The sequence below is a fragment of the Sceloporus occidentalis genome, unplaced genomic scaffold (assembly GCF_023333645.1).
Source record: "Sceloporus occidentalis isolate IW3139 unplaced genomic scaffold, rSceOcc1.0.p SCAF_146, whole genome shotgun sequence".
NCBI classification, from domain to species: Eukaryota; Metazoa; Chordata; class Lepidosauria; order Squamata; family Phrynosomatidae; genus Sceloporus; species Sceloporus occidentalis.
The window spans coordinates 1,823,183-1,895,271 of NW_028317126.1; positions in this window are offsets into that span (position 1 = coordinate 1,823,183).

Here is a 72,089-nt window from a genome sequence, read left to right on the forward strand (position 1 = left end):
TATATTGCTCGTACCTCCTCCATCCGTTCTTCAGACCAGCTCTTTATCAAATTTTTTGGGCGGTCAGCCGGGACAGGAGTTTCCAAAGCTTCCATTTCTCGTTGGCTGGTGGACGCCATCCGCATGGCTTACCACTCTAGTGGTCTCACTCTACAATGGCCCATCAGGGCACATTCCACTCGGGCTATGGCGGCCTCCTGGGCTGAAAAAGCTGCAGCTTCTCCTGAGGACATTTGTACGGCTGCTACCTGGTCCTCATTTTCCACTTTCGTGCACCATTATCGGCTAGACATCTTTTCCTCCTCTGCGGCGGATTTTGGGCGTAAGGTGCTCCAGGCGGTGGTCTCCTGATATGGCCCCCCCATTTCTGGGATCTTGCTACATCCCATCGTACTGCCACTGTATGTTGGGAAAAACGGAAATTTTTACTCACCGTAAATTCCTTTTTCCTTAATACAGTGGCAGTACCAGTTTCCCTCCCTTATGTAATAAATTATGTTTGGCAAGCTATTTGGTGTCTGTCTTGTTACTTACTGTCTACCTCCGGTTCGGCCCCGGTTTTTATGGGTAAGGAGGAGGGGTCCCGGGGCACTTAATTGTTTTTTGTTATCTTTAGATGCATCTTGTCCCGAGAAAAGAACAGTATCCATCGTACTGCCACTGTATTAAGGAAAAAGGAATTTACGGTGAGTAAAAATTTCCGTTTTTCCCCACTTTTTCCAGTTTATTTCAAACAAAACAATGTGCTATCCATCTTAATATGGTTTATGTGAGTATATAGTGAACTGTTTTTATTTGTTTTATTCATTTTACATATACAGAAAGCACTATGCCTATTTCTGTTTAACTTTCTATGTGCACCTTATCCTGAGAACCACAAAAAAGAACTACACAGGACTGCTGCTAAAGATATCCCCTGGCGAGGATTGTATCGCCCATGCAAGTATTGTGGGACTAATTGCTTAAGTCCCCCAAAAATGTGGGTACCCATTCCTTAACTCTTTACCACAGGGTGCCAGCCACATATTATATTACTGTGACTTTCTTCTCCTCTATGCGCAACCACTATCCCCTGTGACCTCCAAGTTATTTATCAAGCCAAGAAGAGGAAACTTTGGCGAGTGGGCTGCTGCTATTTATAGGACTATTTATTTTATTGCTGTTTTTATTGTTCTTAGCGCTTTTACCTTCCTATTTTTTGCTACACCACATCAATGTTTGGCTTAGTATATAGTGATAAGGGTTATGCTGCATTATTGTCAATGTCTGCCTCAATGTATATGAGGTGTTATACTGTACCACCATCAATGTTTGCCTCAGTATATAATGATAACAGTTATGTTATACCCCGTCAATGTCTGTGCAAGTATATTATGATAGAAACTATGCAGTTTTAAAGTGTGGGGGGGGGCGTTTTGCCCCATTCATGATCCGCCCCAGGTGCTCTAGGTATGCTATATATATATATATATATATATATATATATATATATATATACTTAATGTAAAATCCTAAATTCTAGAAGTTTGGCAAAGTAGCTCTTATTGAAGATTATTTTCACCTATCTCCTATGATTGAACATCTTTACAATCCAAGACAGAGTTGCAAGAGTTATGGGGACAGCAGGGGAGGGGCATCCCTTTTTTCTTGTTGAAGGTCACCTGAAAAGGGCCAATGCTTTAATTACCCTTTCCAGAATGCAGTGGCACACAAGCTCTGTTTTAAGAACGTGCTAGCCATGGCTGTTAAAGCTTCAGGGACTACACTGTGTCTGCCTCTACCGCATTTCTCTGAACAGAATAGCTGCAAATCAATGAATATTTTAACAAAGAAATACCGGTATTTCATGAAACGAGCTGACTGCTTAATGAAGTGTCCCTGCGAGCAATCAGGACGCCTGCCTCTTTCCCTTAATGCAGACAAAATTCATATTATGGACATCTGAATTATCAAATTACCCTTATCCCTTTCATAGACTTACTGTTATTGACACAACTGTTGTCAGGAGTGCACTTACAAACTTGAACCCCAATATGGTCAATAGCAGCCATCTACTTCAAGCCTAAATTAATTTTATAAACTGCTTTGAGAATATAATTTTCAGTCTAAATGTAGAAACCAGGATAGTCCCAGAAAAAAAGGTAAGTCCAGGGCTCAAGCCTTAATTTCCAGGAGGAGGCAGGGTTCAGCAGTGTCACCATTTGCAAGCTGCACTGCACGTTAGCTTGTCTGCATATACTAGTGTTTGTGCTTGGGTATGTTAGTGTGTGTCTTGTTGTGTCTGTGTGTGTGAGTGTCTGTGTGTGTGCTTGTGTGTACATTCAAAGCAAAAATGTATGCAATGGAGGTGCATCAGGTCATATATTGTAACCTACACAATCCCAATGATAAGACATGAAAATAAGGTAGCCCTACACACTCCAATAATAGAAAAAAATTTGTTAATATGCTAATGTTTCTACCTCAGGGAGGTCTTCTTCAGAGAAAAGACTATAACAGGCCAAACAACTCTCAGGTACATTCCATAATCAGCTGACTTAATATGTTGTTTTGGTGCAGCAACAGTTTTCCTTTTTTATTTTTCCTCAAATATTAAAATATTATTTTAAAAAGGCTTCACTTTTTTAAGTTTACTTTGTATTTAAAAAAAAAAAAAATTATTTTGCATTTTTAAGACAAACAGATGTAGAGGACCTCGCATTGTTACAATGCAAATAATGGTGGAAAAGAACATATTATTATTATTAGACTGGGAGACAATCCCAGCTAGAGTGACAGATGTGTGGGGGAGATATGATTAATGGAGCATCTTACATTTAGGGATTATTTTTTAATAATTGTTAATACAGGGTGATTACTGTTCAGTTTGAAGGTGAGCACAAGAACCTGCTGGTGCAACTTGCAAACAGCAACTGATACTTTGGGAAGACCTGGGGATGTAACTATCTAACAGAGTAACAGTTGTTTTGGGGTTGGAAACCCCAGCTGGTGAGACCTCTTAACAAGAGGTCAATGTGGTAATAAAGAATCAAGAGGAGGGATCAATACTGATGGAGCCCCTATGGTTCTGCTGTGAGCTTGTTGCTGCTAATAGCACTTTGCTAGATAGTGAAAAGATAGGGAACCCTGTAGCCCTTAGCAGAAGGGGTTACATGACCCTGTCTGCATTAATGAAGGTGCTCCTGTCTCCCCTTTGTCAGTGCATGGGTTAATGCCATCTGGGTGACCCCGTGTACTGTAAGGGCATTAGGGGTGGGTCCGCTCAATGGCGGGAAAATTCCCGCCAGGAAAAAAGCAGGAAATGTTTCTATATAAAGGGGCAGTTTTTTGGGACAGCTTATTCTCTACAGTGAAGACTACAGAGTGTGATTACCTGCTGTGTGAAGACTAGTGTGGAATATTTTCAAGGATGTTCATGAGCTGAGCTGAAGTGCCAGGTGAGAAAACCCATGAGGGGTTTATATCTTGGTTAGATGCTAGAGTTAAAGTTGGTTTATGGTGACGACAGTAGGTGACACGGCTTAAACCCGACCCGCTGTGTTGAAGAATTACCAGCGGTATCTAGCGGGTGGTTGCTGTGGATAACCTTTGTTTACGACGTTTATAGGAGCATTGGGGGACCCTACAGCAGGGTTAAAATGGTTATGTGGATTTTGACGTTTATCTTCTATTTGTCTGTTTTCTCAATAAAGTACGTCGCGACATTTGGGTAAATGAATGCTGCGGCCATTTCAAAATCCAAGCTGGACTGGTGTCATTGATTTGTATGTGTGCTTTCTTTAAGTTAGATCAAACTCTGTCACCGCATTGTATAGGCAGTGCAAGGGTCATGTAGAAGAACATAGATGATCTAAAGCAATCCCAGTGTGTTAATAAATGTGTGAGCTCCACTATGATAAAGGGTATATCAAAATCTGCAGTCCTAAATAAAACCTTTAAGTGGCCATTGCTAATTTTGATGTCCATATCTATATTTGAAAGTGCTCACATCGATCTATTTTATATATATATTGTCTGCTCACGGTGTTAGTAGCTACTATTTATTTATTCTGTCATCTTTTCTCATTTATACTTATCTATTTCTACTGGCACAGTCTTGTACAGAATTCCTCATTGAAGGCGAGGCCAATGTGCATTATAGTCTCAGGGCCGCGCCAGCACTGCCTGTGCTGTCCCCGACAAATTCTGCTGGCGGCTTGCAATGCCCAGTGCAGCTTGCTACACATTAATGCCCTGCTGGTGGTGTGACATGGTGCCAGTCTCCTTGATTACCTTGAGGAGAGGTGCACAAGCACCAGCTCATGCATTCAACAGCAGCAGTTTACCCCACCAATTCACCTAGCTTTACTAATTAGGGTGCCCCCTATATAAAGAGACCTGCCCTTTACTTTTTGTTAAATTGTAGATTTACCTTGCCCCAGAGAGTGTTTTTTTTCTATTCTGACCTTCCAGATTTTGACCCCTGCTAGACCTACTGTTTGTAAACCTTGGCCCCAGCCCCAACCTTTGGTAGCCTTTAGCAAGGACATTAAAACAGGCACACGGTCTACATATATGAAAGCTTTTAGCCTTTCATAGAATTTGAAAGGGATTATATTGTGCAATCCATTATATTGTGCACGTACCTCACAATTTGAATATAAGAATCTGTCTATTGCTAGATGTCTTAAACTTACTAATAAAAAACTTCAGAGGCTTATTGCCTCCACAGAAGAACTGTTGAAGCTTACCACATCAGGGTTAGTTACAGTAACAACAAAACACCTGGACCAGAAAAAGGCTATGTGAATAAAAAAATTCTCGGCCCTTCTATTACTCCCAGATTGACCTCCCACCAGGGGTGTAATTCAACAATGATTCACCAACAATGATTCTAGGAACAGAATAATCAGAAGTCAATTTCAATAAACCACAGTAAACAAAATCACTCTGTGAATTAGGACCATAACCACAGATATTTATTGTTGTCTACCATTAAGTGCAAGACGATATATATCCCCCCAGATCAACGGCTGACTTTCTAACAATATAATTTAATGATCTATTGAAAACGACGCAACTCCCTTAGAATTTGATTAAATGTTTGGTCTTCCTCTCTTCCCCCAATGAGATTCCTGGAGTAAAATTATAAAAGTGATTCAACTGTTTTAATCTGTTCAAAACATTACATCTTTCGAGAGTTTAAACCTTCCACATTCCAAGTAACAATCGTGGCCTTATCTATTGCGGAGACTGCTTGCCCCCCCCCCGAGGCAGATGTACTAGATGGATCTACTGGCATCACCCTATACCTTCATTTGATGACATTCGATTGATGTCATCATATTATGTCATATCTTGTGTAGGCCACCCCCGTCCCAGCACCAGCATTGGCCCCTGCTCCATGAGGAGGTATCCGAGTCACTGGCAAATATATAAACACAACTTAAATAGAAAACATGTAAACGTCAAACTGTAAAACATCTGTGTCAGACCCTACTGGTCTCTGGTCATTTAACAACCATGTGACCTCCTATAAAAGCTGAATGATGTATATTACCGTATGCCTAGATCCCTGGGATTGTCCAGAACATTGACCTTTATGCTGAAGACAAAGCTTTGCAGAGCAAATCTAATTCCTTATTACGAAGCTTTTTTCAGAACTCACGGTGTTTGGAACATTCTGTGAGCTCTCTTAATGAGGAGAAGGTTATCATCCATTTAGTCCAGCGTGGACAGCGTGGACTCTCTCTGGAGAGTTTTGATCAGTTGGTGTTGTTTAATCGACTCTGGGAAGTTGAGAAGATTCAAGTTGTTGCGATGGCTTCTGTTCTCCAGATCATCAACCTTTTATCAACAGTATTTGTATTGTAAAGGTTTGTGCTCATATTTCTTCATTTTGCTGAGCAACTGTGTTGCCTTCTCTCTCCTCTAGTTCAGTAATTCTGGTGGTGTTGGCAGCTGTTTTAAGCAACCATAGACAATGCTAAAGCTCAATGTCCAATAGTCTTCCATCAAACAGTGACCACAGTGCCTTGAATGCATCACGGGCCATTGCAGAATTGTTCTGCTTTGTTCTGTCGTCCCCTCCCATGAGAGTATCATGGTAGCATCCATCTCCCCAGATGATTTGTCTTTTTCTAGTGTCTTGAAACCAAACAGAGTAAAAAAAGAGTGATATAAGCACTTAATTATACAAATTAATTTAAGGTGTGCTGCAACCTCAACACACGGTAACGTGCATAAACAATCACAAATAATAATAATAATAGACTGTTGTGCAAACTTAATAAATTCACCCAATGTAATAGAAAAAGAAAAATATATACTTAAATATAAACTGAAGATTCGCTTAACCCAGGAACATGTATACGTAAGACCCCCCCCCCAAAAAAACCACACAACCACAATATTGCAAAGTCATTTAAATACAGTCGGTGTCCAGTACAGTCGGTGTCCAGACCCTGCTCACATATGGGTGAGCAGTTTCAAAACGTAGGTATGATCTTTTGTTATAATCCCCAGGTCACAATATGGCAGTATAGCAGATATAGGAGAAAATGGCGGAGCAGGAAGTTAAACAAAATCACTATCTATTACATAAAAAATACCCATTCTTTACATACAGTAAAAAAAAACTTGCTCCATAAGGTGGGACGAGAAGTGCTCAGTTCACTCCGAGTAGTGTAGTGCGGACAAATGTTGTGATCATAACAAATCACAGTTGTATACATACATATCCCGATTAGTTTGAATTACCCTGGCTAATTTTGTGTCATCAGCAAAAACTGCGACATTTTATTGAATACTGCACAGCATTTTATTTATTTACCTTTATGATATATTTGTTATAAATTATTGAGCGCTGCACTTTATCTACTTAATGTCTATAGTCACATAGGGGGTGCTTAGTGCTGGCAGCTTTTCTTATTTTTAGCACAACGCACTAGATATAATTATTTGTTTGCAGGGTGTTTTTCTTCTGTACATATCACAATTTATAAGTTTATTTGAAGCGCCTTAATTCACGTTGATCTATTGTAATACATAACAATATAAATAAACTTTAATGCCTCAATGTTGAGGCATTCAGCAAAACAGAGATCGGCATTAGGGGCCATGTGTGGCCCCATGTGTGGCCCCTCCTCGGAACATCCACCATACATTGTATGGAGGCGGACGCTCATTTTAGAAGAGCTTAGGAGGTGATTTAGTGACACCGAACACCCACCCCAGGATGCACTGTGGCTGCTCCATAGAGTGGTCACAAGTGCCAATGCGAGAGATTTTGCCTCTCGCATGATGTAACAAGATTCCAAGGGCGTCTATCCAGGCCCTCCTGAGAATGAGGTACTGCATTCAATCATGCAGGTCAATGGAGGACAGCTTTCTCATCACAAATATATGATTTGATGGGGTTAATTAAATTGGCTGGGTTCAACAATGTCCCAAATAACACAAGAGGCAGGATGACCACATGTCAAATTATCAATTTGAAAAATGCACACGTCCCAAATGTGGCCTTTTAGTCCCCAAACTATCCAACAAACTCATGCATGGGGCATCACTGTACTCAGGAGATGCTGCTGAACACATATAAGGGTGTTTGCTGTAAATTCATACCTAAAGTAGACTGTTTGTGGGGAAAAAAAAACAAAGAAAAAAATACTACTGCAATTTTGATGAAGGCTGGTAGTAAAATGTGTGCATGGAAAGAGTTAAAATACCAGCATACCTTTGGGTGTCTATATATAAATGCACACTTCACAAATGTGGCCTTTTAGTCCCCAAACAACCCAAGAAACCCACGATTGGGAAGTATCACTGTCCTCAGTAAATGTTGCTGAACACATACTGAGATGTTGTTTGACAACGACAGAGCTGTAAATTCACACCCGAAGTAAAATGTGTGTAAAAAAACACAAAAAAAATATTACCACAAGGTTTGACAAAGACTGGTGGCAGAATTAGTGCATAGAAAGAGTTAAAATACTAGCATCTGAAATACCCTGGGGTGTCTAGTTTTCAAAAATATCTGGTTTGATGGGGTGTAAATTGCATTAAATGGCTTCAAAGATGTTCCAAATAGCACATGGAGCAGAATTACCAGATTTGGGGAAAAAAATCTGAAATAGCAAAACGCTACTTGTAATTATTGCCCTATAACATGCAGAAAAAGCAAAAAAAACAAAACCAGAAAAACATTAGAAAAATATTTCTAAACTCAGGACAAATAGTAAAAACTAGTTAGCAGGTTTTTTTGTTAGCTTTTATAGATAAGTAAAAGATTTTTCCAATAAAAGTCAGAAAAAGTCCCTTTTCTAAATATTTAACCATATTTTATAATTTTTATAGTGTGTGGGTTCAGTAAATGGGAAAGAAGAAAATTACAGCTAACCATGAGCACTGAAGAAACAGTTATCAGCCATTGTCGTTAAGGGGTTAAATTCTATGGTTTTACATAACAGACTTCTGGAACAATGTCCTTTGAACACACAAGACCAAAGTCATGCAACAGGACAATGATCCCTAGCACACCAGCAAATCTACAACAGAATGGCTGAAAAAGAAAAGAATCAATCTTTTGCATTGGCCTGTCAAAGTCCGGACCTCAACCCGATTGAAATGCTGTAGCAGGACCTTAAGAGAGCTGTGCATAAACAAATGCCCATAAACCTCAATGAACTGAAGCAATGTTCTAAAGAAGAGTGGGGCAAACTTCCTCCAAAATTATGTGAGAGACTGCTGCTCTTTATTGCTGCTAAAGGTGGTTCTTCAAGCTATTGAATCAAAAGGTGTACTTAGTTTTTCACACATGGCTACTCCATTTTGGCGTTATTTTTGTTGAATAAATCATGACATTGTGTAATATGTCATGTGTTGTTGTTCATCTGAGGTTGTATTTACCTAATTTGTAGACCTGCTATGGAACAGATGATTGTTCTTGTGTCCTCCATAGAAGTCAAAGTTTTTCTCACAACTGTATATATACAGTATATACACACTAACACACAATAGCTCACACAAAACTAACTCACAGGGAATTAGTTATTTACACACATAGTAATCTAATTAGACATTAACACACTAACACACGCTAAAAACACGGTGTCCCAAAAGAGAGAGTCTGTCCTCCCGGAAGAGTTCTTCGACCCTCCAACCAGTTCCCCCTCAGGTTCAGCCTTTTGGGTTTGAGCAAACGTGGAACTTTGTGATGATCTTCCACAGATTGGGGGGCAAACTCTATGTAGCACTGACATGATAACCAGAGACAAGCCGTAGTCAGGAAACAGGACTTCAGGATAGTCATATAAGGGAACTGAGGTCATGGGGCCAGAGAACAGAGTAGTCAAGGCCAGGGTCAGACATGGAATCAATACAAAACATGATGCACTAAGGCACGATACACTATGACTAGCACAGGTATGACCATCTGAGGACATAGTGTTCTGGTCTCTGGGGCTTATATAGGGTTTCCTCTGATATGCTTGCGCCAAAATTGGATTTTGGCGCTGACATTCAAAATAAAGTGACATCCCTATAAAGTTTGTACGCCCGTGGCCATCTTTAGTGTGGAGCTACTGCACGCAAGGTCTCAAATGACCAGTGCAGCCTGAGGGAGCCGGAGCAGTGGCTGCAGGAGGATGGCCCTGTCTATAGACCAGAGGAGGTGGCACTGGAGCTGCGGCTGGGAGGCCAGCCCAACGGTGGACAGACATGTAAGTGAGAGTATGTAGCATGTAATGTGTTGTGTGTTTAACTATGTCTTAGTACCAGAGTGTGTATGTGTATAAATATGTGTGCCATATGTGCTGCAATACAAGTTAATTAAGGTAGTGGATGGAAATGATGGTGGGGAGGGTGGATTATGATAGTGGGGGTATGATTATAGTGATTGGGGGATAATGATTGTGGTAGGGACAGGAATGAATTATGATTTTATGGGACCAGTGTGATTGGGGCAAACGTGCCAGCAGATGTTATGGAGAAGATTTATGGAAATAAATTCCTAGATGTATTTCTCGTGGCGTCTCCAGGTAAAGATTTGGTGGACAAAAACATGATGAGTCCAGATCATAAAAATATTGTACGTTTAACATCTGGGTGCCACTGTTGATGACACACATCTATTTGTGGTGGGAGGCATGGGTGGAAAAGGGGTATTTTCCATATTTTAGATTAAATCTTGAATACAGGTCCTCTTTATGTATCAATGCAGTGAGCTATATTAATTTCCTTTTCACCCAAGTGTTACAGAGAAAAACGTGAAATAAACATGAGGGTCATACATTCATACATTCTGTTGGGTGGAGCCTTGCACGGAGTTATTGAGGGCGAACTCCGCAAGTGGGAGGAGGTCAGCCCAGTCATTCTGGTTGTCATTAACAAAAGCACGTAGATATTGTTCAAGGCGCTGATTAGAGCGTTCTGCTGCCCCGTTGGTTTGGGGGTGATAAGCCGTGGAAAAGGACAAAGGGTGAGGCCTATGGCTTTACAGAAGGACCTCCAGAACCGGGAGATGAACTGAACTCCACGGTCAGATACGATGTCCTGGGAATTTCGTGGAGTCTAACAACTTCTCTCATGAAGATGTCCGCGAGTTCTATGGCCGTGTGAAGTTTAACTAGCGGAACAAAATGAACCATCCTGCAGAAACGGTCCACGTTAGTGAGTATGGTGGTGTAGCGACGGGATAGAGGAAGTTCCACTATGAACTCCATGGCAATATGGGTCCAGGGACGACAAGGTACTGGAAGGGGTGACCAGCAGGAGGAGTCCTGGGGGTCTTGGTAGTGGCACATATGCGGCAGGATCTGGGTTAATCAGCCACGTCTTGTCTCCAGGAGGGCCACCAAAAACGGCGGCCTAAGCCCTAGCTGGTGCTTCAAAGACCAAGGTGGCCTGAAAACTTTGTGGAATGGTGCACCTTAACTATCTTTTCACGGTACACAGTTTGTCAGGTGGGGTATGGGTTGGAACAGACGGTTGGCTGGCTTGAATGCGTTGCAGGAGGGGAGAAGCAACAACGAGAGATACAGCGGAGATAATACGGTTAGCAGGGAAGATGGGTTCCGGGTCTGGTTTCTCCTTTGTGGCTGTGTAGAACATACGGGATAAAGCGTCGGCCTTGGTATTTTTAGACCCCGGGCTATAGGAAATAACATAATCAAAACGGGATAAGAAGAGAGTCCATCGTGCTTGTCTGGGGGTTAAACGTTTGGCATCGGCAATATACTGGAGGTTCTTGTGGTCTGTGAGAATAGTAACAGGTATGCCGGAATCCTCTAGGAGATGACGCCACTCAGTAAGGGCGAGGATGACTGCCAGTAGTTCCCGGTTGCCGATGTCATAGTTCCTCTCCACAGGAGAAAAGCGTTTGGAAAAGAATCCACAAGGATGTAGCAGCCCTTCATATGTTTTCCGTTAAGATAAGAGCGCTCCAGCGCCGATTTCGGAAGCGTCTACTTCAAAAACAAAGGGTTGAGAGACATCAGGGTGAACGAGGACCGGAGCAGACACAAACAGATTCTTCAATTTCTGGAAGGCCTGAACAGCGGAGGCAGGCCAATTATGACAGTCAGACCCCTTTTTAGTGAGTGCGGTCATGGGAGCCACAACCTTAGAAAAGTCTCAGATAAATCGTCGATAATAGTTAGCAAAGCCGAGGAACCTCTGGAGGGCTTTCAGTCCTTGTGGTTGAGGCCATTGCAGAATGGCATGCAGCTTGTCAGGATCCATCTCGAACCCTGTACCGCTAATGACATAACCAAGGAAGGGTACCCGGGAAACTTCAAATACGCATTTCTCCAGTTTAGCGTATAAACGGTTTTCACGAAGGCGTGCCAGGACCTTTTTAACGTGTGATGTGAAATCGGGTCCGGCGAGTGGATAAGTATGTCGTCAAGGTAGATGACAACGAATTGGTGAAGATAGTCCCGGAAACAGTCATTAACGAATTCCTGAAATACCGCTGGGGCGTTACAGAGCCCAAATGGCATTACTGTATACTCGTAATGGCCAGAGCGGGTATTAAAAGCTGTCTTCCACTCATCGTTCTGAGGGATACGAATGAGATTGTAAGCACCCCGTAAGTCCAATTTAGTGAACACCTTCGATCCCTTCAGGCGGTCGAACAACTCGGTAATGAGTGGCAAGGGGTATGTGTTTTTAATGATGATTCGATTGAGGCTCCGATAGTCTATACACGGACGTAGACCACCATCTTTTTTAGACACAAAAAAGAAGCCTGCACCGGCGGGAGAAGCGGAGCGGTGGATAAAGCCCTTTTGGAGGTTTTCTCGGACATAGGCCTCCATGGCCTCAGTCTCGGCCGGGGATAACGGATACACTCTGCCCCGTGGGGGTACGGTGCCAGGAAGCAGGTCAATTGGGCAATCATAGCGACGGTGAGGAGGCAAGGAGTCAGCCTCCTTATCAAACACGTCAGCATATTCCTGGTATTGCGGAGGTAGGGTGGTGGTATCCAAGGAGGCAATTTTCACTATGCATGGTTGAGGGAACATGCAGGAGGAGCACCGCCAGGAAGTGATCTCACAGGTAGACCAATCGATGTCAGGGTTATGCAGCTGCGGCCAAGGTTAGCCCAAGACAATCGGGGCAGCCGGAGAAGTTATCACATGGAGTGTTATAGTCTCTGTATGGAGAACCCCTACTCTGAGACGAAGAGGGGTAGTTTCGTGGGTCACTGCTGCAGGTTGAAGAGGTTGACCGTCTATGGCCTCCACGAAGATCGGGGAGGTTTTCTCCTGTAAAGGTATATTGTGGAGCCTGCAGAAGTCATGGTCAATAAAGTTTCCTGCAGCTCCAGGGTCTATAAGGGCTGGAGCCAGAATGGTGCTCTCCTGGACAGTGAGAGTTGTAGGCACGAACATACGAGGCGCCCGGTCATGGGGAAAGGCAGCAGAAAGGCCTAGAGGCCTTGTAGTTTCCCGGCTTCTCAAGGCAGGAACGCACATAATGTCCTCGTTTGCCACAGTACATACAGAGGTCCTGTTGGCGCCAGAGGGATCTCTCCTCCTTGGAGCACTGGAGACCTCCTTTGGCGATCTCGCTGCACCTGGCGTTCCCGGAGGCGCAGATCAATGTGGCCAATGTAGGCAATGTAGTTCTTCCAAGTCCATGGGCAGGTCCCGGGCAGCCACCTCATCTTTTAGGCGGTCAGATAGGCCATTAGTGAAGGCAGCAACCAAGGCGTCGTTGTTCCATGCCACTTCTGCAGCCAGGGTACAGAATTATATGACATAGTAAGATAAACTGCGTGTACCCTGACGCAGTGAGAAGAGACTTGACGAGGCAATATGGCCGCGACCTGGCCTGTCAAACACTTGACGGAAAGTGGTTACAAAGTCATTATAATCGTTGACCACTGGAGAATTGTGTTCCCAAAGAGGAGTTGCCCAGACCAGAGCCCTGTCAGTGAGTAGGGAGATGACATACCCCACACGGCTCTGTCGGAAGGAAACAAGTAGGGAGACATCTCGAAGTGAATGGAGCACTGATTGAGGAATCCACGACAGGTAGCAGGATCTCTTCCATATCTGGGAGGAGGTAAAAAACAGAGGGTATGAAGACCTGGGTCAGCAGGCGGTGGAACAGCAACAGGTGTAGCAGCAGGCACAGGAGGAGGACCACGTGCTGGATCAGTCCTCGCCAGGAGTGTTTGCAAAGCCTGAGCAAACTGGTCCATGCGAAGATCCAGACTTTCAATACGGGCTTCACAGGTAGACATCTTCTGGCCAATCTCCGGGGGGTCCATGGTGACCCTTGGTACTGTAACGATTGGATAAGGAGGACCCCGGATGGCAGAGTGAGCCAGGCAAACAGGAACCAGGAGTAGCCAGGAGAGCTGGAACCGAGAATCAGGTCTGGTAACCAGTAAAGCAGGAAACTGAATCAAATCCAGAAGAGTAGTCAAACAAGCCGAGTCAATACCAACGATCAGAGAACAGGAGTCAAATCAGAAAACAGGAGCGAAGTCAGCAAGCCGGGTCAAACGAAGAAATAGTCACAGCAACTCACACAGGAAAACAGCAGAATACACCAACCAAGGGTGACCCAGAAGAGGAGGTCCAGGTTTAAATAGGGAAAGGTGGAGGTGTGTCCTGCATTAAGGAGGTCACCCGAGGTTATAAGAACACGTTACAGATGTGTTGACCACACGGTGGCGCTGTGCTACCTGTTTGCCACGTGGTCGGCCACGCGGTGAAGACGCTGACCGGGTAGCGGTGGTACTCGCTGCCCGGGAAGCCGTCTGAGGAGGAAGCTTCGCGGGACCGGCCACGGCGCAGGACCGGAGAGGCAGGTAAGTCCTTACAATACTTAAGTCCTAATATCACACATGAATATAGCTCACAAAAAAATGAATGGATGGCTGTATATCTGCTGCACTGCCACTTTCCCAAATTCAATGTTATACAGTATATACACTAAATAAACCTGTGTAATTGTGTTTATGGTTTAAAAATGCATCACACACCAATCAACCATCTGCCTTATATTACAGAATTCTCCTTTTTGCTGCCAATACAACCCTGACCCGTCGAGGCATGTTCTCCACTAGACCCCTGAAGGTTTGCTGTGGTATCTGGCACCAAGACCTTAGCATCAAATCCTTTAAGTCTTGTAAGTTGCAATGTGGGCCTCCATGGATGCATTCTGGTGCCATGTGTTCTCCAAGTAATCCACGCACACGCACCCAGCCATCCACATGATAGAAAAAAAAGCGTGATTCATCAGACCAGCCCACTTTCTTCCATTGCTCCATTGCTCCGTGGTCCAGTTCTTATGCTCACACGCTTTCGGCAGTGAGCTGGGCTCAGCTTGGGTACTCTGACTGGTCTGCGGCTATGCAGCCCCATGTGCAAGATGAAGTGTGTGTTGTGACTGTCAGGGTCCATTTCCCTGTCTTGCTATAGTTCCCCCTTTGCTGTGATTTGCTCTTAGCTTCAGCTCTGTTTCCTTTATAAGGTGTGCCCCACCCATTTGTTATGTTTGTCTCAGTCAGCAATCTAAAGGTATGTCCTTCTTGGTTTTGTGTTTAGATTCAATGTTTAGTTTCAGTTTATTAATATTCAGTAGGCAGGGTTTAGTGCTAGGACCCACCGAATATTGGAGTACTTTGGCGTAGTGGTGGGCTAAGTATACTATGACCCTTCAAGAGGGTTGAAGGGTTTGTGGTAAAAACTGTTTTTTTCTCTCCCATTTTCTAGAGTGTAATTAGTTAAGGGTGGGGTTTATAATCAATTAACTGTGTTGCTCTGTATAAAGGAAGTGTTTAAACTCACAGAGCTTACTCATTGTAAGGGGCTTGCATTCTCTAAGTGACTTGCTTTCTGTAAGTGACCAGTTTATGAGCAGCAGCAGCAGCAGCAGCAGCAGCAGCAGAGAAGTGGTATTATAACTATACCAACAGTGGGTTTGTATCTCAACCAGCAACAAGAGGGTTGAAGGGTTTGTGGTAAAAAAACAAAAAAAAAACAAAAAACTGTGTTTTGCATTAACTGTTTGTTTTTTTTTCTCCGATTTTCTAGAGTGTCATTAGTTAAGGTTGGGGTTTATAATCAATTAACTGTGTTTCTCTGTATAAAGGGAGTGGTTAAACTCACAGAGCTTGCTTATTGTAAGGGGCTTGCATTCTCTAAGTGACTTGCTTTCTGTAAGTGACCAGTTTGTGCACAGCAGCAGTTTGTGCAACACAAGAGTGTAAGAGAAAGGAGGGTAAGTGACATAAAGCAATTGTTTACATTCTGTAAGTGCTCACGTCCCTTCATAAAGTATGAGCAAGCTTGGGGATTTCACTCAGTGCACATCATGCCATATGTATGCATGCTTGGAACAGCAGTTCCTGGGTCCATATCGCTGTGGTAAGTGTGATCAATTGTTCTCTCTGGAAGCTGAGGTTGGTGCTCTGAAGAGGCACATTGAAACACTGAGAGAGATTGACAATCTTGAGAGGAGTCTCTTGCTCACTGAGCAAAGTTTAGGTGGGGCCCCTAGCAATGAGGGAGGAGATCAGTCAGAAGGGAGTCAGGCACATAGCTGGGTAACAGTAAGACGTGGTTGCAGTGGGGAAGGGAAGAGGCAAGCCAGCCCGGAGTCTCTCCCTCCCAACAAATTTGCCCTTTTAAGTGAGCACGTTGGGGAGGCAGACTCAGAGGTAGGCTTTCCGGAAAAAGCTGTTCTCTCTAACAGCCGGGAGAGCAGCTCATCCAATGTGCAGGGGATCCGAAAGGAAGGACAGGCCAGGCAGGTTGTGGTGGTAGGGGATTCAATCAGGAAAACAGACAGGGTAATCTGTAGCTCTGATCGCAGCAACCGAATGGTTTGCTGTCTCCCGGGTGCCCGGGTTCGGCATGTTGCAGACAGAGTGGATAGATTATTGGGAGGGGCTGGCGAGGATCCAGCTGTCCCTGTGCACATTGGCACCAATGACATAGTAAGAGGAAGATGGAGTGTCCTAAAAGGTAATGTCGGGATGCTTGCTGGAAAGGTAGGGAGCGTAGAGCAGGGTAGCACCAGATGGGAGGAATAAGCCAAATACAAAGTCCGAGTGATAAATCCGGGTCAGGGCAGGCAGCGAAGGAGCAATAACGAGAAACAAGCCGAAGTCGAATACCAGTAGGTCAAACACAAAAAGGCAGGATAAATGGGGAATCCCACTGACTCACAGGTGTTACCACCTACACCTGTGAGCATAAGTAAGGTTACTTTTGTCTGCCCTGCACTACCGTGCGGCGGACAGCAGATGGCGCATGAGGACGGGATCGTGCGGGAGCGTGCCTTGCAGCAATTGCCGTGCGCGTCCGCAACGGCGTGGGGGCGCGCTTCGCGGCAACGGCTGCAGGCGGCCGTTGTGGCCAAGTGATCCGCCGCGTGGCTGGCAGCACGGGAGACACGGTAGGAGGACGGGGACGCAGTCCGCCCCGCAACGGAACACGGCGTCCAGCCGAAGACCCCGGTAAGGGGTATGATGAGGGGCTGGGGGCCTGACAGGTAATTTTAGGGATTTAGGTAGTAAGATTAAGAAAAGGATCTCCAAGGTAGTATTCTCAGAGATACTACCTGTGTCATGCGCTACACCAGAAAGGCAGCGGGAGATTAGGCAGCTAAATGCATGGCTGAAGTCTTGGTGTAAGGAGGGCTTTTGGTTTTTAGAGCACTGGGCTGATTTTGCTTTGGGGTACAATCTCTATAGTTGTGATGGATTGCACGTAAATGCAAGAGGGTGCAATGTGCTTGGGGAGAGAATGGCTAGACGGTTGGAGGAGATTTTAAACTAGGAATGGGGGGGGCGGAATAAAAACCAGGCTAGACAGTATAGAAAGGGAAGGCGATTTACTTAGTAACCAGGTGGGTGGATCTGGGGGCTTGGTCTATACAGATAATAGGGAGAAGCATATATTTTGCCCCCCAAAGCAAGGACAGAAAGCGATTGCAGCATCGGTGTTAAATGACAAGCTAAAGGTCATGTCTACAAATGCTCGCAGTTTAGGGAATAAGATCCATGAACTTGTAACAATTGTGGCAACTGAGAATGTTGATATAGTGGCTGTTACTGAGACATGGTATAATGAGAAAAATGACTGTGACATCTCAGTACCGGGGTACTCTTTATATAGAAAAGACAGAAAGGGGGAGGGGTGGCCCTATATGTGAAAAATAACATAAATAACATAAAATCTAACTTAATACAAGTTGGTGAGGAGAATTTAGAGTCGGTTTGGGTTACAGTACAATTTGGCAAAAGTAAAGTAACTCGCATAGGTGTGATTTATAGACCCCAAGGACAAGTAGAAGAACTAGATAATCTACTAGTGGAGGAAATAGCTAAAATGACAGTGAAGGGGGATGTTATAATCATGGGTGACTTTAATCTCCCTGATGTGAACTGGAAAACGAAAGTAGCTGGTTGTACCCGGAGTGCGGATATTCTAAACTCCTTACTGGGATTATTTTTAAAACAGGTAGTTGAGGAACCAACTCGTAATGAGACCATATTGGATTTAGTGTTCACAAATGGAGATTTGTTAACAGATATTTCTGTAGGTGAAAGTTTGGGATCTAGTGATCATCAGTCTGTGTGGTTTAATATACGAACAGTGACTGAGTCACACCACACAAAAACAAAAGTTTTAGATTTTAGAAAAGCTGACTTTTCTAAAATGAGAATATGTATAAAGGAGTCATTATCAGACTGGCACAATTTAAATGGCGTTCAGGAGAAATGGGATTTTGTAAAAGCTGTATTTTTGAAGATAACAGAAAATTGTATTAGGCTGGTCAGTAAGAGTAAAAAATTAAAGAAACCGCTGTGGTACTCTGCAGAAGTGGCCAAAATCGTAAAAGACAGGAAGATAGACAGATCTATAAAATTAGGCAGAAAGAGGCAAAGAAAGTTATAAGAACTGCCAAATCACATGCAGAAGAGCGAATTGCCCTCTCAGTAAAAAATGGAGATAAAACATTTTTTAGATATATAAATGAGAAAAGGAAAGTTAAACAAGGATTAGTTAGACTAAAACAAAAGGAATATATGTAGAAGAGGATAAAGGTTTAGCTGACTGCCTCAATGAATATTTCTGTTCAGTTTTTACAGATGAAAATGAGGGAATGGGACCTCAGTTGGGAAAAAAGACTGAATCATTTGAAATATGTGAGTTTATCAAGGCGGTGGTTCTACTTCAGTTGTCTAAGGTAAAGACAAATAAGTCGATGGGGCCTGATGGGATACACCCCAAGTTATTAAAAGAGCTTGGGGGTGTACTAGCAAAACCGTTAACTGATATATTTAACGAATCATTGGTAACGGGAGTTGTCCCTGGGGATTGGAAAGTAGCGAATGTTGTGCCCATTCACAAAAAAGGCAGTAGGGAGGAGTCGGGCAACTACAGGCCAGTTAGTCTTACATCTGTAGTGGGGAAATTAATGGAAACAATGTTAAAGGAAAGGATTGTGGAACATCTGAAGTCACATGGGTTTCAAGATCAAAAACAACATGGGTTTTCCTCAGGAAGATCTTGCCAAACAAATCTTATTGATTTTTTTGATTGGGTGACTAAAGTAATTGATCAAGGTGGTGCAGTAGACATTGCGTATCTGGATTTCAGTAAGGCCTTTGACACTGTCCCACATAGAAGATTTATAAATAAACTGCAATCTCTGGGTTTAGATCCCAATGTTGTTGAATGGATTAAGGAGTGGCTGAGTGACAGGCAACAGAGGGTTGTAGTCAATGGCGTATATTCAGAACAAGGTCTTGTTACCAGTGGGATACCTCAGGGATCTGTACTTGGACCCATTCTCTTTAATATCTTTATTAGTGATATTGCAGATGGTCTTGATGGAAAGGTATGTTTATTTGCTGACGACACAAAAATTTGCAACAGGGTTGATGTTCCTGGAGGAAGAAGCCAAACGGCAAATGATCTAGGTAAACTGGAAAAATGGTCAGAGCTGTGGCAATTGGCATTTAATGTAGATAAATGCAAAATAATGCACCTGGGGCATAAGAACCCAAGGGCAGAGTATAGAATATTTGATACTGTCCTAACCTCAACGTGTGAGGAAAGGGATTTAGGGGTAATTATTTCTGAGGATTTAAAGGTAGGCAGACAATGCAGTAGAGCAGCAGGTAATGCTAGCAGAATGCTTGGTTGTATAGCAAGAGGTATTAGCAGTAGAAAGAGGGAAGTGCTCATGCCGTTGTACAGATCACTGGTGAGACCTCACTTGGAGTATTGTGTACAGTACTGGAGACCTTATCTCCAGAAGGATATAGAAATGTTGAAGAAAGGCTACTGTAACGGGTTCACCAAGAGAGCTGTAGTAACTCCCAGAGATCACTCACATGTATCCTCCTCTTGTCCCCGGAATCACTTCCAGCACCAGCCAGCATGCGTACCTTGGAACTCTGCTATGTGTACCCAATAAGTAGACACAACTACCTTGAACTGAGTACAGCAGGAATGAACAGTTTATTGTAGTAAAACATAGACTCATATAGCCACAGAACTTCATTAACATAAATTAACAGATACATGTATTAAACCCAACCTTTTATTCCTCAGTCAGCAATCCTATTGATGGGATTAATTAAACAATGGAGTTCCTGCCTGTTTGGCAGCCAGGTTGGATCCATCTATGACTACCTTGGGGCCTTGTATGACAGCTCATTCTGTCACATATCTCCCCTTTTAAAAAGAAGACTGAACTGGGGCCAGACCCCAACCGGGTCTGCAACCAGTTCAGTCGGACAGCACAGCTCCGTCGCTCCTAGAGTTGTGGATGCAGGGGGCTGGCAAAGGGCACCTGTCCCACTAACCAGTCCTGGGGTGCACTTAGAGACTGGGGAGTTCGGGTCCCAGACGAGGACAACAGTCCCACTCGCCAGGGCAGGGAGACAGGGTCCATAATCTGTAGGTAGCAGGCTTGCTTTCAGTCCTCTCCAGGGGCCCCAGTGATGGACAGTTCCGTCACACACTCCATCACATATCTCCTTTTTCTGGGGGAGACTGACGTCTGATAAGACCCCACACTGTTTGACTCTGAAGTCACCACTGCCAGCCACAAATTGGTACTCCCCAAAACAATGTAACAAAAGAGCAGTACTCACCCGCCTGCCCTCTGCCTCTCCCGAAAAATATAACTGCCGCTGGAGAGAATTGACAATTGCACCTTCTCTCTGGAGTCTTCTCAGCCGCTGGGGAGATGACAGGGTGGCGGGGGCCCCTTCAATCCAGGGTTGGGGATCCGAGCCAGCTGCCCAGCAATTCTGGGGACCACAGGTGGCAACCACAGTCTTATCCACCTGTATGGGATACATGTCCCCCAGTGCTGGTTTTGTACCATCCTCTAGTGGAGGGACGTCTGATGAAGGAGGGCAGAGGCCAGCTGCACTCTGACCAGGAGAAAGCTCTTCTATAGGGTTTGCGCGCACCTCCAGTGCTGGTAGAGAGGGGCCGTCCTGCCTCTCTCCTGTTGCCAGTATTTCGGCTGCGGTGGTCTGAGCGGGCACTGCGGGAGCGTCATGGTCAGACTCAGGAATAAGGGGGAGGGGTGGGCAGAGAACAGCAGCACTCTGCCCTGTTGCCAGCGCTTCTGCTGGGGAGTGTGCATCTGGGTCAACTGCCCAGCATCTGGAGACCGCAGTCCCATCAACTACCACAGTCTCTGGGGCTGCCTGACTGGACCCTACAAGGTTGCTGTGGTCAGGCTCGGGAAACAGGGAAAGGAGCAGGAAGAGGCCAGCGGTACTCTTCCCCGATGGCAGCTCTTCTGCTGGGTGGGTGCTTGTGGAGACCGCAGTGCCATCTACTACACCCAGAAAACATTCTTCCTTTCTCTGGGAAAGGAAGTCAATTGCAAGCCCTCCTGGACCAACATCCTCAGATGTAAAATCAATTAAATCCACAATCTCTGGATCCGGTTGTGGTGTACAGTCACATAGTTCCGCTATCGGATCTGGGATAGCTGTCCAGTAACCCTGTGACTCAGGGGCAGAGACCGCAGTCCCATCCACCCCTCCTGGGTCAACATCCTCAGGTGACCACTGAGTAAAATCCATGGTCACTGGGGCATACTGTTGCACATGGTCAAACAACTCTTGATATGCCTGTTCCAGTTCCCATTCTTGTGTGACCAAATAATCCAGGTCAGCCCACAGCTCAGGCACGTATGGGATATCCTCCGCCCTTCGCTCCTGGACGTCTTCCTCCCGACACTCCGATGCACTACCGATCGGGATCCTTTTCTATAATTTCCAATAATAATCCTGGGCCGCCGAAGCCATAGCCCTCTGTGGGACCTTTATCCTCCAGCCCCAGGCACAGCTGTGCTGCGTACCACGCAGAGCCCGATATCCATCGTCCAACCTCAGCTCTGTCTGGACCAGCACCTCCAGCTCAGCCACCCATTCCTCTTTGGGCTGCTTCTCCAAGAACGGCATCCGCAACTTCCGCTGGAGCCAAAACCTTTCCTCAAAGGTTGGGAGGCTTTTCCCCTTGTACTTAATTTCCAAGTGGAGACCCTCCCTCCAGAGCTTCAGGCGGGTACAATTCCTCTGGATCAGCTCTGCGTAGCTGACTTCCATTCTCTTTCCTGGAGATAGATCCTCACGGGTATGCTCAATTCTGGCTGCGCGGACTCCTACTAAATGAGTCTTTACCAACTACACCCTTCCACCCCCCCTGTGCTATCTTTAGCACCCTTTCCCTTCATCATGTTTGGACAATACGTCCTAGTTATGCATTTTTATTGTTTTATACACCTTTTCTTTATGATTTTAATATGCAATGTAATTGACCTGGAATGTTTCACATTATGTTGCCGTGTCTCGACTGGTCGGGTGTGGTCACCTAAATGGTATCCCCCCACATTCCATGTTGGAGGCTCAGCTCCCCTGCGGGTCCTTCCTCCTATATTGTCCCCCATACCACCTACCCATGGCTGATTTAGCTATACTTTCTATCAATGCTAAGGGTCTTAACACACCCCAGAAGAGACACTCCCTATGGGCTGAGGCTAAGACCCATAAGGCTAATATCATCTGTGTTCAAGAAACACACTTCAAAAAGTTTAGCACGATTAATTTGTTTTCCAAACGTTTCACATGGCAATATCACTCCATGGCCGCCACTGAAAGGGCGGGTGTCTTGCTCCTCTTTTCAAATATTCTGTCATTTTCTCTGATACGTAAATGCCCCGACCCGCAGGGACGCTACCTCATATTGGTATGTGACATTAATTCAATTCGCTATACCATAGCCTCCTTCTATGCTCCCAATACCTCCCAAACACAATTTTTCAGCTCGTTTTTGACTAAATTAGAGAACCTAAAACAAGGCCAGGTTATCCTATGCCGCCCTACAGCCCCAACTGGACAGCTCCACCTGCAGACAGACTCCATGCTCCTCCCGCACCCACACACTCGGCTCCAATATGTCTTCTCTACTACACTCTCACCAATTATTCGATGCTTGGAGGGTCCTACACCCCTCCGAACGAGACTACACTTATTTCTCAGCACCTCACACATCATACTCCCGCATAGATTACATCTTTCTTGACAAATTCACTCTACAATCAGCCAGGTCGTGCTCCATACGGTCAATATCCTGGTCTGACCATGCGCCACTCATACTATCCCTTAAACTTTCCCACCCCATATCTGGAAAAGGCAGCTGGCGCCTCAATGACAGCCTGCTGCTCAACCACGCACATAAGGAACAAATACAGACACATCTCACACACTACTTCCAAGACAACACCGCCTCTGATTCCTCCGTGGACACTATATGGAACGCTCATAAAGCGGTTATACGCGGACGACTCATCAGTCTAGCTTCCCATCTCAAAAAACAATCTCACGCTACAAAAACCTCCCTACTTCTTCAGCTTCACGATTGTGAAACCCTCCACAAACGCCACCCAACCGACTCTCTTATACGCAAAATCAAGCACATTCAATTTCAACTATCAGAAATTAATGCCCACTCTACGGCTTATATGCTGCTGAAGCTCAAACAAAAATTCTACGCAAAAGGCCGACTCCCTCTTGGCTAGGAAGCTAAGACACACTCTCTCATTGTCCCGTCCCTCTCACATCACTGACCATACCGGCCATGACATTTGTAAATCTTCCCAAATGGTGGAGACTTTCGCTGCCTACTACTCAAAATTATACAATCTTCACCACGACACTTCTATCTTCCAGCCATCACTCGCAGACATTCACACTTACCTCCATTCCACGCAATTACCCTCCCTTACTCCTGATCTTTCTGAGTCCCTTGCCTCACCTATAGAACTACGTGAGATTGAGAGAGCTGTTTGCCAACTCAAAAAGGGATCGGCCCCGGGTCCGGATGGATTCACAGCTGCGTACTACCGTACCTTTTTACCCATTTTAGGGCTCCATCTTCTAACACTCTTCCGCTCATTCATGTCATCAGGCATTATTCCCCCCTGAAAATCTCATGGCTCACGTCGTCACCCTGCCTAAGCCAGGCAAACCGGCTACTATATGCCCCAATTTTCAACTCATTTCCCTCCTCAATACTGACATCAAAATTTATGCAAAAATATTGGCGAACAGGCTGGCCCCCCTGCTGCCTTCCCTTCTCCATCCAGACCACATGGGCTTTGTTCTGGCTCGCCAACCCTCCGATAACACCCACAAATTCATAAACTCCCTTTGGGACGCAGCCAAACTTAAACACCCCAGCCTATTTATCTCCTTCGACGCTGAAAAGGCGTTTGATAGGCTCCACTGGCAGTTTTTGACTCACACTCTACACAAATGTAACTTTCCCCCTTTATTTATACAGGCAATCATGGCACTCTACACGTCTCCCACGGCCTGTGTATCGATGATGGGTTTCCTATCCTCACCGATCCCCATCACCAACGGCACACGTCAGGGCTGCCCCTTATCCCCTTTGCTATACACACTTGCGCTAGAACCGCTCACAGCTAACATCCGGTCAGACCCCCTAATATCAGGATTCCCCTTGCCCGACGGTAACACTAGCAAGCTCGGGTTATTCGCTGATGACATTATGACATCTGTCACTTCCCCGGAACGTTCCCTCCCCGCCCTCTTCTCTCAATTATCCCTTTACTCCAAGGTCTCATATCATACAATCAATATCTCCAAAACGCAGACAATGTGTCTCCATCTGGACCCCGGTCGCAAGGCCCATCTCTTCTCCACTTGCAAATTCGAGTGGAGGTCTTCTTACCTCTCATATCTGGGCATTAAATTGCCCAAATCTTTACACAACCTCAACACCCTCAATATTGTGAGGGTGTGGGACTCTGTAAGACACGACATCATTAGGTCTTGGCTAGGCAGGGTGAATGCCTTGAAAATGACAGCCCTCTCTAAATTGTTATATGTGCTTCTGACAATTCCAGTTAAACCCCCTCGAGGTCTCTTACACTCTATCCAAAAATTCTTTGTTTCTTTCACAAGGAGGCGATGCGGGGGGTCACCCATTGCACCAATCATATAGAGCTCCAGAAGAAGCTCAGCTGCCGCTGGTATCTCACCCCGGTTCGTCTCTCACACATGTGGGCAAATCAACCCAGGCTCTGCTGGAGGGGTTGTGGTCAAACAGGCTCCATGCTTCACATATGATGGAGCTGTCCAGTGCTGAAGCCGCTTTGGAGGGAAATATTCGGTCTGTAGCGCTGCATTTTTCATTGTCCCTTTGACTTTCTTCCGGAATTAGCCCTGCTCCATGTGTTCCCCGACCCCATTCCCCACCCAACTCGCAAACTCCTCATACACATTCTCTTAGCCACTAAATTGTGCATAGCCAGACAATGGAAAGCGTCTCTCCCTCCCACCTCCGCCGACATTGTCTCTACTATTGAGAAGTACAGAATCTTGGAGAAAATGTCCCATGACTCTTCCTGCACTACACATTCATACTTGAAAACTTGGACCCCTTGGCTTACCAGCCAGATCCTCTCTGAATACTGCTGATTCTATGTCTTGTGTCTCCCTCTAGATGTTTTCTGCTAAGCCCCGACCACACCTGACCAGTACTCCTTCCATGGCGACCTAGGCTTGGGCTCGCCATGGCTCCTTCACGTTTTTACTGACTACAGGTCCTCTCTTGGTCCTTGCTGGCCAAATACCACACGGACACGGCTTCCTGAAACATCGCTATTATGTATCTTCATTTTTTGTTTGGCTTCTGTTGCCACTTGTTATGTTTATTCAATACTCTTGTATACAATTTGCAACATTCGATCTCACTGTATTTAAAAAAAAAATAAACACAAAACACATCATCGGACCCGACCCGACTGGCCGGGCTCTCCGTTACCGGCAGTTTCCAACATTCCATCTTCTCCGGATGCTCATGCTTTCACGGCCTCCTCGGAGTCTCCCGCCTACCACCAATTCGTTGTGTCACGGTTTCATGTCTTTTTTTTTACGCTGCTCGCATTACTATTGTACCGTCCTGCGCGAGGGTTGTTTCTTATCCACTGTGAACTGATGACACTCTTTCTGTATTGTACCAAGGTTCCGATGAATAAAAAACTTTTCAATGAAAAAAATAAAAAAAAAACCCCAAACACATCTTATTCTGTACCATTGGCACAGGCATCTCTAACTTTAATGTTTATACCCCTTAATCTCTCCCCGTTAGTTTCTAGTTCTGCTATCCTTTATCACAGATCTCAACTTCCATAACAAAATTATACAACACAAAAAGCAGAAATATTTTTGTCATACAAAATTACTTACCTTACTTAGTGGATATGTGTTAGTGTTAAGACCATAACAATTTTAACCAAACTAGGTAAAGATCATGGATGTTTTTAAAAGGTCGACTCCAGCTGAGTGTTACATTTTAATTGCCTCAAAATCTTCTCTGTGCATTTTGTGCTTCCAAGTGAACTTCTGAAAAGGGTGTAGCCTCCAGGTACACCTTCTCCCTCGGTTTTTACTTATACATACACAAAAACTCTCACCCTTTCAGTTTCCCATTATCCATGCAGCTTGCACAGCTCTCCTTTTATCTTGCATGAAGCCCTGTCTTTACTGCAACCCTCACTCTACATGCTAGCCAACTGTCCTCACAATAGGTCAGCCAGCAAGATGCTTTACTGGCACAAATGTCATGTTACCAAGGTAACAAGCAGCCTATCTCTACTTTTATTACTTTTTATAAATTTTTACCAGATAAAGTTTCCCCCTGAACTAGGAAACCATGTGCCACTACCTAGGAGATACACAGCTGCCCATCTCATCTACTTTGCTCACTACGTATCTCCTATCTAGCTGTCGCTCAAGGACTTAATCATGTAAAATTTTGCCTTGCTAATATTTTATTCTGGGAATACTTGCATTTGACACAAAACAGACATTTTTTATGTAATGAAACTTTCATAGGAATAAAATGACAGACCTGCTAAGGTTTATTTGCTTAGCATAATATAGAGTGTAATTCACATTTTATATATCTGGAAGGTCACCTTAACATTATTTTCACAGACAAAAAGCATGACCTTGCTTTTGAACTATTTTTCCAGCGTCTACCCCTCTTAACTTTATTCCTAAACTATGAAATCACAAAAAGAAAAATCATTCTATTTATCTTCTTTTTTTGCATTGCTATCTTGGGCTGTCTGTGTACAGCCCATTCACATTCAGTTTATACCTTACATACCTTTTTTAAACTTCTTTTATTCAAAGAGAATAGTACATATACAAATTTTACAATGTAGACAAGCCAAAACAAAGAACAAAGGTCACACAGCGGAAACAGCACAGTACAGCATATCAAACCATAAGAACATAAAACATGCAATGCAGGTAATCCATAATACAGTGTAGAGAAACAACAGAAAGAACAACCCACTGCCCCAAACGCAGCTCAAGAATGTTGAAATCGTGGAATTGGGGGAGTCCCCCGCAACACCTGGAGACAGTACCATTGGGTAAAGTGAAACGTATTTAAAGGGAACTCTTAATAGAGTCGTCCTTAATAGCAATAAATGATCACCCCAGCCGCCCCTGGCCTGAGGGAAAATCAGGAGTGCCCCCGATGACGCACAACGTACGCGACGCATGCGTCGCCGAAGGCCCGTGACATGAGTACCTGTCTCCGCCTCCTCTACCTTTAAATTCCCATTTTTGCTTGCTAGCATTGCCCGTTCTAAGCGCTACTTAGCTTTTCTGGGTGTGCTTTTTCTTGTTATTTGAATTCTGCCTTGTGTACCGACCTCTGCCTGTTTACCGACCACGATTCTTCTCTGCCTGCCTACGAACTCAGACTGTTTATCGTTTGTGAACCTATTCTGCTTGCCCTGACCTCGGATTTGATTGACCACGCTGCCTGCTATTGCCCTTGACCTCGGACTGTCCCTTGAACCTTCTCTTAGTAGAGCCTACCGTGTCCCAGTGATTGTTTGACCTCGGGGGCTCATCCCCTGGGTGAGAACTATTGTTGGGGTGAAGATCTGGTGCCTATCTGCACTGTTGGATCCACCTCTTTTACCTTACACCGTGACAGGCAGGAGCCAGGGCATGAAGCATCCAGGCCAGGATTAAGTAACATTAAAATCATCACTCAAAAAGGTATTAGTGGCCGATATTTTAACTAAAAGAAGGGACACTGACCAAGGTGAAAGTGTCAGAGCCCAGTCTAACCTTCAAGATAGTGTACCTCCCCTCAGGATCATAAAACTTCGCCTTAACGGAGCACTGCAAACACTTTGCAAGTAGAATAGAAGTGCCTCTGGATTTTTTTGTATACATAGAAGAGTAACAATTGGCTAACCAGGGGGCCTTAAGCACATTTGTGGCACGGTCACACCAATGTGTTTCTTGTAAATAGATAATATATGAAGATGAGTCAGGACCTTTTTACACTTCACAGGAGAGTTAAGACCCTCAACATTCCAGGGTAGAAAACGAATTGAACGAATAGTATGCACCTTACCCAGGGGGCCGGCAAGGGAGTAGAAGTGGATGCCATCAACCCACACCCTTCAGGGGAAAGGGAACCATAAAGAAGAGGTAAGAGAGCCCCCAGTCTGACAAATTCAGCATCACAGAAAAAATGAGAACATCAAGCTTGTCCAAGTGCAAAACACATTTCCCACATTTTAACCCCAACCGCAGATTGCCGTTAGCAATCACACTCCTATCATGCCAAGTCAGCTAGTACATGCTGGAATCTGGGTATGCCTGGGCATGATAGGAGTGTGATTGCCGTTAATTATATATATGTAACATTATGTAAAGAAAAAAACATAATCGACTCATTGGTATAGCATACATACAATGTGTCATAAGGATCTCAGGGTTTTTTTAATTTTCATAAACGGGGAGGGAAAAGAAAAGAAAAAAAAGGAGGGGGGAGAGTAGAAAGAAGTAGAAGAGAGAGGAAAAGCTTAGGGTCAATCAGGTCTCACCAATCGTCTTCAGATACCAAGGGGTGCCGCTAGGCATAGGACAGAATGTAGCAGTATATACTCATCCCAGGCAGTCCAGGTATTCTGGGAAAGATGTAAAGTATTGGAGGCCGAATGGGCCATCTGTTCGTAAGTACGGGTTGTAGTAAGCGTGTATAGGACTTCTTGAATCAAGGTAGGGGTGAGTCCTTCCACTTGCGTGCAATGCAAACCTTGGCTGCGATCAAGACATGTCCCAGGAGTTTTCTGAGTGGGGAGGCCAGGGATTGTGGAAACATGTCTAGCAAAGCTACCTCCACCTCTTCTGCAATTGGGATATGTAGCAAGCGAACTATTAGGTGGAAAACAGCCTTCCAGAATGATCGGAGCACCGGGCAGCTCCACCATATATGTAGCATGGTACCAACCTCACCACAGTGTCTCCAACATAAGGGGGGGGGGAACATCTTAGCTAGTCTGGAGGGCACACAATGCACAATGTTCAAACTTGATTTCACCCCTTGAAACAAAGAGAGGGTGTGAAATCAAGTTTGAACATCGTGCATGAGGAAGGAAAATCCATCAGATGACGTGAAAGGGCGTGACGGATTTGTAGATACTTAGAGAAATCCTGACTGGGCAGGGAAAAAGTATGTTTCAATTCCTGAAAAGATTGTAGGCGACTTTGTGAGAGTAAATGAGTAATAAAAGCAATACCACTATATATACAATTATCTAGATGGACATGAGGAATGAGGTTTCAGAGATGACAACAGGGCGCACTCGCTGAGATGAGTAGGAAACTTCAACATGGATTTGAGCCAATGTAAGTGATGTTGTGGGCAGTACATTTGGTAGGGGAGGTCTGCAAGTTTTGGGAAGCCACAGAAGGTCTCTCAATGGAAACAGAGAGGTGAACAAGGACTCCTGGTCCACCCAAGCCACACAAGTTGGGTTCGAAAATAGGGGAAGGGTCTGGACCAAGTTAGAAGCCAGGTAATAGAGTCTGAGAATAGGGATACCCAGACCTCCAAGCAGTTTATGAGGTTGCAAAACACGGGACAGAAGAGTCCCTTGTGGAGCCATATAAATTTAGAAAGCCTGGCTTGCATCTTCCGGAAAAAAAACCAGAAGGCAAAGCAATGGGCAAGTAAAACCTGTCTGTCCATAAAAGATACGGTTTAGGGAGCGAATTCATCTTGAAGGAGACAATGCAGCCAATCCAAGAGATCTCCATCTTTGACCACCTGTTCAAGTCTTCATAATGTGTGCCAGGAATAGTGAAAATTATCAGACAGGGCACTGATCACGGAAGTTTCATAACCAATGTAAAGAGCCTGTGTTTTGCCCCAATTTAACTTTATAGTATGAAAGATTGCCAAAGGAATCCAAAAGAGCATGCAGATTTTGGAGAGTGGCCGCTGGGTTAGTGAGCATCAAGAGAACATTGTCTGCATACAGACAAATCTTAGATTCAACTGAGCGTACTGGAAAGACCTTAATATCAGGATGGTCTGATAGCGATCGCCAGTGGTTCCATGGCCAATGCAAACAGGAGTGGCAAGAGTGGGCACCCCTGGCGAGTTCCAATAGTGAAGGGCTCGGAAAGAAAGGAGGTTAAGGCGTTAACAAATACAAATTGCAGCTCCATCACACGGAACTAGCGCTGCGTCGGCTTCATCTGCAGTATTATTCAAAAGACTGACTCACTCTTAGCACGCAAGCTCCAACTCCAGATGTCTTCTTGTGCTACCCTCTACTTACAGACTGGGTAGTGTCTTCGGACCAAGAAGCTTTGTTAGAAAGCTCAAAGGACACTAGGCGGTCAGAAAGACACAAGCTTAATGAAATGTCCCCGTATGACTGCCTTATGGGCAAGCCATAGGGCAGAAGGTGAAATTTCTGGAGTGGCATTGATTTGAAAATAGTCTGTAAGGGCTTCAGCTATTTCTACACAGACGTCGGTCTGCTGTAAGAGACTTTCATTGAGACGCCAACGGGCTGACGGAGCCACGGTAGGACCATTGACTAGGGAAATCCACACTGGAGCGTGGTCCGACCACGATATATGCCCTATTTCAGCTTTTTTAACCAACTGCAAGGCCTCCCCGTCTACAAGAAGCATGTCAATTCTGGAATAGCTTGAATGAACATTCGAGAAAAAATAAAAGTCCCTACCTAAAGGATGTAGAACGCGCCATGCATCAAAAAGTGAGTATTGATTAAGTAAGTCTTGGAATCTCCTCCCCTGGCCAATCACAGGCTTCAGGTTTCTAGAAGATAACCGTGCCGAGGAATCCAGGGAGGGAGTAGAGATTAGATTAAAATCTCCTCCAACAATTACCCTGTCGCAACTGATGCAATTTAGTGAAAACTTGATCACAAAAGACGATCTGACTGGTATTAGGGGCATAAAGATTAAGCATGGTATATGGTGTGCTGTCAATACAACTGCGAAGAATGAGGTAGCGGCCCTGCGGGTCACAGGCCGGAGACAACTGAAAATCAACTTGTCTACTAATAAGTATTGTAACCCCCAATGTCTTGTTGGCAGCCCGTGCGTGATATTCTAGGGGATAACACTTAGACACCAACAATCGACCATGAGATTAAGCTAAATGAGTTTCTTAAATCATCACCACCGTAGCCCTATGCGTTTTGAGCTCCTGAAATAGCATTCTACATTTATGTGGGGTGTTTAAGCCCTGAGCATTAATAGAGAGAATAGTAATTTGCATCTTGGTAATATAGCAATATCAGTGGTACAGTGACTGTCTGACCAAACCGACCTGTGACGGAAGCCTCCATCACTGGGGCCACTGGAGAAGCCTGACTGCCAGCCTCCTCCCTATTGACTATGGGCCCTGGGTTTGTAAAGGCTTCTGTGGCTACCCCCAGCAGTATCCTCTCATCACTGGCTGAGGGGATTATCTCCGGCAGACAGCCAGGATCTGCCACCAGGGAGTGACCACCATTCTTTGATGTTTAATGTTGTATAAATCAGTCTCCCCCTATTGTATTGTTAATCCCGTTACTGCCCCTGTTGTCTCTGAGAGGCAGATTAAGGGGGCGGTTTGTGTCCCAATATCTTGTTTTATGTTAATGTGTGTTTTGCTGGATATATCCAGCCCTGTGTGTCTAAAATAAATCAGTCTTCGTTTGGTTTTACCCTACACTGAGTCTCGGCTAGTGACTGGGGAACCGGGGAAAGTGTGTTGTCCCAGGCTAAGGGAGCACGAGACAGCGGAGGTAGTCAGTCGGACTAGCCAGCTCCGTGACATTGGTGGAAAGCGGTGGGATTGCTTCTTAGTCCGAGGGACACTTACTTTCTACCGGGATTAACCGACAGGACGGCAGACTTCGGTCGCCTTGACAAGGACATGGATGTGGTATCAGAATTCCAGGGGCTGCTGCGGGTCATCCTCTCCTGCTACACCACTGCTTTGCCTACAGAACAATACCAGAACCTGAGGCAAGTGGTTCGACGGTCAGTATGGCAGAGGGCTGTTATACGCCGGGGTCAGTGTCTTCCAAGCTCCGAACAAAAGATTAGAGACCAGCGGGAACTACGGATGTCATTCCTGGGACAGCAACCCCAGGAGCAATGGGTATCCGAATTGGACAAGCTGGTCCAACAGGAGGTAGAGCTGGAAGATCACTATAGGGCTCTGCAGTGGTATACAGAGCAAGCATATTGGGGAACTGCGAAAGATTGTTCTCCAGAGGGCTATGACTTTGGTGGCCCTGGATTATTATGGGATAGTCTTCAGGAGGATCCGGACTTCGGCAGTACAGCGGCGTGGCGGATTGAGGACATCCGGGATTTCAGGGAGTGGGACCTCCCAGATGCGCTAGGACTTAAAGGTGATTTAGACTTTTTAATTACGCAGGAGTGGGAACTGGAAAAGGCGTATAAAAAACTGTTTGACCGCGTTCAACAGAATGCCCCAGTGTCCAGGGATTGTGTGGATTTTGTGGATGTTATTGAGTGGTCACCTGAGGATGTTGACCCAGGCGGGGTGGATGGGACTGCGGTCTCCACCCCTGAGTCAGAGGGATAATGGGCAGCTAATCCAGATCCGATACTGGAGCTGTGCGACTGTGCTCCACAACCAGATCCAGAGATTGTGGATCTAACTGATTTTACATCTGAGGATGTTAACCCAAGAGGGGTGGATAACACTGCGGTCTCCACACCGGGGGCCTCAGAATGCTGGGCAGTCTGCCCAGATCTCTTAGTCTCATCTGAAGAGCTGGCAACAGGGCAGAGCGCTGCTGGCTACTGCCCCACACCTGCAATGACTACAGGGATCCAGGGAGATGTGGCAGCCGGCCCTTCTCCCCAGCGGCAGCTCACATGTCCAGGAGCGGAGGAACTTGTTTTTCCTCCCCAGCGGCAGTGGGAGGAACCGAGAGATGTGACAGCCGGCCCATCTCCCCAGCGGCAGCTCACATGTCCGGGAGCGGAGGAACCGGTCCTCCCTCCCCAGCGGCAGGCCGACCCACAAGATTCCCTAACCCCAGCTGAAGTGCTGGCAACCAGGCAGAGCATCGCTGGCCTCTGCGCAGCACCTACCAAAGCTGCAGGAGTTCAGGGAGATACAGCGGCCGACCCGCCCCCCCAGCAGAAGAACCTAATTCCAGGACCGGATCAACCGGAACTCTCTCCTCAACGGCAACAGGAGCACCAGGGAGGGGATGCAGGCGGCATCACTCCCCAGCGGTACCCGGGAGATGGCGCAGCCGGCCCATCTCCCCAGCAGCAGCAGGAGCACCAATTTTGGGAGGGAATTAATGGGCCAAATAAACTGACTGACTACGGAGTCAACCCGTTTGGGGTCTCATCCTATGTCAGTCCAATTCGAAGGGGGAAGAATTGTGACGGAAGCCTCCATCACTGGGGCCACTGGAGAAGCCTGACTGCCAGCCTCCTCCCTATTGACTATGGGCCCTGGGTTTGTAAAGGCTTCTGTGGCTACCCCCAGCAGTATCCTCTCATCACTGGCTGAGGGGATTATCTCCGGCAGACAGCCAGGATCTGACACCAGGGAGTGACCACCATTCTTTGATGTTTAATGTTGTATAAATCAGTCTCCCCCCTATTGTATTGTTAATCCCGTTACTGCCCCTGTTGTCTCTGAGAGGCAGATTAAGGGGGCGGTTTGTGTCCCAATATCTTGTTTTATGTTAATGTGTGTTTTGCTGGATATATCCAGCCCTGTGTGTCTAAAATAAATCAGTCTTCGTTTGGTTTTACCCTACACTGAGTCTCGGCTAGTGACTGGGGAACCGGGGAAAGTGTGTTGTCCCAGGCTAAGGGAGCACGAGACAGCGGAGGTAGTCAGTCGGACTAGCCAGCTCCGTGACACGACCTAAGAGAAAGACAGCTAGAGAGGAGAGAAGAGTAGGAAAAAAGAAGAAGAAAAAGAGAGAGAGGAGAGAGAAAGGGAAAAAAAAATTAAGGGGGGGATAACAATGAAATCAACGGGAATTGCGAGATCACTTCAAAAAACACACAAGCTATACACAACACCAATAGTCATACAGTACAGTGTGTTTGATAGGTATGAATGACCGTAGGGGGGACAAAAAAAACCAGCAATAGCAAAAAATCGCTGGCACACAGGCGAAAAAACATGGCGAAATAGAAGATCTGCGGACATAGGGGGAAATATCTCAAAGAAAACATTAAAGAACCCAGAACAACATCAGCCATAAAAACACGAGGCACATCTCAGAGAAACGTCATAATACCATAAGCCATGTACAGTGTAGTAGCATGACTCGCTTCTAAGAAACAGTATATAACGCATAGTATATAGTAGCAGCCTGGCCAGGAAATCAGTAGGAAGACGCTGCAATATCATAACCATATATAGCATAGGAGGGGAGAGGGAGTACCTTCTCCATAAAATATTTGGTATAGGCTCTACTCAGTGTCCCAGAGCACCTGGTAGGTTTAAAAAAAAACAAAAAACCCAGGTGCTACTGGTTTACTGAGTTCTCTGGAGCAGATTCAAGGCATCAATGAATGTGATTATTCTGTTTTCTCTTTTTTTTTCCTTTCCCTTTTAAAAAATATAGTACATAGCCATGAAACCCACATGGCGTACGGGTGAATTATTGATTAAACCCGAACCAAAATAAATTACCAGTTGCTACAGATGTATAATATATGTTCTGTCTTTTTTATTTTTTGTCATATACCCCTTATAAATCATAGGTAAGAAAAGAGAGGAAAAAACAAAAGCAAAAAAATTTTGTTATGTTCACTTTAGCCTTGTTCTTCTTGTTATCCCTTACTCGTCTCCCCCATGCCTCCCCTCCCTTTCCATCCCTTCAACAGTGATAGAACATAATTGTGAAACCTTCATGTCACGTAGGTGAGTTAGAGAATCCTAAATAGGGAATAAAACACAAATCAAAACAAATGTGTAGTTGCCACAGATATGTAAAAATCTTGCACCTTTTATGAATCAGGGACATAAACACAACACCCATGTGGGGCATGGTGGGCAAGGGGAAAAACAGTGCGATATATAGAACCCAAAAAAAACTAAACAAAAAAAACCCAGGTGCTATATGGAGGTGATTATTCTGTTTTTAAACACATAGGCAACACATAGGCAACCTCGCACGGTACCTGCATGTGTCAAAGGGCAAGTCAAATCTATGACTATTCTATGCACCTAACACAAAAAAAAATTGTCAGTAAAAATGTCATGTGTGTAGGCCTATGCATGTAAGCCAATGTGTCTCCATATCAGCGTCATAAATCTACGTGTCGTGTAAGTAGACATCCACTAAAAGTGTAGGAATATCTAGGATATATGAATCAACTGAAATATGTAACAGTCAAAAACCGGTAACCAATATCTCGGTATGTAACCTAGAAGGAAGGTAAGGATAACCCATAGTACCCCCGCAACCCTCCAGACCGACAGCAAAACAGTAGCTCCAAGTTCAGGGGAGGGCTGGCAACCTAAGGCTTGGGGGGCAAGTCTAGTCAAGTGGCCCGTTGCACCACCGAATCAGCCCACTATACATGCCCATCTTTTCCTGATTTTCTAACACATATTGATGTAATGTGATGGGACTGGGAGTAAAAAAAATTATGTTTAATACAATAAAAAACAGCTAATCTTTGTAACAAAATAAAATTTAAATATGGAAAAATTGGACCCTAGGAATTTCCTTGGACCCCTGCCTGTAATTATCCCCAGAGTCCCTTTGTCCCTCATTCACTAAGCCACACCTCTGTTTTACTTACTCCCGGTAGTTCAGGTATAGATCAAATAAACAACACATGTAAACAGCACGTGCATATATAGATCAACTGAATAAGAAATACAAACTCTGTATTTGCAGGTATACATAAATAATGTATGCAAACATAGCATAGCAGAATAACACACAAACCCAGCTTTGCAGGTACAGATCAACTGGATATCACATAACAACTAAGCATTAAAGGTATAGATAAAACCCCCTAAATTACAGGCATAGATCACAGGATGCACACCCCCAAAGCCAGCCCTGGTGTCCACACTGCCCACATAGAACCCGACCAGCACCAAGATAACATTAACAAATTACAGTCCAGAGTGAGCCAACTTTATTCCCAAACAGCCCAGGGTGAGCCAATTTTGTCCCCAAACAGCCTGCCCTGACACCAGTACAAGCTCTGCAACACCGACACCCAAACACACACACCAGTACAAGCTCTGCAAAACCGACACCCAAACACACACACCAGGACAGGCTCTGCCACACCGACACCCAGACACACACACACCAGGACAGGCTCTGCCACACTGACACCCAAACACCATGACAGGCCCTGCCACACAGACAGCCAAACACACAGACACCAGGACAGGCTCTGCCACATCAACATCCAAACCCACACCAGGACAGGCTCTGCCACACAGACAGCCAAACACACAGACACCAGGACAGGCTCTGCCACACCGATATCCAAACACACACACCAGACAGGCTCTGCAACACTGACACCCACATCCAAAATGCTTTCCACACTGGTTTGTTGTTTTTTTATTTTTCCCCCTTGTGTATTGATGCCCAGCCAGCCCCCCCTTTGGTTTTAATGTATTTCCCCCCACACCCTTGTGTATTGCCCCATGTGGATTTGTGCCTCCAGCCAGACCCCTTTGTACATTATGCCCCTTGTGTATTGCCCCATGTGGATTTGTGCCCACAGCCAGCCCCCTTTGTACATTATACCCCAACACCCTTGTGTATTGATTTATGTGATGGTTCCAGCCAGCCCCCTCCCTTGTGTATTGATGCCCCCCTTTGCATTGTTAATGACTGACCCATGTAATTTGAACCCAGCCCCCAACCCCCACTCTTTTGTGTACTTATACCCCCTAGTCACCCCATTTTGCATTTAATTGTTGTCCCAATGCAGCCCCCCCCTTTGAATATGGCTCCCCTTCCGCCTATTACCCCATTTTTTTTTTTTGGCAGAAATTATATGGTTAGTACCCAAGTTAAGTATCCTTACTTTTTTCATTAGCTGCAGCAGCAAAAGTGTATTTTAAATTTTTTTTTAATACTTACATTTTTGCTGCATCCTTCACTGCTGCTGTGCTCCAAAGTGCTCTTCTAGCTGTCACGAGGAGCTGTTCCGTGTGACTCCGCCCCCTTGAGCGGCCCATCACATTGACAATGTGACGTGCCGCTCAAGGGGGTGGAGTCACACAGGACACTGGGCGGCACTGTGCAGGCACGCTGGCCGCTTAATGATTTTAAAGCGGCCAGCGTGTCTTACGGCCGCTTAATGATTAACCATTGCAGCCGATGTGGCTGTGACTCTTAAAGCGGCCGTAACACACGCTGGCCGCTTTAAGAGCCACAGCCACATCGGCTGCAATGGCATTTCGGTGTGGCGGCCAGTTCGGCAGGCCTACTGCGGATGTTGCGGGCGTTAAAGACGGCCCTGGTGTGGCCGAATCAGCCGCTTAAATGGGCGGCCGCGCGGCCGTTTAATGTAGATTCAGGGCGGCCTGGGGGGCAATTGCCCCCCCTGCCCCCCGGTCCAGCCCCCCCCTGTCCAAGTCATTAAGTCCTCAACATTTTAACTAGGTGAAAGAGGAGCCCCAACCAATATTAATAAAGAGTCAAAAGAGACTGAAACGTAGCAGAGATAGAGGGCTTATCTGAGAGTCATGTTGACATAGGCGAAAGTTTAGAAGGCGAGACAGACGGCACCACACCGCTCTTCGCCTGTGAGCGGGAATGATGTTGCTTCGCCGTTCACTTTCTACCGGGTCTCGCCGCCTCCCCATCTGTAAGTGAACGTCGGGGGACAGGCATGGACTCCATTTGGTCTACTGCCGTGATGTCGTCGTGTATTAGGTGCCACTGTTGTAGGAGGTGAAGTCCATCCATAGGCGTGTAGGCGACATGGAGATATCCATTCTTGGTGATCAGAAGCTTAGTGGGAAAGCCCCATCTATAGGATATGTGATTCTTCCTCAGGGCTAACGTAATCAGAATGAAAGTACGGTGTGGCAGATGAAAGATCCGCAAAAATATGCAGGTAAGTGTACGGTGCGGGGAACATAATGGCCTCTTTAGCCGATTAATAGTGAAGCCTTAAAACCACGTCCCGCTGGACTGTCGACGGCAGTGATTTTGGTTTTCGGCACCCTATGAGCTCATTCTAGTCGGAGGTCTGAATCCGGCAAGAGTGTGAGGAAGAAAAAGCGCAGGTAGGTACGAAGGGCCTCATCTGCCACCTCCTCAGAGGCCAAGAGCGATCTTCGATATCCGCTATTTTAGTGAGCAATGCAGCATAGTTATCTTCCAGCGCATTATGTCTATCGACTAAGGCATTAAAGGTGGATGAAAAATCTGAAAATGTATGCTCCATGTGCTCTGTACGAGCCCCCAAATGTTCCAGATCCTGCTTTAAACCAGAGAGCATACCTTTAATGGCATCTGTCATAGAGGATTGCATGGTGTCTAGCATATGCCTCAGAATTCCCGGGGTTACTGGAGCCTCTGGGTCAAGATCGATATCATCCTGTGTGTGTTCTGGCGGTGATGGCGGGAAGGAAGGCTCGTCGCCATCTTGATTGTCACCTCTCGCACGTTTGGGGAAATAGTGCTGTAACTTGCTCGGGGGCCTTCTTTAAATGCTTCGAAGACATCCCCTCCGCTTCAGGGATCTAGAAGCCGACCGGCAAAGTCGCTGTCCGCTAGGAAAATTGTTTGTAGCCGTTTAATCGCTCGTGTGCTGGCGGAGCTCGTCTCTCACACGTCCATGCAGCTCTGTTGACAGGCCACGCCCCCGAGATTTTTTTTAATGGTGTGGGGGGGTCATTTTCGGACAAGTAAATGCTGAATTTTTGGTTTCAGTCCACAGTTTTCATTTCGGTGCTTCCCTACTACTAAGCCAGACACTGAATTGGTAGGCCTACACCACATCAATGTTTGGCTTAGTATATAGTGATAGGAGTTATGCTGCACTATTGTCAGTGTTTGGCTCAATGTATAGTGATAGGGATTATGCTGTACCACCGTCAATGTCTGCCTCAGTTTATAGTGATAGGTGTAATGCTGTACCCCGTCAATGTCTGCCTCAGTGTATAGTGATAGGTGTTATGCTGTACCACCGTCAATGTCTGCCTCAGTATATAGTGATAGGTATAATGCTGTACCCCATCAATGTCTGCCTCAGTATACAGTGATAGGTGTTATGCTGTACCACTGTCAATGTCTGCCTCAGTATATAGTGATAGGTGTTATGCTGTACCACCGTCAATGTCTGCCTTAGTATATAGTAATAGGTGTTATGCTGTACCACATTAAATGTCTGCCTCAGTATATAATGATAACAGTAATGCTGTACCACCTTTAATGTCTGTGCCAGTATATAACGATAGAAGATATGCAGTTTTAAAGTGTGGGGGTGCCACGTACAGGATCCGCCCCAGGTTCCAAATACTCTAGGTACATCCCTGCCTGGTCCAATCAGGGGTGTTTAGAGGATCTCTTTAAGTTGATCATGATCCTCACGGTCATGCCAACTTGTGTAGTGCATACACGGACTTGCTACCCGATAGAGATGGTATGGCCAATTTCAACATGAGAGGGGTTAATTCGATTGTATAGGCATGTGGTGCCAAAAGGTCTTATCAGATAAATTTGTCTTTTGAAGCTGGGACTCCAACCAGGGCCATCTGCAAGGTGTGAAATGTTACAGAGGAGGTGCCGCTATGTCTAGGTTCAAATGTAAACAGACCAAGTAATTCACCATATGCCTGTATTATAGATACTGGATTCTTTGATATGCTAAGTGACCACTAGCAGTCAGGAAAACCATTTCTTCCAAGGTCATATTCAACACATACATCCATAATAACCCGTAGATTCATAATCATACCTCCTTTTGTGCATATCTAGAACGGGGAAAGCGCACCCTACAAAAAGATAGAAATATGGCTAGTGTAACTGTAACCAAGAGAGCTGTAGTAACTCCCAGAGATCACTCACATGTATCCTCCTGTTGTGCCCGGAGTAACTTCCAGCACCAGCCAGCATGCACACCTTGGAACCCTGCTATGTGTACCCAATAAGTAGACACACAACTACCTTGAATTGAGTACAGCAGGAATGAACAGTTTATGCTTGTAAAACATAGACTGATATAGCCACAGAACCTTATTAACATAAATGAATATTGATAAACAGGTACATGTAGACAACCCAACCTTTAATTCCCTTTAGCTACTGAATCACCCCCTGGCAGCAATCCTGTAAATGGGATTAGTTTACATAATGGAGTTCCTGCCTGTTTGGCAGCCAGGCTAGAGCCATCTCTGACTACCTTGGGGCCCTGTATGACAGGTCATTCTGTCACAGTAACTTAAGCTGTTTGGAAGAAATTGTGAAGTCTGTGATATTCAGTCATAAGTAGCAAGTGTTATATATCTATGGACTTCATAATTTACAAGAAATTCCTAAATACATGAATTATTGCTGTGGCGAGCACAGGAGGGACGATAAAATTAAAATGAGTTATTTTGACTGATATGTTTCCACAACACAAGGGGGAGGTGACTTACGGTTCCTATAGGTACACCTTCCCTCCGCTTATACCACCTCTGGGCCGGCTTGGAAACTCGAGCTGAACTGGAAAAGTTATAAATTGAATGATAGGAAATTGGTCAGTGTGCTTACTAGGGGCCAAGATCTAATTGTTGAGTAAGTTTTGGGAGGAATCCTTTGGCGTTGAAGTTAGAAACATAAAGTGCGTATGTGACACACCTTTTAGCCTATTTCAATTTGCAAGACAGATCTAATTGAATTGGTGTTTTAACAGGGCTGGCTGTAATCATGCCTGGGTGTATCTAGTAAAATTGAACCCAATTATCAATTACATTTAGTTAACTGGGTGGTGTAGTAGCTAAGACGGCAATTAGCTTTTTTGCATAGGGCCAGGTGGGTCTTGGAAAGCATTTTTCTTTCTATAAAAACAGCATTATCTCTTATTTCAAAATTAGCTTTATGAGGTAAAAATGCTTGTTTTGTAACTTTAAATGTTTTTTTATTATTATTTAGTTTATCATTGCAGACAGGAGCCACAGTTGCAATAGATAAACAGGTATACAAAGGTTGAAATACAAAACAAGTTACAAAGATGAACTCGAAGAATTGTCAAAATGTTACAAAAAGCAATATTCTGAACATGAATACAATAGCATAGGTAAAATGTCTATTGCTCCTGTAACAGTAAGTAACAGCACATAAGATTAGATAAGAGAGATAGGAGATTCCCCATTGTCAGAACAAAAAAGGGACAGCAACCCCAGGGACTACCCCAGACCTGGTAAGGGATGATTTCCTAGTGATACTCAGTGAGAAAACCAGCTAGTTTGTTGAAACATGACAAGTATAGAACCGTGGGTGGATGTGTCTAAAGTGTGAATGTAGGCGGACCATCTAGTAAAAAAGGTGTGCGCCCTGCCTTCCTTATGTAGAGAAGACTCCGTCCAGTCCATCTGGAAAATGTAACCAAGCCTAGGGTAGGCGGATGAGGCTGGATCCTTGGGAAAGAATTGCCTTCTTTCTTACCGCCGCTACAATTATCAGAACCTTTCTTTGGCCGCCAAACGAGGTGGTCACATATGTATGGATAGCCGCCCAAAATGTCTGGATCTGTGGGCAGGACCATAAACAATGCATTAAATCAGCCTCTGGGTAACCGCATTTAGGGCAGAAAGAATCCTTTGTGAGGCCTATCAGTTTCCAAAGTTTCGGAGGAATGTATGCCCTATGTAACATTTTCAGAAATATCTCAGAGTATGACCTGGATACTAAGATCCTGGTAGCCGTCAATGTCGCGTCTATCAAACGGTCCATCGTGAGGTCCGGCAGTTCTGATTAGCCATTTAGCAAGGCCTAGGCCAGCTGTCTCAAAGTCAATAAGCGGACGTATGAGACTATATAGTCTGGATAAAGAAGCAGTTCTAGTGTGTGTGTAAGAAGAGTCTGTGTATCCAATTCGTTATGTAGATCTGTAGGTGTAAGGTGTGAGAAGACCTTGGATACATAACTGGAGATCTGAAGAAAATGTAAACCATGAATGGAGATGGGTTGGAACTTGGCCAGCAGGCCAGCATAGTAAAGCAGACCTCTGCTTCTATGGGACAGAAAAGGAACCACAAGTCCCTCCTCTTATTATGTAAAAGATAAAACAAACCATCAGCCTTGCTGTTCTGGAAAAAGGGATTGCGGATCAAGCGTAAAAATAGAGAAAAATTTGAATTAAGACCCTGAGATTTCCTCACCGCCCTCTAGGTCTTGGCCTTATGAAACAGCAGAGGATTGTCCTTTAATGGGCTAGGCCAGTCAGAAGCGGCGAGATAAAGGACGGAGGCCAGGTGTATGTCAGGCACAAATTGTTGGTCCAGGAGGGGCCAGGTACAGCAGAGTTCATATAAGATCCATTCAAGTGCTATGTTATATTTTGCTGCCAGATTTTGCTGCCGGGAGGTGTTGAAATCCAGGAGGGGGATAGCTCCATAGGATGTTATCATACAGATCTTTCAAATATGGTAGAATATGGGGTAAGAGAAGTTTTTAATATTCTGCCGGAAGGGCAATTCCTGGAGTGTGATTGGGGCCTCAAGGACAGCCCTGTCCTCAGGGAGTGGCTTGGCAATCTTCACTTTAGCAAAAACGTCCATAATGGCCTCAGAGTTTGCTGGAATAGCAGAGCAGAAAGACTCAAAGTAATCAGCAAACCTTGCCGATATCTGTACTGGGTCAGGGTAGACTTCCCTAACCCTCTGGTGGGTGGCGTTCAAAATGCCTAACCAAGTTGGCTAGCAACTTGCCAGAGCGGTTGCCCCATTGGAAGAACTTGTTCCAAACGTGTGTTTGTACGAGGCTTAAGCCTTCTCAGTTGTCAAGGCCTTAGCCTCCCTGTTGGTCTGTTCATCTGTGGGAGTACCACGGGCTTTGTAATTTTGATAGGCCTGGGTCAGGGCTTTAAGATGAAACCACTTATCCCCAGTCTCCCACCTGCATCTCGGCATATATGCAATAATCTGACCCCGTAGCACTGGTTTTGAAGCTTCCCACAACAGATTAACATTGTCCACATGGACAATGGTATCGTCATTGTAGGTATGCCACTCAGTTTCCATAAAGGATCTGAAAGTGTCTGATTGGGACATGTAGGAGGGAAAGCTCCAGTTATGTGAGAAGGGAATAGGGTCGAGGAACGGGCGCATGGTCGGAAATTATAGTGTTCCCTATGTGTGATAAGTGGAATGGCAGTAGGTCATCTGAAAAGAAAACATAATCAAGCCGGGGAAAAGTTGTTGGGGTCTGAAAAGAGAGTATAATGTCGGTCTATGGGGTGCAAAAGTCTCCAAACATCATTGAGGTGAAAATGGTTAATCAGTGTGGAGAGAAAGGATCGAATCCTGTCATGCAGGCTTGAGGAGCCAATGAGCCAATGTGGGAATGAGCAAACATGTTAAAATCACCCGCCAGGAAGAGACTGTGGCAGTGAAGGCCCGATAGGACAGCGTACAAGTCGGCAAAAAAACAATCTGGTTATTGTTGGGTGCATAAATGTTGACCAAGGTATATTTGACACAATTAAGGAGTAAAGAAAGTACAATGTATCTACCCGCTGGTAGGGCCGGCCCAAGACAAAATGCCACCCGGGGCGAAGTTTAAAATGACGCCCCCCCCCATTATCTACCCTTCCTCTCCCTCCGTCCCTGCCGCCCCTCATTATCTACCCCCCCTTGTACCTACCTTTCAGCAGTCCTACGGCGAGTCTCCCTGTTTGGTCTCGGAGCCGGCTTGTAATGCTGAGCACCGGAAATGATGTCATGTTCCGGCGCTCAGCATTACAAGTTGGCACTGAGACCGAACTGGCAGACTCGCCGCAGAGGAGAGAGGGGCGCCGAGCGGGTACTGACAAGTTGGTAAGCGAAAACCACTTGGCGCCCCTCTCTCTTCCGCTTTAAAAATAAAAAAAGGGCTTGGGGCGGCAAAGTGGAGCAGTTGCCCCACTCGGCTCCATTGTCGGGCCGGCCCTGCCCGCTGGGTCTCTGACAACTGACTCCACCAGCCAAGGCAGCTGCTTCGTGAGAATAAACAAGACTTACCTAGATTTAGACGAAAACATTGCCGAATAACATTCGCCAAGCCACGGAGCTTTTAAGGTGTTAGCGACCGGGTCAGTCCAGTGGTTAATTATTTGGGGATCATTTTTTCAAGTGGTATAGGACCTTTTTCCTTTTAACATGAGAGTTTAACCACTCTACGTTCAAGGAAACCATTTAGAATGTGTGGAAGCGAGATCAACAGGTTTGTGTGTGGTTATCGGGGGATCGACCAATGCCTGCCCGTGGAGTGAGATTAGCTATGGAAATCCGACAGGGAGGGTCCCAGCGAGCCCACTGCAACAACCAAAAAGTAACATATAACGATAGTAACATACTTAATAGATTGCTTCTGCTGACATTTCACAACGTTTAACCATAACCAGGGTGCACAGGAAATTGCACCAAAAACAATAAAAAAACCCACAAAATCAAAACTAGAATAAGAGAAATAGAGATTAGGCCGCGGAGAGGAAGATCAGTTCCCAGAGGGTCTAGGAGAGCCAGAAGTAAGAGGAGAGGAAGAAGGAGAAGAAAGGGCCGACCACCGAGTGGCCTCTCCTGTGATCGTGATATCATCCAAGTCATAGCGGAGAAATAATTCTGCGGAGTCAGGAGAGTCAAAAAACAGTGTCAGAGGATAGTCCAAAACAATTTCAGGAACAGTCCAATAGGTCAGGGACAGGTGGGGATCAGAGAAAACGGTAGTCCAAGCTAAGGTCAGGAAACAGACAAACGGGGTAGCTAAATAGGAAAGCCAAAGGTCAAGTAATGGAGAATCCAATAGAGGGTCTGAAGCAAGGCGAGCAGAAAAGAACAGAAATCTGGAGTCCAAGGACATAGAGGAACCTAAGTTCTGGAACACTGGAGTAAAGTGGCTCCTCCCCTGTGCTGAACAAGCTCCTCACTGGATTGGTTACCAGAGAGGAGTGATTCCACAGCACCTGGTTTACTGTTTCTGTGTGTGAACATCATTGGCGGATAGCTGATGGTGGGTCTGTTGTAACTTTAGGCCGTGGTTTTGGCCTACAGCTCTACCGGCGAGCACGATCGCAGGTAGACGCCACTACTACAGTTCACGGCTTTGGCCTACTCTGCAATCGCGGAACTTTTGGTAGGCCTGCAGTGACAGAGGACAGCTGGGGAGAACAGGTAAAGGTGAGAGGGGCATGACACTTCCCTTGATATGTGACTAGAAGCATGACAGGGTACAAGAGAGCGAACTTAATTTGACTCTTGTGCAGAGCAGAGCACACTTGCGAGTACTGCCGTCTCTTGGCCATAACTGCAGCTGAGAAGTCTTGGAACAAAAGGATGGTCTGACCTCGGTATTGCAATATAGAGTGCTTCCTGTAAGCTTCAAGGAGTTTGATTTTGTCTATAAAGTTCAGGATCTTGAACATGACCGTTCGGTGTCTTGTTCTCTGACCCCGCTCTTTCCCTTTAACACCAGCGTAAATATACCGTATTTGCTCAATTATAAGACGAGGTTTTTTTCAGAGCAAATGCTCTGAAAAATACCCCTCGTCTTATAATCGGGGTCGTCTTATAATCAGACCTCAAAGTCTGACTATGAGACGACTAAGATCCAGATCCCCCGCAGCTGCAGGGGATCTGGATCCTCCTGTCTCAACCCCCCCCGCCCCACTTACCGGTACTTCAGAGTCCCCGGTGTGCAGCTGTCATGTAGCTGGGGCAGCGGGTAGACTGCTGCAGCCGGAAGGAGGCGTGGCTAGCAGTGGGCGTTGTCTGCGTGCATCGCGCAGACATTCCCCGGCTGTCAAAGATCAGAGTTCCCCTCTGCTAGCCACGCCTCCTTCCGGCTGCAGCGTGAGTCTACACGCTGCCCCAGCTACATGACAGGAGACTCAGAAGTACCGGTAAGTGGGGCGGGGGGGGGGAGTGTTAAATGGGGGGCATAAGGCATTTCTGGAGGCAGGGTGCCTTTTAACCCCCTTAATGCCACTCTGCCTCCAGAAATGCCTTTTTAACCCTCTATACGCCACTCTGCCTCCTGAAATGCCTTAAACCTCCCTATATGCCACTCTTCCCCATAATATGCCTTTTAACCCTCTAAGTGCCAGCGTGGCATATAGGGTTAAAAGGCATATCATGGGGCACAGTGGCATATAGGGTTAAAAGGCATATCATGGGGCACAGTGGCATACAGGGGGTATAAGGCATTTCTGCGGCAGATGTGCATAACCAGGGGGCAGGTTGGAAAATAGAAGTAAATAAAACCAAAATTTTTTTCTCAATCATAGCTTTTATAAAAAAAATAGTTTAAATGAATTAACATTTACTGGTAAAACTTTTTTCCTATAGGGTCGTCTTATATTCAGGCTTTTTCTTTTTTTCCTAAATTAATATTAAGATTTGGGGGGTCGTCTTATAATCAGGGTCGTCTTATAATCGAGCAAATACGGTAGATAGCAGCAGGAAAAAATAATGGATCCAGTAGGGATGAGTCCTTAAATGGTACTGTGCAAATTGAGCAATATGTGCAGAGGATGCAGTATGTGCCAGTAATGCCAAATGTGAAAATATGCAAACTGCGGTATTTATTTTAAACACAATATAACAAATAAAAACACATAATCCAAATGCAATACTCAAGTGAGAAATTGGAGGAATTTTTATTTCCTGCTGCTATCTATATTTATGCTGGTGTTAAATGGGCAGTGCTGTCCTCAGTCAGCACAGCGTAAACCACCTCTATTCTCTTTTGCATTATTGTTTTTGTGTGGGACAGCGGGATTGTAGCAAATTGTACACATCTTAGACACTGCCTTTTTACTCAGTAATGGAGTGAGGCCCCGTCATGGGACAGCAGTAGGGCTCCCCGTAGAATATCGGCAGACCGCCCCATGCTGATTCTCTGGGTAAAAGGGAGGGCGGCAAAAAAAACGAAAGCCATCCGGGACGAGGATGCAGTACTCATGACATGGCAATAGCGGTAGAAAACATGAGATCGTTCTCTGCATGGCAGGTCGAGTAGAGATTCGTAGTGGAATAATAAAAATAAAGGTTAAAAAAGGCAAAAGAAATTAAAAAGCGAGAGTCTGTCTAGATGTTTCCCTCCGGGGTCTGAAGTAGCAGTGTGGCGGGACACTGGGCAGGAGTGAGGGTAAGTCGCCCTGAAATATCAATAAAATCAGTGTCCTGTGCAGGAGTGGAGTAAGTGAAGAGCCAAATCTGCTCCAATAAAGTAAGAATGTCATCCTGATGGCAAAGGATTCGACAGGACACGGAAGAGCTCATGTAAACAGCAGCCAGTCCGCCAAGTCACCGCCCTGGAAGTCCCTTTTAATGTATTTTTAATGTTTTTAAAACTAAAAAATGTAAATAAATAAAATTAAAAGTGATTACAAGTATATTCAGTTATCAGGAATCCAAATTTCAATGTGGACAGGCAAATGATAACATATTCCACATTAGAACACAAATGCATGCATATATAGAATTTCGTGTCTACCCATGTGAGTGCATAATCATAGTTCTATTATGAGTCTCAGTGATGAGTCAATGCATAACTCTTCTGTAACAAAACACTGTCCAGACTGATACCTGGAAGCATCTTCTCCCGGCCTCCCGGCACAAGTATTACGCTCTAATTTAGAAGGTGTGCTCTGTGGTTTATGTCTTGAATGGGTGAAATGAGCCACTGTGTAAAATAGAAATAAACCAAGCCTTCAGATACAAATTACAGACCAAAGGACCCTCACTCAGCTGTGACATCTGGTTACAAAAACCACAGGGGAGACTTTTTCTCCTCTATTACAGAGTAATGTTTGTATGCCTGAGGCGGTGGGAGCTCAAACCACAAACACACATCACCTAAACATTCTTACCAAATCCTAAAGTATATTGGGTCTTCCTGCATATTTATCATGTGATATTACTTCAATACATATGATGAACACTTATAATATGTGTATTAATATACACTCACTCACCACTTTATTAGGTACACCTTGCTAGTACTGGGTTGGACCCTTTTGCCTTCAGAACTGCCTTCATTCTTTGTGGCATACTTTCTACAAGGTGCTGGAAACATTCCTCAGCGATTTTGGTCCATATGGACATGATGGCACGTAGTTGCTGCAGATTTCTCGGGTGCACATCCATGATGCAAATCTCCCGTTCCACCACATCCCAAAGGTGCTCTACTGGATTGAAATCTGGTGATTGTGGAGGCCATTGAAGTCCAGTGAACTCATTGTCATGTGCATTATATTGCTGGAAGTAGCCATCAGAAGATGGGTATACTGTGGTCATGAAGGGATGGACATGGTCAACAACAATACTCAGGTAGGCTGTCACATTTAAACGATGCTCAATTTTTATACTCAAACAGATTACTCTCTGTATAAGCTTTGTAACTTATATACTCATATATGTAAGGTTGGATACAAGAGTTCTTTTCATTCATAAGACGGCCCTTGATAATTTTTTAAATGCTATTATATAATAGTAAGGGCTTGGCTAAATTGAATTACTATCAGGGATGAATATGTCAATGTAGGGCGTAACGTATTTCATCTGGAAGTCTACATCAACAATATTTTCCACCCTATGTATATTTCTTTTTTTCCCTTTCTTTCCCCACCCCTTAGCTCTATATATTAATGCCCATGAGCTCCCTTAGGGACCCTTATTGAATTTCTAACATCTTTCAATGTGGTTAAGTGGATTTGGTCTCCGTAGAGGGGAAAGACCAGTCAACCCAATTCAGGTTTTTTTCCTGATCTTGTCTTTTTGTATTGTATTTTTTTTCTTTTTTATTATATTATTCCTTTTTTGAGCTACTGTATTTCTTAGTATTTGTCTTTTTATTTTATAGCCGGGTGTATATGCAGTTTAAAAGATCTAATTCAAAATGCTTCCTTTCTTTAAATGTTCAAGGATTAAACAGTCCCCATAAGAGGTCTGTTTTAGTTAATTTATTAAAAAAAGAAAAAAATTATATATGTTTCCTTCAAGAAACGCATTGGCTTAGATCAAATAAAAATCCCTTAAAGGGTAGACAAAGATTGTAACCTCCTCCTTACAAGATAAAAATAATTGAGGGGTTGCAGTGATTATCTCCATAAATATAAATATTGAGATCATATTTCAAGATATTTCCAGACGCTAGATATCTGATAAACATACATAACCAATTGTTCACTTTAATTAATTTATAAGCTCCTATTACTAACATTTGTAGAAACATTATTTAAAAAAGCAGAAAAATATATCAAAGGAACACTCATACTGGCTGGTGACTTCAACTCCATTCCTAATATAGAAATGGATAAAATGTTAAGAGGAGAAATGGTTGATAAGAGAGTAGAGAGAGAGAACAGCTAAACTTATGACCATTTAAAAAAAAACTATTATATGATATTTTAATCCAATGGCTAAGGAATATACTCACTTTTCAGCACTCCATGCTTCATATGCGCGTATAGACTTGATATTGGGGAATAATTATCTGGTTAAAAGAATTAAGAAAATTCTGATTAAGACTATAGTTTGGTCTGATCATAATGCTATTATTTGTGAAATTCTTTCAAACAATTCTCAAACAGTAAGTAGAGAATGGAGATTAAATAATAGTATATTAAACCAACAGAAACATTTAGAATATTTACAGACGACTACCAATTTATACTTCCAAGAAAATTACGAAGAATTAATATCCTGCTCTGTTTTATGGAAATGTAGCTGCTGTGGCCTCATCATAAGTGGCTATTTAAGAGTTACACTGGACTATCCAGACATCCATCCCTGGTCTTCATGCTTTCATCCAACTACTCCTCTGGCACTAATGTCTGCCATATCTCCGTCTCTTACAAGTATGAATATCCCATATTTCATTTGAAGCCCTCATCTCCTGCTGTTACCCCTGTTTTCCACCTGGTATGAATATCCCATATTTCATTTGAACCCCTCATCTCCTTCTGTTACCCCTGTTTTCAATCCGGCATGTCTGTATCCTGCCTGTCTCCATACCCTGCTGCTCTCAAAGGGTTAAATTTGGTGCCCTCTAGTGTAGCTTAATTGCAATTGTAAGCCAAGGTGTGAAACATCTGCCTCCTGTATGCAATCACCTTATCTGACCACTTGTGAGGCAGCCCTATAAATTCCTAGGCCTCACTTGGAAACAAGCTTGCTTGGAAATGTAGCTGATGCGTCCTCATCATAAGTGGCTATTTAAGAGTTACACGGGAGGGAAACAACATACCAGGTACCACTGCAGAAAGCGGCTACAACACATCATCGGAACCAGATCAACACATCCCCATTCAAGCAGTCCTCTCCTATTGTCTCACTTCCCCCTCATCCACTGACTAGATTGTAAGCTCGCAAGAGCAGGGCCCTCTTCTCCTTTTGTACCAGTTTGTTATTGTATGTGTTTTTGTATGTGAAATTGTTCTACTGTAACAGCGCTGTGGAATCTGCCGGCGCTTTATAAATAAATGTAATGGTATGCTTACAAAAGCGTTATCCGTGCATACTTTATTAAACTCGGAAGTAAAAAAAAAAGAGGTTTACACTTATCATCTCTATAAATAAACTTATATGAACCTAATAAAATGAATATAAAATCCCTGACTAAATTCAGATCCAATAAAATTCGCTTATTAATGAGGATATGAAGGTTTTTACGGCGGTTTGGACGAACAGACTGAAACATGTAGTTCCATCTATAATTCTCCCTGATCAAATAGGCTTTGTACCCAACAGACTGTTATATAATAATATTAGACGCATTCTAGACATTATAGATCTTTCTAATGTTGAAAAAAGACCGACTTGTGTGCTAACATTGGATGCGGAGAAAGCGTTTGACCGGGTGGGCTGGGACTTCATGTTTCAGTCAGTTTGTGCATATTGAATTGAGGATGTTACCTCTTGGCAATACAAGCTTTATATTCAAATCCAACAGGTAGAACATTAAAGCAGACTGGTTTCAATTTAGGAATGGGACTCGACAAGGATGCCCACTTTCTCCCTTGTTATATATATCATGACTGAAAATTTCGGCTATAGATATACGTAAGCATAAAAAGATTAAAAGATCCCAATTTTTACAAGAAGAATTAAAAATATGTCTGTATGGAGACGACGTACATATTACAGTTGAAGACCCTGTAACATCAATTAGGGAACTAATGACAATCATAAATAAATATTCAGACATTTCGAACTATAAATTAAATATAGAAAAGTCAGAAATCTAATTTCTAAATGCCTCACTTCATAATATACATATAATACCACGTGATTTTAAATTCAAATGAAAATCCCAAGAATTTAACTATTTGGGTTTAAAATTAACAGCAACCAAGAATGCAACACATTTTATTTCAAAATTAGAGATGACACTGTCAAACTTATACTCCTCCATTATAATTATACTCCTCAGAAATCGTATTATTTGCCCTCAGTCCTAGATTCCCTTCCTAATTATACTTAAGTACTTGAAACGTACCTAGACAAATACCTCCCACACCCTTTAGGGACTGTCGATAGCGACTCTATTAACTCTCCTATTAGCCTGAGGTAGAAGAAGCCATCCGCTCAACTCAACAGGGTAAGATCCCAGGTCCTGACGGTCTTACAATTGCATATTACAAACACTATCTTCCTATTCTCAGGCCTCATTTAGTTGAGGTGTTCAATTCCTTGACCTCAGGCTCCCACCTTAACTCCCACTTCCAATCCCATGACTTCACTCTCCCACATACAGATTGAGCTTTAGCTCTTTCGGACCTCTTGGGTCTTCCCCTTTGATCTCTTCTGTGGTTACCAGACCTGCGTAAACACCTTAACTTTAATAGATATGTCACCATAGCCCCCACCCTTCCGATCATTTGGAAACGAATGAAATATAACTTCTAACCCCGGCCCGCTTTATCCTGACGTTCCTAATCCCAGCTTCTCGATGAAAGACTCCCTTCCTTCAGGCGGCTTGAGATACCATTCCTTATTTATAGGTAACAATTTTGCTTCGGCAGAAACTATGTTCCATAAACAATCACTTAACTCTGCCGAACTTCTGTTTTACTATCATTACCTAGCGTTAACCTTTTTACCAGACCTTTGACTTTCTTTGAAACATTATGCTCTTCAGACACTGAACCTCCTCATTTATTCTCCACCCTATATGCATCACTTCTGGAACGCATCTCGCTGACCAAACCATATTTCCTGAGATTGTGGGAGGGCGATCTCTTAATATCCCCAACTTCGCAGGAGTGGGACAAAGTATTTTTTGCGGTACACAAGGGCTCTATCTCCAGTAGACTGCAGGAATGTGCGTACACATTTTTGACAAGATGGTACAAAACCCCTGTGGATTTAAATATGTTTATTCCCTCTGTACCAGATGTTTGTTGGAGATGTGAGGTTGAGAAGGGCACTTTGTTACACATTTTGTGGTCCTGCCCCCTGATTGCTCCTTACTGGCACACAATTCTAAAGATTATTGAATATGTCTGTGACCTAGACCTCACATCCTCCCCTGCGGCAGTACTCTTACATTTAAATTCTCTCTCCCCAACTGTATATAAGAAATCTTTAGTAATTCATCTCCTCAATGCAGCTAAGTCAGTTATTCCCAGATATTGGCGCTCCCCTACAGCTCCCCCCATAGAAATGTGGCTCCACAAGGTTTCCTTTATTGCACAAATGGAAGACTTGGTATGATCTGCCAAAGGAATGGAGTTCCAACACAATAGGAAATGGTTTTGATTAAATGAATTTAATGCCTCCACTGATTTTACGAGACTCTCTGGCCCTTGTGTTTCTCTCACTATGCCATAAGATCTCCGGACACCTAACACCTATCCAACAGCTCCCCATAACCCGTAAGCAACTGCGTTAAAACTGGGGACGAATCTACCTGAGACCCCATCCCACCTGCAACCCCACTGGGAACCCCTACTCCACCGAAACCCGACAGAAAGTAGAAAATAAGGTAAGGGAAGAACCATGCTCAACTTGAACTGGGTCCCCAGCCAAGGTGGATGTCACAGGCATAGACGCAGGATGGGGTGACGCAGACAAACCCTGCCTGAAAACAGCAGGTGTCCCCAGTAAAGAATCCCCACTGACTGCAGTATGCCCTCCAGCCACTGGGTGTTCCTCCTGAGAAGACTCCAAGTCATGCAGGTGCCATGTTGAGTGTGGCGCAGGATGACACACTATGCCTGTTATGCGGGGCCCTGGTGTACCACAGGTAGCTGAACTCACGTAGCAGAGACAGAATAGCGGACTCACAAGGCAGAAACAGGGAAGTCCAAGGTCGGGTCAGGCGGCACAGAAGCAAAGTCGAGGATATCCGAGGTCGGGGCAGGCAGCACAGGATCACGGTCAAAGACAAGCCAAGGTTCGGTACACGATAGACACAGATATAGCACAAGTACTAGAAACACAATAACCCAGAGCAAAAAACAGTAATACTGCTGTCATGAGGGTATAAAAAAGAGCAAAGGCGGGAAAGTGGACCGACGCGGGACGGTAGGTGTAACAATGGCTGGATTTCGTCGGTGCCTTGTTGGATGTGGTGCGTGATACAGAAGCAGGCCCGCATCCTTGGATCTTGCAGGGCCCACTGCTGAAATGAGAGCACCTGACTCCGGATTACTCCTGGACTGCCGCTGTCTCCCGCCACACACTGCCTCACAACTCAGATGCTCTGGGCGCAGAGACGTTCTCCCACGGCTGGTACGTCCACCTTCAGCCTCCTCCACAGGTGCAGACATTCCTGGGGCCTGAGCCAAGATGCCTGCTATCTTCTCCCTGAGCCAGCTGACCCTGGAACCTCCAGCCATGGCCCGCAGTTCCTGCAGCAGCTCATCCACAGCAGCCATGGTAAGAACACTGTTTTTCTAAAAGAAAAAGATGTTATATTAGAAATTATGCTCACATAAGCAGTAGGGCAATACACCTGGTAGTGACACACTGGTACATTGTCCTATACAGCAAACAATAACAGGGGTCTGCTCCCTGAGATGGTCCCTAATATACCCCTCTGGCTCCCTGTATTCTGCCCCAACCCACCCAGATAAAGGGAGAGGGGGCCATGCTCGGCGTCACCTCAGTCATGTTGCCCCTGCGTCCAATGCTTTCCCTCTGGGCTGTTCTTACTCCCCCTTCCTGTTTGTCACCAGGTTTAGTAGTTTGGCTGAAGTGTGGGCTGCTATAAGAAAGAGCAGCAGGAGTAGTAGTGTAGAGGAGCTTGAGAAGGTTAGAAATAACTGTATCAGGTATCAGGGGTAGGCACCAACATTGCTCATGGTGGACATTTACCGAGGTCTGTGGTGGACAATTTAATGGTGTCCTATGGACCTTCATAACCCTTGCCAAGGACACTTGTACCTAAACTCTGGTATGAATAGCAATAGAGTGCATTTAAGAGGACACAAAAGAATGGGGTAGTAGTAGTAGAGTTAAAAAGAACAGGTGTGAGGTTGACAGTATTGCTGTTACTGTTTATATGAAAGTTGAGAAGGAAGGAGCAGGGCTGTGTTTCAAGCAAGAAATAATAGGATACGGATGCATTCTGCATGTTTTGAGTGCTCTGGATACAGGTTGACTAAATTACATATGGTGTATGCAATGGAAGGGATGGGGCAACATCAGATTAAATTTGTGCCAATAAAATGCTAATTTGGGCTATAACAACCTACAGAGAGACAGAGTTTACTTTTGTTGTATCCTTCTCTCCCTGTCAGAATGTTGTTCTGTTCTATTCCCTTGAGATCCTGCGATTCGCCTCTGGGCATAAAGTGAATGATCTGGTATCATAGAAATCTCAAAGTCCTCTTTAGGGGTCTCGTGAGGAGGCAGATCTGAGATTGCTGAGCACAGACAATGCCTGCAGCAAAGTCAGCACTAGAACAGGAGTCTGACAGGGTTGTGAGGTGGGATTACGGCCAGCATTGTGATGCAAGCAAAGTGAGGGCACCCTTGTTTTCATTTTTAGTTTATATATTGTACTTTTGTCAAAATGAACCATTTGAGAGAGAGAGAGAGAGAGAGACCTTACCTAATCATTTAAATTATATTTATATTTAAAAAATAAAAATTAAGATGGCCTGTGTGGCATATTAAACTAAAGACATTACTAAAGTTGGTTTTAACATAAATTTTGTAAATGCTGCAAAGGGATTATTAGTAACCTAAAACTACATTATTTATTCAGATAACTTTAGTCTACTGGTGTGGCCCTATATGGTATAATCCCAGAACTATCTAAACCTTTGAACAACAACAGGAGGCTGCTCTGGGTGCAAAAGTACCCATTACTCATTATTAAGTTTTTTTCTGCAGTAGTGCACAAAGCCTTTACTGGACTTTCAGCTTATCTTGTAAGAATTGAGACATTGTTTCTGTTACAGTAATGTTTTAAATACTAATAACAAAGTATATAAAAAACAATTCAGAAATTATACAGTGGGATGACCCTTTAATGTATATAGCTTACAACAACATGATCACTTTTTGAGAAACAAAATACCCAAATAACAATAACATTGTTGAGTATATCGAGAAGAAAGAATAAAAAAGGTTTGAGTTGGGAAGTGGCACCATAATTTAGTCTACCCTTATCCCAGGGCAGACCTACTGGACATTTCTTGCAGTCATGCAAAGAAAAATTCAAATCATTACTAGCACATTACTTTGTGTTCAAATATCTTATCAGTCTACCAATCTTTACAAAAGGCAAAGTACCAAAATGTACTTTCTTATAATAATGAATGGTTTAAAAATGATAACAAAACAGTATATTATAACAATGGTGAATCACAAATGCATACTCGTATATCACATTCACTTTCAACTTTGTTACAAGAAATCCATATGGCTGAAATATATGTTGGTAGTATTAGTGACATTCTTAATCCTGGATTTAAAGACTCAGACCTTAATCAGTCCTTGGTCTCATTTTAGATTGAAGATGTCTATCTATACCATACATGTTTTAATCCCATCATTCTTTTAGCATCTACCACTTCTAAAGGGATGTTGTCCATTTATCTACGACTCTCACAGTAAACAATAACTAATTATTTGGTAATGAACTTGGACCTATGTGAACTTGTGATCAGGATGGTTCAGTTGGGTTATAATTTATTTTACATACTGCCCAGAAGAGGCAACATTCTGCTTGACTACAAATCCAGCCAAGCAGTCCAGTTATAATCCCTTTCATTATATAGGGTTTCAATATTTAGGGCTGAGGAGGACAAAAGGAATGACGTCATTCCATTCTGAACATACGCCCATGGCCATCTTGTGTATGGTGCACCTGTATGCAATTCTGAAGCTGGCCACTGTACTAAGAAGATACTGGAGGAACAGCAGGAGAAATGCGGGACCTGTCGGTGCCCCTTTTAAGATGAATGGGAGATTTTGTAAACATCAGTTTGCCGAGCTAATAGCATTTCAGATATAAATATACTATACTAATTTTCTGTCTAGTGTTAGACCATGTGTGTGATTATTACATCCTATAGAGGTATTTTAGTCGTTTGTGGAATGTGTTTATATTGTATGGACCCCTTTAACTGCATTCATACGCAAAATGCTTTCTTCTATTTAACTAACAGCATACAAGATTTAAGTATGGGTATCGTATTTTAATCCATTTCTGTTTGTTAAGAAAGGTGGAAAAGCGGTATCAAGCCTTTTGCCTTCCTTGTTTTTTTAAAAAAAATTTCCTTCAAGTTCCAAGGTCACCAGGGACAAACAATGCCACCAGCCTCTGTATGAAATGCTTACACTATTGGCGTCCATTGCTACTGTCTCCATGGCAACACAGTCACCATTAATTTTCAATTAAAGTAGACAAAAAGCTTGATGATAGCTCTGGGTCTACTGAATATGTCAAGAATCTGTATTAATATACAGCAAGAGAGAATAATTGTATGTCCATCTTCACAAGCAACAAAGATGGGGGATAATTAGCAGCCAGAAAGCCACTCTGTAATTTCGTGCTTATTGTCACGACAGCCCAGCACATTAGCATAAATTAAAAGAATCCTTATTCCTATTAAGAAGGCCAGATATTTTCAGCTCCCTTTCTGTTAACTGTTTGCTATTTACAGATTTTACCAATACATGGGGAACAACAAGAAATATATATTTGTCATATGAAAAAGAGTCTTTATCTAGACATATTCCTTCACCTGTACTGGCAAATGTAATTTAAAAGAAAAATGATTTAAAGCTTCTGTCTTCCAAGTGTAACTTATATCAGACATTTTAGATCGTTTGACAAGTAAGCCCTCAAGGGAATATTAAGCTTTGTCTGTAATTTATGAGCAGTCCACCATTAATTTTCTTGCAGCTTGTTTTACAATATATTTCGGGGATTACGAATTGAAGAGACTAACAATTCTAAGGTTCTAGAGGTCTTGGTTACAACATCTCCGAATGCTGGGGATGTCAAGTTATGTCATGCTTGGGCAGCACCAAAGATAAATATGGCACTGAACTTTGCAACACATTACTATATAAAGCATAAAGTCATGAAAAAGATAACTGGCTTTTAAATATACAAATAAAACCTTTCAATGTTATGTAACAGGATTAAAACTGCAGTACCTGCTTATTAGTGCAATGATTATTCAAAAGAGGCTGAAACACTGAGTTTATGATACTCTGATAGCAACTATGTGTGAATAAATAGTTTGCTGTCTTCAGCAGAAATCCTTGGTGTGCTCTTTTACTTTCTTTCATATGGACTTTGAAGATGCACCCAAGAATTGAAAGCGCAAGCTGCCTAAGCGGCACGCTAATTGTCCATTGCTGGACATTAGTTATATAACAGGGGTCACTAAAAGGTCAGGAAAGTTAAGGCATAAAGTTTTGGCGGGCTAGGTTAGCTAAATCAAATTTTAGGTTGCTGGGCAGGCAGTTTATTTAGCGCAGCTGATTGGTTAATTAGCTGTGCTGCAGCACGAGGTTTGAGTGGGCGTTCTGTGCGGCGGGAAAAATAAGCACAGCTGATTGGTGCAGTCAGCACCAAAGGTCGCCTCTGTGTTGAGGTGGATAGAGGCTTGGTGTTACACAATCTGCCTGAGAAAGGGGCGGATTGTATTTGGTGTATTATATATAAGAAGTTATTTGGTTATTACGTTAAATGGTTTGTGTTGGTAATGCCTCTTATACCCTTTTAAATAAAGCTACGGCCAATTCTATCCAATTTACAATTCTGTGTCTGTGGTTATTTTATTGATTTGTTAGGGGTTAATATGTACATGCAATGGACATAAGAATGCATCTATATTTTTGAAACTGTATGCAGGTTTTTTTTTTGGTATATATATATATTTATATATATATATATATATACATACATATCTCACAGATAGGCTCTTACTCACTGCAAATTAATTCATGAATTCTAGTGAGAAGGAAAACTCAGCCTGTCTGATCATATCCAGTCAGAGCCATCCTTCAAGGGTGAAATTTAGTGTAATTACACTAAAGGGAACCATCCCCACGCACAGTCACAACATTGACCTGCTGCCTGGGAAATGACAGGGAAATTACAGGCTGAACTCTTAGGAAAGTGATCATCTTTTCTTCAAGCACCAGACAACCATTGAAAGACCTCTAAAGGAAGAGGCAAAGTGTTTGTATATGAAGAATCTATATTTTATTATGAGCCCTGAAAATTATCTTAACTTGACTCCAAATCAATGCCGGGTAAAAATGACCTTACAAATGATGCCAAATATACAATGGCCTGTTTTTAATCTACAACAATGCTCACTAGAGGAATAAAATGCCTCATGGCTGATGATCCGGCTCTTGATGCTGACAGTATCACTATTATGAAAATTGTAACAATGAAGGATCTGTGCCAAGTGCTGCATAGGGAAATCTGTGTCTTTGTATAGCATACATCTCATGTAGTGTCATACTATTGTATGCATCTTACACTATAACATGTTGGGATAAAATGTTGTACCTGGTGCCATCAATTACAGACTGATAAGAACCATAGGAAAGATTTCTATGCCAGAAGCGCAGCTTTTAGTTTTTTATGGATAACAATGAGAGGGTTGTCAAGTTGCTGTGATTACATTTGAATTGGACCTAGGGCAGTGCCCCCAGCCACCCCCTCGGCAGTCAGCATCCTCAATGCATTAAAAAGTGAGCAGCACCTTTAAGGCACAGAGCACTGTGATATGACTTCACATCCCAGTGTGCTGTGTACCAAGGTGGCAAAAATTCCTAGTGATAAACTTGGGAAAAAATGGATATGCAAAACATATGCAAAAAAAGATTCAGACTGCTATCTCTTTATGAAATAGAAAGCTGAAGACAAAACAGGAGACGGAGTGATGGTTAAACAGGAAGCAGCCAATGATGTGAAAGGAATGTGTGACGGACAGCGTGTCTGCAAGAGAGGTTTCCGTAATTTGACTTTCATAACGTTGCACTTACATGATATTAGAGAAGCAGACAAATAAAGAGCAGGACGTAGGCCCACATCCAAGTACAGATCAAGGCCAAAACTCCCACCCCCTCAACACCTCTTGCCAGTCTTCCTCCTCCCTGCAGTGTCTGGGAGGCTTACAGTTTTAAGATACACAGGCAGACACTTTTGGGTAACAACTAATGCGGGAAGAGAGCATATTAGCATGTGTTTCAACAAGCAGTACCAAAATCTTTACTTACAGAAAACTAAGAGTAAAACAAAATCTGTTACAACTACAGTAATCAAAACTGGTTACATTTCAAGTTTACACTCATACAGATCTGCAGTGTGTTTAAGGAACATCTCTCTTTTCAGTTTTCTCTCACATTCTACAAAAAAAATAGTTTTGGAAAATCTTGGAAAATATAAGGACACTCCAGCCATCATATGCACTTATTATAATGCATATATTTTTGTTGTGCACCTTTTGGAAAAGCGTGGTGATTCTGAAAAATCCCCTGGTATGCATTTGTCCCTTTGTCTAGCTGCCGCCTATTTTTCAAACACATCTCCTTGCGTGTGATATACTTACTGCTAGCCAGCTCCATCGGTGGTTTGACAAATGCTATGTAAGTGGGTCTTTTCAGACCCTGTTGTGCCTGCGGAGAAAGCAATTCCATTGATTTCTAAAATAGTCAGACAGTGGAGGAAGAGGGCAGCTGCTCACAAGGTACTTTAATATGTATTATTTAGGGGAGCTATCATGGACAGTAAACTGCCATTTTATTTGTTTGCCTGGGCATTTGCATCACATGTAAAAAGCTATCAATATTTGTGTTTTCAGATTCTGTAGAAAAAGGGAAAAAAACAAAAACAAAAGGAGCAATTGTTTACTTAGGCCAATTTTATACGACAATGCTGACAGATATATATTTTTTTATTCTGATTGGCCAAGATCTGCTTCAGAAATATGTTACCATTCTGTAATAAAGCAGCACTACTCATACAACACTTAAAAAACACTTCCAGGAGCTGTTTATCTGTGGAGGATCTTAAACAAATCTATTGTTAGTCTCCTGCTGATACTACAGACTGCCTAAAGATGGATATTCTCTTTCAGGGTATACCTTTTTCTTTTTATCTGAACACACACACTTCTTAATTAAGATTATGAGAGCTCAAAAAGCCCTGTCAAAGATGGACTTCCGAAAAATCAACTCATAAGCAAGAGTGTGTGATACTTGATTTCAGATAACTGTTTCAGTGTTGTCGTTATTCTTTGAAGAGGTACCGGTACCTCTGCATTTAGCAATGCGATCATACATGCTTTTTTTTTTTTTTTAAACAGTACTTTTGCCACCTCTGGCAAACATCTTTGGTGGAAAGCTCTTCAAGATGGATACACTTTCAGACCTCTGTGGTATGTTACATACGTAAACCCACATATCACCAAATACATCAAAACTTCATGTACATGTGCCCTTGTAACAAATAACGTAACATTTTAAAAGGTCTTCCAGGTAACACCTAAAGCCATCTACAACATAACATGATTCTCCTTGAAATTGCAAATGAAGAAAGTCTAAAACTATATGGACAATGGACACCCTTCCTAAATTTAGATGTTTCAGCCACACCCATTGCTAATGAGGGACCAAAATCAAGCACATAGGGATGTCACCTCCATTGGCAAACATTGGCAGTAGAATAGGTCCCACAGAAGAGCTTGGTGACTTCAAATATAGGATGTCACCTTTGCCACAAGTCAGTTCATTAAAGATCTGTCCTGGTCCACTGTGAGTGGTATTATTGTGAAGTAGAAGCAGGTAGGTGCAACAAGAGCTCAGCCATAAAGCGGCACTATTGTGCCTACTGTAAAGTTTGGTGAAAGAGGCATAATCGTCTGAGGCCATTTTTCAGGGTTTGGACTAGGCCTAGTTCCAGTGAAGGGTAACGTTAATGCTACATTACATTTATTTATATAGTGCCAGCACTGTTGCAATCAGTGAGATAATTTAGGTGTGATAAGTGACACACAATAACAAACTGGTACAAAAGGAGAAGAGGACCCTGCTCTTTCGAGCTCAGAATCTAGTCATTGGTAGAGGTGAAAGAAAGGGAGAGAGCACTGGCGTAACTACAGGGGGCGCGGTCTAGGTCGCAAGGCCCCTTTCTATATTATTTTGAACCGGCACAGGCAGACAGGAACATCAGCAGGGGCGGGAGGGAGGTGGGATGTATGTATGTATATATGTATGTGTGTGTTAAAGCATGGATGTGTACTTGTGTGTGATTGTGGATGTGTACTTGTGAGTGAGCATGGATGTGTATTTGTGAGTGTGTGTGGAAGTGTAAGTGGGGTGAGATGGAGTGTGTGTTAGAATGAATGTGTACGTGTGTGTTAGTGTGTAAGTATGTTTACATATGTGTGCCATAAATGTTGGAAGGGGCTAAGAAGGCACAGACAAGTTGTTTGGGGGCAATGATGGCACAGACCAGCTGCTGAAGTTGGGTGCCCAGGGGCAACTTTCGCAAAAGGGCCCTGTGGTTTCTAGTTCTGCCCCAGGCTGATAGGGTCCAGATGCTCTGTTTGTTGATCGTTCAGATGGTATGATTAGGATGATGGCTGAGAGGGTCAGGAACAAAGTGTAACGGTGAGATGACAGGATCCCAGGGACAGACACTGGCACAGCTGGGCACAGGAGAAAAGCTGGCGGAGCAGACCAGCAAATATCGGGTAAGACATAACAAAATCAGCAGGCAGAAATACAAGGTCAGGCAAGCCGGGTAAATAGTCTGAGAATCAGATGTCCGTGGAGCCAAATCTGGAATCTAAAACTAGGTCAAACAAGCCGGGTCAAAAGTCCATAAAAAAAAACACAGAAGCAAGAGTAAGAACATGGCTAGAAATGGATGGGGTTTAAATAGTAGACTTCAACAGGCAAGTATGGGCAGCCTCCTGGCTACAGTGACGTCACCGATGTAACCGAGGACTGCGAGACGTTTGTCTAGGCTCTCCAGCCAAGTAGGAGGCAGCCTGACGACGTGGAAGCAGTTGCTGGGCAGGTAAGTCCTTACAGAAAGGTTGTACGCTGCTCGAAAATGGTGGATTTTCAGAGAGCTTTCAATGTTGCCTAGGAGGGACAAAGTCTGAAGGGAAGGGAATTCCAGAAAAGTAGTGAAATCCTAAAAACGGTGAGAAGTTATAAGAGTCATAAGAGGAATGAAGAGAACATTTAGGGGTATATGAGATGCATATAAAGAGATTCTTTGCTTCCAACTTTGTAGGAGGAAGCTCCTTTCCTGTTCCAGGATAATTGTGCACAAAGCAAGGTTCAGATGGTTTGATGAGTTTGAATGGTTTTGATATGGGATGTTCAACAAGCTGATATAGTGTAGCTTGATCTAATAATGCTAAAACTGAAGGACCAGTTGTATTTATTGTACAAGATACATATACCAATCAGCCATAACATTGCGACCACTGACAGGTGAAGTGAATAATGCTGATAATCTTGTTATCATGGTGCCTGTCAGTGTGTGAGAAATATTAGGCAGCAAGTGAACATTTTGTCCTCCTCAAAGTTGATGTGTTAGAAGCACCTGAGCGCCTTTGACAAGGGCCAAATTGCGATGGCTAGACGACTGGGTCAGAGCATCTCTTGTGGGATGCTCCCAGTCGGCAGTGGTAAGTACCTATCAAAAGTTGTCCAAGGAAGGAAAATCGGTGAACTGGCGTCAGGGTCATGAGCAGACAATGCTCATTGATACATGTGGGCGGCAAAGGCTGACCAGTGTGGTCAAATCCAACAGGCGAGCTACTGTAGCTCAAATTGCTGAAAAAGTTAATGCTGGTTCTGATAGAAAAGGTGTCAGAACACACAGTGCATCACAGTTTGTTGTGTATGGGGCTGCGTAGCCACAGACCAGTCAGGGTGCCCATGCTGACCCCTGTCCACTGCCAAAAGTGCCTACAATTGGCACGTGAGCATAAGAACTGGACCACAGAGCAATCGAAGAAGGTTGCCTGGTCTGATGGATCACGTTTCCTCAAGTGGATGGCAGGGTGCATGTGCGTCGCTTACCAGGAGAATACAAGGTAATGCTGAGGTCAACTTACAGGAAAGACTGACTCACCTACATTAGAAAGAAGTAAACATTTTTTAGGAAGCAAGGGTGAGGATGATGACCTATCAACATCTTATTGAAATTTTTAAAAATTGATACTTTGTACTACTGCAGGCGGAAGTAATGTATATAAGTGTCCAGAATGTCCATTCTCTTTTACCTTGAAGCCTCACGCAAAACTACTCTAATTACTTTTGAAAGATCATTTTGACACCCCAAAAGGTGATATCCTTCCTTCTCCCCCTCCTCCTCATTATCACAGGAACTCAGAAATATATTTCCAAAACTTTAAACCCTCAGGTGAACTGGCGACCCTCAGGTCAATTAGAGGGGAAACGGTGGACAGGGAGCAAAAAGGTAACTCTGGAAAACCTTAATTCACACTCTGCTAGAGGGGAAATTAACAGCTGTGTATACATTGTACTTCCTGTGCTACAAGAAAACACTAATATTCTTGTCACGTGTATATACATTATTTGTGTCATATATGAGTAAAATTCACAGAACTTTACATAAACTATTGTTTCCCAATCTCCAGTTCCCATGGTATATACCAGAGTGGAACAAATGTTACTCCATTTGTCAGTGTAGTACTGAGGAAAACCACACTATATCAAAGTACAGGAAATTATATACAAGGTGGTTGGGCCCCTGGTGGGTGGAAAGGAGTCTGTCCACCATGCGGGGGGTGTTCTGTCTGTGCTACGCCTATGTTACTATTCTCTGGGGCTCCAGACAGTCATCAAGATTCCATCAGTTAGCAGGTTTAAGCTAACAAGGACCTTATATCTTATTACATTTTGCCTTAAAGTAAATTGTTGCAGTGTTCAATAGCACTGAGAAGTGTTATTTTCATGCCTCAGTGGTTGTGTATTTATTTTAATATAATTTAATAACAATATTGACATTTCACCTGTCATAGTAATGAATGAAAACAGAAATAATGCAGTCATGGTGATGGCTAAGTACCTGACAATTATTCCGCGAGACAAATGTGGCAATTGGAAACGCAAAAAAGCTACTGCAACTAAAAGTTTCCTTACTCTCATACAAACATTGTGTCATAAGCAGGGCGTATGCAGCAGAATAGTACTTTAAAACATCTCAACATAGTGCTTTACAAAGGGTTTATAAAGTTTTTATGTAGGTGTAGTTACAACCACATGTAAGATTCATGTCACAGAGTTTTGACAAAGGATTTCTCTGGGCCCCCTTATGAAACCCCATCCAGACAGATGACATAATATTACAAACCACCAAGACTAGCAGAGGAGCACAGTGAATTCCTGCTAAAATCGGGGGAAGACCTCTGCTACTGTCTGCACAAAATTCCAGATAGACAAGCAATGGCCAATTGGAGCCCTTTCTGAGCATGTGAAGGCTCCCACAAGAGCGATTGTGCAGACCCAACTCCATGATTGCCAAATAAACTGAAATGTGCATGTTTCAATTTTGCAACTCCAAAAAACATGACACACCAATGTATGTGGGATACCATTGTACTCTTCAGTCCTTAGGTGTTAAAAAAGGAAAAAACAGCCTAAGTCAGGAACATGAAGAATAGAAATGAGTCCCATCAAACCATCACAGCTTGGTCATTACCTGATAATTGTCCAAATGCACTACGCCCCACTGGTGTTCAAAAACCCCTGTGCTGTATTACAATGTCCCCTGTCCAGAGCTGTATACAGACTGTCATCACCCTTTGTCATTACCCTCCGTCAATGACAACGAGAGATGATCTCAGACCACACAAAAAGCATACCAAACTTGATCTATCTAATCAAGTGCTGAACTGGAATACTGCACAGGTTAATGCATCCCGCATGAACCACCATCACCACCAAAACCATGAACACTCACACCCTGACTTCTTTCGACACCTGCCAACATCCACCTGCACCCCACCTATCTAATAGGTACATGTTGCCTATGGAAATCCAACTGCCCACTATCACAGGACCTAGAAAAAAAACACAGAAGAAAAAATACCCAACCCTTTGGGAGTAACCAAACCCATCTATTAACTACCTAGCAATCAATGGACAAAAACATCCCACATGTTCCCCTCCCGCCCTGTTTACTTAAGTAAATTATTATTATTATCTTTTATTTATATAACGCCAACAATTTATGCAGCTCTTAATACAATACATATATTTAAGGGGTATGACAAGACGAGAATTGACAGACTAAGACAAACCGATACATTAGGTGGAGAGAGCCCTGCTCGCAAGCTTACAATCTTGAAGGAATGGGGTGACAAACATAAGGCACAGAGAAAGGGTGAGAGGTAGTGTGTTGGTTGTATCAGTGACAAGGAAGTTCTAGCAGCTAAGACGGTATGCTTCTCTGAAGAAGTGAGTTTTGAGAAGTTTCTTGAATGTTGGGAGGGAGGATGAATGCTGAAGGTTCGGTGAAAGTAGATTCCAGAGATATGGGGCAGCCCGAGTGAAATCTTGTAGACGGGAAAAGGAAGAGGTGATAAGTGAGGAGGAGAGACTTAGCCCATGGGAAGAACGTAAGGATCGAGTAGGAGAGTATTTGCTTATGAGGGTAGAAATGTATGGATCAGCAGTATTATTGTTAGTTTATATGTTAGTTTTAAATTTAATTCTAAAGATAATATGGAGCCAGTGGAGGATTTCAGAGTGGGGAAGCAGAAGATGAGCGGCGTGCAAGCAAGATAAGCCTAGCAGCAGCATTTAGGACAGACTGCTTAGCAGGGCCAGATATACATGTGAAAGTGGGCTGACTCCTGCCGACTGATCCTATTGATCACTTCCTCTTGCAAACCCCACCAAGAAGCCTCAGTTGCTGCCCATATGAGGAATAAGTGCAACCTAAACTAAAACTCTATCCCCAAAACATATCTGAAATAGAAATAAAAACTGAAATCTGGCAATTCCGGCATCTAAGATACACTGTGACAAAAGTCCAATGTGCCACACAGTAAAAATAAATCAGATATCCACGGTGTAAACGCAGCTATCCTAGACACTCCTCTCAGTGTCCAAATAATAAAAATCTCAAAGCAATGGATAGTGCAGGATCATATGTGGGGGGGGGGAGGGGGAATCAAATCATACATAAATACATAAAGTGAATGTAAATAGTTAATAAGATGCACTCACAAGTGTAGGTGCAATAAAAGGTTCAAACACAAAATAGGGATCCTCTAGGTTCATGAGGTATTTAATCTCTGTATAAAAAGTATACAAAATAGTGCAGCATATCAAGGCAAACCCTGCTGGAGTAAAGCAATTTACAATAAATCAGCAAGTGTACGCATAAAAGTCCTGCCAAACCAGATTAAAATAGAAAATCAAGCCTCTCTATCTAAGATCCAACAAACAGCCACCCTCCGGACTCCAAGCCGAGTACTCCTGTAGACAACTAACCAGTGACATACTGTTCCCATGTAGATTACAAAAAAACTCAGAAGCCCATTTCCATGCCAGTTTTAGTATGAGAAGTTGCCTCTGTAAGCATTTCATGGTCAGCATGAGAACCCGTATGTGGAGATGGGACAATGACAGTGGATGAAAGGGCCAGGGATGGCTGAAAAGAAGTCACAGGAACAAGCCAAATCATAAAATGGAAGCAAGGTCACAGGATCAAGCTGGATCTGGTACCATAGAGCTTACAAGGAACAAATTGGATCAGCACACAAAGGCCAAGGTTCAACTGAGGGCCCAGGGTTTAAATATGAAAAGAACTTGGCAAGAAAGTAGGTCACCAGCAGGTCAAATGCAGAAATTAACAAAAAATTGTAATATGACATGTGTATACGCAATGTCTCTAGCGTGTGCTTGTGATGCCATATGGGCACAAGGCCACGTACGATAAGGATGGCCTAGCAGCTGACCTCTTCATGAACAGATGTGGATGGAGGTGAGGGGAAGTAGCATTGCAGAACCCTCCCACAGGCCCATAGGTAAGGCCTGACAAAGTGACATATTCCTGAACTGAATTCACCCATTAAAAGTCTACTCCAGCTATCAAGAAAGATCAGGGATCCTTTGGCAACCCTGGCTGCATCTTGGGATGGTTCCTTCAGTCTTAGGTTTATCAGGCTAAAGGCTCCTTGTTTAGCTCCCACACCTGCAACCTGTTGCCTCATTATACTAGTTAATTAACTGACCATCTGGCTAGTCTCACTACAGATCTATCTTCTGTGTGGCTTCTTTTGTCCTCTGTTGCCGTCTGCTGCCATCTTTCAGGCTCCAACTTTCAAGTATGAACAATGTGACACCAGTTGACTAATTCATCCAATGTCAGGGCTCCAAAAAACCTCCAAACAAAAACCAAAGGTCAGACAAACATTCAAAAACAAGTACAAATCCCACCTTCACACTTGGCACCCCTCCTATAACCCAAGTTGAAATGACTTAACAATTACATTGAATCAGGCACGGACTGGGACAAAAAATAGGCCCGGGCATTTAAGACTGAGCAGCGCATTTTATTTTTTGTTAAACCAAATTCTGACAAATGTAATATTCCATTTCTTGTCTATTACTTATATTATAAATAGTTAAATTTAATCCTACAGTAAGTAAAGTGCCTGGAAACAGATGACCAAATACACACCAGGATAGGTTCTGCCACACCGACACCCAAACACACCAGGACAGGCTCTGGCACGCCGACACCCAAACACACACGCACCAGGACAGGCTCTGCCACACCAAAACCGACACACACCAGGACAGGCTCTGCCACACCGACACCCGAACACACACACCAGGACAGCCTCTGCCACACCGACACCCACACACCAAGACAGGCTCTGCCACACCGACACCAAGACAGTAGGGATGCACCGAAAAAACGCGTCGGCCGAAAATAGCATTATCGGCAAAATGCTGAAACAAAAAAAACCCACTGAAAATAATCATCCGCAGGGGCCCTGCTGCTTCCCTCTGTGTTGCTCAGCAGTGTATCTTGCTCCATTGAGGGGATGCAGGAACCCAGCGGAGTCACCTGAATGCGCGTCATCTCACGTGACTCCGCTCTGTTCCTGTTCCCCTGGGCAGGTCAAGAGAAGTTCAAACAGACTGCGAGCAACGCAGAGGGAGACAGCGCCCCTGCGTAAGTCTGCGAGTGGCACTGGAAGATCTGCAGTTCTGGTAATCATCCGCAGGGTGTATGAATGAGTATACGTGAATGAGGGAATGAATGTTTGTAATGAATGATATGCATGTGATAGGATGGATGTGTAAGTGGGGGGGCAGGGTACAGGGAGGCTGTAGGTTATGTGCAGGTATTGGCTGCTTGTGCATGATAGGACCACGGACCGGCAGACCACCTCGTGAGTGAGCAGGACTGGCACGTTGGACGCCCCTGCTCTAGGCGGAGCAATGTGACAGCCCCATGACCAGCCTCCCAGGACTGCAATATGCGAACAGTGAGATGGCCGTCTTTCAAAATGGAAGACAGACAAAACTCGTTATGGATTTTTTTTTTCAATTACAGCTCGACTGGCCCGGCCCACCGGGCCTGCATTGAATTATCTTAAACCAGAAGACCAACCCTACTAGCCTGCTAATCCCTGGCACAGAACCACATTCCCAAAACAAGTCTCTATAAAGCACAGCACCACCCACAGCTAACTGGCATCACTGGCTAATCCAGCCATCTACACAAAGGACAGCTTTCCTTCCTTGCTGATGCAATAAAGCAGCCATGTCCTGGATGCCACTGCCTGCCAAACAAGCATCTTACTTGGCAAGCAACTATTTCATCAGTGAAAATGTGACTTTTCGCACCACCAAGACATTAACCACCACATTAGAAACATAGAAAGTGACGGCAGATAAGATCCATTAGGCCCATCCAGTCTGACCAACCTCTAAATACTTTCCTTTGTCCCTGGCCTTGTCTTATATCTAGCTTAGCCTTACGCCTATACGATGCTTGTTTGAATGCCTTTACAGTATTAACATCTACCACTTCTGCTGGAAGGCTATTCCTTGCATCCACTACCCTTTCAGTAAAGTTATATTTCCTGCTGTTACTTTTAAACATTTGGCCCTCTAGCTTAAGACTCTTGTTGTGGTAGTATTTCTTCATTTAAAAAATTATCTTCCTTTATCATGTTGACTCCCTTTAAGTATTGAAATGTTTCTATCATATTCCCGTCACTTCTTTCTTCCAGGCTATATATGTTAAGATCCTTTATCCTTTCCTGGTAAGTTTTTTCCTGTAATCCATGAACGATTTAAGTAGCCGTTCTCTGAACTTTCTCTAACATATCTATATCTTTCTAGAGATACGGTCTCCAGTACTGTACACAATACTCCAAGTGAGGTCTCACCAGTGCTCTGTACGTCCGCATAAGCACTTCCCTCTTTCTACTGTTAATACCGATACAAGCAAGCATTCTGCTAGCATTTCCTACTACTATTGAATTGTCTATCTACCTTTTAGTCCTCTGAAATAATTACCCCTAGATCTCTTTCCTCACATGTTGCGGTTAGGACAGTTTCAAATATTCTATACTCTATTCTGTATTTTGATTTTATGCCCCAGGTGCATTACTTTGCATGTATCCACATAAAATGCCAGTTGCCATCTCTCTGACAATTTTCCAGTTTATCATTTGCCATTTGGCCTATCCATCCAGAAACATCAACCCTGTTGCAAATGTTTGCAAAAAAGTCATACCTTACCATCAAGACCTTCAGCAATATCACTGATAAAAATAAAGAGGTATGGGTCCAAGTACAGTTCCCTGAAGTACTCATTCCTAAAATCACTGAGCTTACCTAGGGGGAAATGACGAACCATGTCCACAGAATTTTACTCTATTCCCAAGAAGCTCAAATACAAGGGGCCACTGTATTGTCAGGAGCTAGTGGTACTCCAAACTGATGCACAACATCCCCCTGCACTGAGGAGAGCCTGAAGGCCCCAAAAACACTGGATGATCGAGTTTGCCAAAATAAAACCCACTTGAGAAAGGAGCTGAATTTCTTGAAAAAAAAGGAATTTGCATATCCCATAGGCAACCTACACAAAAAGCCGAAATCCCAGTAAACGTTCAGGGTGTACAGGCAGCAGACAGAGGTGTCCTCAATATCCATCTTGGCCATCAAGGTCCTGTGCCCCAAATGCTGTACCCATGCCACTGCTTCTTTACAGTTCCATGGATTTGCGGCTAGGTCCTAGTCAGGCGCCAGGAAGGGTGGAAAAGGAATCCAACAAGCACAAGGGGAACACAGGGTAAATGAAAGTTGTTGAATATGCTCCTTTTACTGAGGGGGTAAGACATAGGGATAGGGTACAATACATGCAAACAGGAACGGGCCTGAATAACATCTGGGGCACACAGATGGCTGTCACAGTCCCCCATACCACTGCAGCCATGAGCACATTTCACAGACCAACATCAGCATTGCTCTGCTGCTTTGTCAAGCTGAAAATATTTGAAAACCTGGTATCCGATTTGCCTACAACAGTAGTAAAATGATTAAAAAAAATGTCGCAGCAGAACCAAGCCTGTACCTCCATACATTTGGTGAGTCTCCAAAATGGAATTGAAATAACAAAAATAAAATGCTGAACAATGCTCCGGTGCATTTTCCCTATAACACTGTCCAATATAAAAAATTATTGCTGCCGATATACAATGGTGCAAGAAATAAGAAATCTTTTCTTACTACCCTTTCTTGGAATCATCTCTCTTAGACCCCTTATCAGTAATTTTCAGGGGAAGCAAGGAAAACATTCCATTTACTCGCCTCTCCAGATATTTTTTTTCCATAGTGTAAATGGAATGGTTGAAGAGATCAGAAATATTTATTATAACTTGCCCATTGAGCAGCAGCACACTGGGGGCCCAAGAGGATAATCTGTGCAAGCAGTGCACTTTTCTCCCCGCAGACATGGAAAGCAAACATACAATGGGAGATATTAAATAACTAAAGCACCTAAGAGTTCAGGGAGAGTAGATATGTTTTTAA